The sequence below is a fragment of the Salvelinus fontinalis genome, chromosome 5 (assembly GCF_029448725.1).
Source record: "Salvelinus fontinalis isolate EN_2023a chromosome 5, ASM2944872v1, whole genome shotgun sequence".
NCBI lineage: Eukaryota > Metazoa > Chordata > Actinopteri > Salmoniformes > Salmonidae > Salvelinus > Salvelinus fontinalis.
In genome coordinates this window covers 49,210,926-49,283,014 of record NC_074669.1, presented here as the reverse complement: position 1 = coordinate 49,283,014, position 72,089 = coordinate 49,210,926, and the positions used below count along the sequence as shown (strand labels likewise).

The 72,089-nt window shown below is 40.4% G+C and overlaps 1 protein-coding gene and 5 long non-coding RNA genes across 6 annotated transcripts; all 6 read left to right on the top strand.

The window, feature by feature from the left end:
- The first annotated feature begins 20,726 nt into the window (after positions 1-20,726).
- scpp5 (secretory calcium-binding phosphoprotein 5) lies at positions 20,727-22,566 on the top strand. Its single transcript, XM_055924217.1, has 7 exons — positions 20,727-20,791; positions 21,293-21,358; positions 21,533-21,607; positions 21,900-21,953; positions 22,058-22,129; positions 22,464-22,493; positions 22,543-22,566. The coding sequence occupies exons 1-7, from the start codon at positions 20,738-20,740 to the stop codon at positions 22,564-22,566; spliced, it is 375 nt and encodes a 124-aa protein (XP_055780192.1). The 5' UTR covers positions 20,727-20,737.
- A 1,333-nt stretch (positions 22,567-23,899) lies between these two features.
- LOC129854789 (uncharacterized) lies at positions 23,900-25,593 on the top strand. The gene is made up of 5 exons (XR_008759379.1): positions 23,900-23,978; positions 24,093-24,143; positions 24,875-24,964; positions 25,245-25,279; positions 25,370-25,593. It is a non-coding gene; the product is annotated as an uncharacterized LOC129854789 (long non-coding RNA).
- A 6,112-nt stretch (positions 25,594-31,705) lies between these two features.
- On the top strand, positions 31,706-32,990 carry LOC129854788 (uncharacterized). The gene is made up of 5 exons (XR_008759378.1): positions 31,706-31,855; positions 32,030-32,104; positions 32,397-32,450; positions 32,555-32,626; positions 32,961-32,990. It is a non-coding gene; the product is annotated as an uncharacterized LOC129854788 (long non-coding RNA).
- A 7,409-nt stretch (positions 32,991-40,399) lies between these two features.
- On the top strand, positions 40,400-41,089 carry LOC129854787 (uncharacterized). The gene is made up of 3 exons (XR_008759377.1): positions 40,400-40,483; positions 40,764-40,798; positions 40,889-41,089. It is a non-coding gene; the product is annotated as an uncharacterized LOC129854787 (long non-coding RNA).
- A 7,049-nt stretch (positions 41,090-48,138) lies between these two features.
- LOC129854786 (uncharacterized) lies at positions 48,139-53,569 on the top strand. Its single transcript, XR_008759376.1, has 7 exons — positions 48,139-48,210; positions 48,545-48,574; positions 51,830-51,868; positions 51,968-52,018; positions 52,750-52,839; positions 53,120-53,154; positions 53,245-53,569. It is a non-coding gene; the product is annotated as an uncharacterized LOC129854786 (long non-coding RNA).
- An 11,141-nt stretch (positions 53,570-64,710) lies between these two features.
- LOC129854785 (uncharacterized) lies at positions 64,711-65,995 on the top strand. Its single transcript, XR_008759375.1, has 5 exons — positions 64,711-64,860; positions 65,035-65,109; positions 65,402-65,455; positions 65,560-65,631; positions 65,966-65,995. It is a non-coding gene; the product is annotated as an uncharacterized LOC129854785 (long non-coding RNA).
- The last annotated feature ends 6,094 nt before the right edge of the window (positions 65,996-72,089 follow it).

Genomic DNA, 72,089 nt, shown 5'->3' with positions numbered 1-72,089 from the left:
AACAAATGATTTAAATCTGAGGATTAGCATCTTGTTTTGTCTGTTGATGTTTCTCAATATATTTAGTGATTGTGAACAATACTTGAGTTATGTTTTAAACATTTAAACAGGTTTGAAATCGCAGTCACATTATGATGAGTAAAGTAGGATAAAGATCCAAAGCCCAAATTCAATGGTCAAACATTAAAATCATTCAATGGTTGAAATCAAAAAAAGCTTTGACATAATATAGTATAATGTTACTCCACTGCTCATTTTACTGGGTAGCTTATTATGAGCAAGTAAATAAGTCACTGGGTTACAGTTACTGTACCTGGATACAGTACAGTACATATTCATAAAAGGACAAGGCAAAGATTGCAACAAGGCAAGATTAAAAACATATTTCTGTTTCATTCTGTACATGGATACTGAAGTGTTGCAAGTGGCCCATGTGAGTGTTGCCGTAATCTCTCAATGAAGACACAGACCCACAGTCAGTGTCTTCATCAAGTTAACACTCGTTCTGCACTTGTTCTTGCAGGAGGTGCTTGGTTATACTGAAAGTAAGATTGTTCTACTTCAGGAGATTTACTCTCAAAGTTACCAGCACGTCGACAAGGAAAACATAGAGACAAATAAAAGATAGATTTAAACAACAATATAAGAAAATCAAAGGGTCCAATATGTCTGTTCCACCACAGGTAAGTGGTAGTCTAACTATGCAGCTGATGCTGTACTTGAGCACTAAATCAAGCCACTACTGTGTGATGAATAGGTATTGAAGGAATTTCAATTTCAAGCCACGAGTGACACCATGTGGTTAAAGGTAATACCTCACCTGGTGTGTGTGTGTGTGTGTTTTTCCGGTGTGTGTGTGTGTGTGTGTGAGTACGTACTTGTTTGACCACTTTTTGACAGAGAATGACCCTGTGTCATCTATTCATTCTTTCTTAATTCAGAGCCCATTACAATGGATTAAGCATATAATGCCAGAGTAATAATATTAGAGACAGTGATATCGGGAAATAATGTGTATGGCATCCAGACACAGTACTAACCCTCTTAGTCTTGTCAAGATCCACAAAAGGCTAATATTGATTTTATGAGTCTAATAAGTAGATTGTTTTCATTGCTAATCTGCGTATTTATGTAGAGGTTGCCATGAGACAAACTACATCCGAAATGAGGCAAGAGTGAAGTTACAAGAACACAACAATCAATAATGAAGACATGCCTGTTCTATCGCTAATGGAATTTTCCTAAAGTACCTGTTTCGAGGAGTCAAGGTAAAGTAAATTCAATTGTAAAGGTGAATTAAATTCCATAACTGTTCATGGAAATCGTATTTAGACTAACATTTTAGTAATTTAGCAGATGCTCTTACACAGAGCTACTTACAGTTAGTGCATTCAGCTTATGATAGCTGTGTGGGACAACCACATATCACAGTTTAAGTGTGTACATTTTTCCGAAAAAGTTAAGTGCAAGTGTTGGTTCACGAAAAGCTTTTTGTTAATGTCAAATTGAAATTATCATAGGAAAATATAAAGAATACATTGTATAAAATTATACAAAAGTGTATGGTTATATGTTAACAACACACTAAGAAAAAAGGACATTGATTCATTTATTCATTTGTAGGTCTGGAAGTCTGCTTTCATGATGAAATTTGCTGTACTTGCCACAATGCTTTTGGTTACTGTGCCTGAAACTGTAAGTGCAAAATGAACTCATCTAAATATCCAGTATATTTTTGTAACTTCAAAGTACACAAACATTTTGTTCAGAACCCTTTCAGTGGCATGATCAATTTAAGCAATTACAAATGTGAGTTTCAACCTGAATAATAAATTGATACATTGATGTGTTTGATGAGTTTGAATCCTTTTTAACAGCACTCTGGCCGTCACTATCATGGAAGCTACTCTGACAGTGATGAGGTAAGGGTTTATTTACATTTCTTAAACATAGCAATTTTTAAGTATACCCTTCTGTTGTGTTTTTTTTTGTGATCAAATTTGTATTTTTTTGTTATATGGTGATACAGTAACTCTGTCTTGTGTTTTTGTTAGAGGTTCTATCTTGCCCCGATCCCAACATTTCACTGGTATCGACCGAGGCCAGTGCCTCCCCGACTTCAGTTCCCTCTCTGGCCCTTCTTCCCTGGGTTAGTGCCCCAGCCGGCCCCTGCTCCTATCCCAGCACCAAGACCTGGACCAAGTCCCAGCCAGATCACCACTGCCCCCGCCACCACTAGTAACAGGGGAGATAACGGATAAACAGAACCCATCTCAGAACCGGACCAATAACAACCCAATGGATCTTCTTTTGGACTATATGTTTTTATTCTAAAATCACAATAGTACATTCAATAACAACATATTATACTTTATTCATAAAATATTCTGAGTGATATGGTGTATCTTTTTGTTTCAAGTTTTGTTTAATGTTAATTTTTGTTTATTGAATTTAATTCAGCTGTATTAATCATACTTTATTATTTGTGCATTTCTATATATTTGCTATTTTGTTAACTGTTCATTGGAATATGATTTTCTGGTTAATCTTATTGTCTTTCTATGGATTTATGTTGAAGATCTGCTTTTCTTAATATGTGTACATCTCAATGTATATAGTGGTAAGTATCTTTTTATACACTGTATTATTTTTATATTTTCCTACGATCATTTAAATTTGACATAAACATTTTATTTTGTGACAGCCATAAAGGTGTGGACTATATGAGTCAAGGTAATCATAAGCTTAAAGGCTACTGCGTGGGTCTGGTGTTTTGTCTGATTTCATACAGGATTATACACCTGTCTGTTGGCAACACCCCTGGATTAGACCTACAGCAGGGACACACACCAATATTATTGGATTAACAGAGATTAGGTCTAAACTCACTGTTGATGCTGTAATACCTTCTTGTCATGACTCAGATGCCTCTTTTTTGCAATGGCTGATGGCAGAAGCGAGATAGCCTACACCTTAGTCAGCATTAAATGCTAATCATTCTTCTTACAGTAAACTCCAGCACACTGGTATTCTAGAATATCAACAACAACAATCTTAAAGGCGCAGTGCAGTCAAAAACTCAATTTTTCTGTGTTTTATATTTCCACACTATGATTTTGGAATAATACTGTGAAATTGTGAAAATTATGACGATGCCCTTTTAGTGAAAGAGCTGTTTGAAAAGACCACCTGAAATGTTGGCCTGTTTTGGTGGCATAGAGGTTTGCCCTGCCTGGTGACATCACCAGGTGGTAAATTACTTAATAGACAATAAGAAAGAGAGTTCCAAACGTCTCTGCCAATAACAGCTAGTTTTCATGTTCTCCTCCCCGCTCAGACCACTTCAAGACAGTCCTAGCTAAATTCTTTCTGGGGAAATTGCTCTTTGCTAGGAAGCAATTTTAGTTTTTTTTGACAATTTTTATTGAAAGAAATCACAGTAAAGTACTTAATTGTTACCCATAAATGATTTGATATTGATCTTGGACCTTTAAAATACTTCACAATCAATTTAGGCTAAAGGATCTTAAATAGACTCATAACTCTGCTTAACCCTGATGAACATATTGACAGAAACGTGATAAGATCTAATGAATTGTTTTTAGAGAATTCTAGAAATACCAGTGTCCTAAAGTTTCTTTTCAACTACTGTATATGCTGTACGTTTAACCTCCATGGACTTGAAACTATGTAAGGTGTGCAGACTACCCTCTTTCTTTCTTATGACTTTCAGTAATGTCCGTATGTTAAATCAAAGTATGATCAAGTCTAATCAATACCATGATCATGTCTTATTATGTCTTATTAAGGCCAGGCACCGCAGGCTGAAATTACATTTTTGCATTTACCTAGATTTTCTGGGGGTGGGGGGGGGGGGGGTCCGAAAAGTAAATATAAAAATGTCAAAAACTTGATGAAAATGTATATCTTCTTTAGTTTCATGTACTACCATCATCAACATTTTAATAATTTTTGGCACTTACATTTTTTTACATACATAAATGATTTGAATTAGATATCATTTCAAAGCCCATTTCATAGAGAATGTTACACACTGGACCAGTGTTTCCTCTGTAAAAATGTGTAGTGTAGCCTTGGGGAAAAGGAGTGGGGGGGGGGGGGTAACGTGGTAAAAAGGTCAATGGTAAATGTTTTATTACCATAGCATTATTGTATGTTCTCTATATTTATGTACTTGGAAATGGATACATTGACACATCTTGCGGACAAAATCTAAATGACACCTAGGCCTGTTTTTTTTGTATTATCTTTTACCAGATCAAAGTGTTTCCTTTCAAATGGTATCAAGCATATGCATATCCTTGCTTCAGGTCCTGAGCTACAGGCAGATAGATTTGGGTGTCATTTTTTATATACAGTATATATATATATGATTTTATTTCAATTTTAAAACACAATACAACCACATATATGGACACAGTACAATGCCATTAGAATCATTGAGGATGACACAAAAAAGTTTTTTTTAAATACATATATATTTCCATTGTGGTCTTCATGAAAATACATGAAAACTAAATATACACAAGATTATAACATGAAAACAAAATATATACATCTCATCGGTAAGGAAGAAATCATAAAAAATGAACAAAATAGATTACCATGTAACATTAATTGAAAACAATTATACTTTCTCTAAGCCTATGCAGTTTTAAAGCATTTTGCCCATAAAACCATTTCGTAAGGTTTATCGCTCTAGCGTTTATCTCTCTAGCGTTCTAATATTTTTGAGAGGAATGGGAGATTCGATACAGGCCGATAGTTTTTTATATTTTCTGGGTCAAGGTTGGCTTTTTCAAGAGAGGCTTTATTACTGCCGCTTTTAGTGAGTTTGGTACACATCCGGTGGATAGAGAGTCGTTGATTATGTTCAACATAGGAGGGCCAAGCACAGGAAGCAGCTTTTTAAGGAGTTTAGTTGGAATAGGGTCCAGTATGCAGCTTGAAGGTTTAGAGGCCATGATTATTTTCCTCATTGTGTCAAGAGATATAGTACTAAAACACTTCCCCCTTTTACCGCCAACAAAACACTTTTATCACTCCAACTGGTTTGATAGATTCACCTCTAAAGATAAATAATGTATTTAACGTTGAAGTCGAAAGTTTACATACAACGTAGCCAAATACATTTAAACACAATTTTTCACAATTCCTGACATTTAATCCTAGTAAAAATTTCCTGTTTTAGGTCAGTTAAGATTACCACTTAATTTTAAGAATGTGAAAGGTCATAATAATAGTAGAGAGAATGATTTATTTCAGCTTTCATTTGTTTCATCACATTCCCAGTGGGTCAGAAGTTTACATACATTCAATTAGTAATTGGTAGCATTGCCTTTCAATTGTTTAACTACGGTCAACGATTTTGGGTAGCCTTCCACAAGCTTCCCACAATAAATTGGGTGAATTTCCTCTTGACAGAGCTGGTGTAACTGAGGCAGGTTTGTAGGCCTCCTTGCTCACACACACTTTTGTAGTTCTGCTCACAAATTATCTATAGGATTGAGGTCAGGGCTTTGTGATGGCCACTCCAATACCTTGACTTTGTTGTCCTTAAGCCATTTTGCCACATCTTTGGAAGTATGCTTGGGATCATTGTCCATTTGGAAGACCCTTTTGCGACCAAGCTTTAACTTCCTGACTGATGTCGTGAGATGTTGCTTCAATATATCCACATAATTTTACTTCCTCATGATGCCATCTATTTTGTGACGTACACCAGTCCCTCCTGTAGCAAAGCACCCCCACAACATGATGCTGCCACCCCAGTGCTTCACGGTTGGGATGGTGTTCTTCGGCTTGCAAGCCTCCCCCTTTTACTTCCAAACATAGCGATGGTCATTATGGCCAAACAGTTATATTGGTTTCATCAGACCAGAGTACATTTCTCCAAAAATTACAATCTTTGTCCCCATGTGTAGTCTGGCTTTTTTATGGCGGTTTTGGAGCCATGGCTTCTTCCTTGCTGAGCGGCCTTTCAGGTTATGTCGATATAGGAATCATTTTACTGTGGATATACATACTTTTGTACCTGTTTTCTTCAGCATTTTCACAAGGTCCTTTGCTGTTGTTCTGGGATTGATTTGCACTTTTCGCACCAAAGTTCGTTAATCTCTAGGAGACAGAACTCGTCTCCTTCCTGAGCGGTATGAAGGCTGCGTTGTCTCATGGTGTGTATACTGCGTTCTATTGTTTGTACAGATGAACGTGGTACCTTTGGGCGTTTGGAAATTGCTCACAAGAATGAACCAGACTTGTGGAGCTCTACAATTTTTTTCTGATGTCTTGGCTGATTTCTTTTGATTTTCCCATGATGTCAAACAAAGAGGCACTGAGTTTGAAGGTAGGCCTTGAAATACATCCACAGGTACACCTCCAATTGACTCAAATTATGTCAATTAGCCTATCAGAAGCTTCTAAAGCCATGACTTAATTTTCTGGAATTTTCCAAGCTGTTTAAAGGCACAGTCAACTTAGTGTTTGTAAACTTCTGACACACAGGAATTGTGATACAGTGAATTATTAGTGAAATAATCTGTCTATAAACAACTGTTGGAAAATTACTTGTGTCATGCACAAAGTGCCACAACTATAGTTTGTTAACAAGAAATGTGTGGAGTGGTTGAAAAATTAGTTTTAATAATTCCAACCTAAGTGTATGGTAACTTCCGACTTCAACTGTACATTCAGTAATCTTGCTCTGATTTGTCATCCTGAGGGTCCCAGAGATAAAATGTAGTGTAGTTATGTTTGAATTTTTATTCAAATGTAGGAACTGGGTTCTAAAGTTTGACCCCACTGCTGTCTCTTGCTCCACACCCCCCTGCCCCCTGAACAAGGCAGTTAACCCACTTTTCCTAGGCTGTCATTGAAAATAAGAATTGAGTCCTCTCTGGACCACCCATCCCGGATCCGGGATAACTGTCATCAAAAACGCTGACTAGCAAAGCCTAGCCTAGTGCCACAGGGTTCTGACTTGCCTAGATAAATATAGGTAAAATTAAATCCATCATGTATGACATTCCTGGGAGTGTGTGAACTTATAAATTTTACTATACAATAGCATTATTGTTTGATCTCTATAGTTGCGCAATTGGAAAAAGTATAAATTGACCAATTCAGCGCATTTGGGCAAACTCCTGGTAGACTTGATGCAAAATATTGTGTAGTGAGGTAATTCTCCACTCGATCCGTCTGAAACTTTGCACATGCACTGCTGCCATCTTGTGGACAAATTACAGCAAGGCTCCTACCTTATTGTATGGCCTTTCTCTTGCATTTCAAAGATGATGGAACACATTTTTTTGAAAACGCCTGTTTTTTGTGTATGATCTTTTATCAGAACTAATGTGTTATATTTTCCTACATTATTTTCACATTTCCACAAATTTCAAAGTGTTTCCTTTCAAATGGTATCATGAATATGCATATCGTGAAGGGTCCGATCCTTTTTTAACATTGTAATTTCTTCAAGGTCTTTGGGATGATTGTGGCAATTCAACTGACAAGTGTTACGATGGAAGGAACTGCTGTGCCTGTAGGAATCTTTCTATTTCACAAATAATTGTTATTATAGGTTTTCTTTAGTGTCCCCTTAAAAATAAACATATATTGCAAAGTGTTTTTAGTTACATGGTAGGAACTAAGTAGGCCAGACCTTCATGCTGACATTTTTGGGGGGGGCACAAAATCAGGCACATGATGACTAAGAGATTAAGAATATACAGATGTCGGATCTTAATTTGACCAGTTTTGTGGCAGGGGTAAAATAATCCTGCATCTGGATACATTTGGTACATTTGTACATTGAATGTAGCAGTAGTAGGCCCTACAGTAGTAGAACATATATGCTTTAGCATTTGAGCGAGTGAGAGAGAAAGTGGGTTTTCAGTGCATTTGACTATATTTCACCATATAAATCCTGACACAGCTCTACCACAAGCAGAGATAAGAGGAGACCTAGTGCAGAGAGGCCCATCAGCGGAGGCCTCAGCTTCAGACCCAGTCCAGTGGGAAGCAACCCCGACCTTGTGTCCCTGAGCAGTGGGGCCCCAGGCTGGATCTCAGCCCCAGGTCCGGACCCTTCACAGACTGAATTTAGGCATATTAAAAGACAAACAACTTGTTCCTATATCAGGATATTTTGAACAAGCCTAAACTACTTGTCATCGTCTTAAAATGGTTGATCAAACAAACAGTGAGCAGAAATGAGGAATTATCAACAGAATTAAGGGTCATCAACATTTAACAATCAGTTATTATTTAGCACTATCATATGCAAGGCCATAATAGTTGTACAGATATTGAATTTTAACATACTGTAGATTGTGATGTTACTTCATCTTCACATTTGTTCCCCTCTCATGGATACTTCCCCATGTTCTCAGCGCAACAAGGGAATCAGCTGGTAAGATGACTATGATAATGATAATTAGACACTGTGTGGTCTAATACAGTATACCATATAGATACAGTATGCTACAGTCAAACTCAAGAAAAATCTTGTATCACCTGTTTTTCGTCCAAAACCACATTTAATTAAGGTAAAATATGTAGCAAGCCCTTAAGGGGTTTGTCTTCAAATCAGTTCTATAGGATGGGGATTTTTCCACTTGAGTTCTACCATCAATATATTTAACAAACAGAAACCATCTGTGTTTGTCCTTGACTTGACTCATGGCAGACATTTGATTTTGTTGGGGAAACTTAAACTCAATCTAATCATTATTTGATTTATGACTCCAGAAGGCTACACTGCAGAGTGGTGGTAATAATAATGATTTACTGTAGATGTTTGTCACACTATCAACAGAATATGGGATTTTGGTGCCTGCCTTTGTACAACATACAGTTCATGTAAGGGCATGGAGTGTAGTTTAGATCTCTCTTAATCTGTCTCTCTGGAGGCTAAAGGAAACCAAAGCACTTACCTGGTAAATTAATACAAACAACTTTACCTCTTTTGGCGCATGACCCGCTAGCAGGACACCTACCACAACTTCCGGTGAAATTGCAGAGTGCGAAATTCAAAATACAAAAATCGTAGTATTAAACATTCATGAAAATACCAGTGTCATACTTCATTTAAAAGCTTAACTTCTTCTTAATCCAACCACATTGTCCGATTTTAAAAAGGCTTTACGGTGAAAGCACACCATGCGATTATCTGAGGACAGCGCCCTACACCAAAATACCTTTTTAACCAGCACAGGCGTCACAAAATACTGTTTCCAAGATGGCATAGCAGTTCAGACGTCTTTTTTTGTCCTCGTATTGTCGTGTCCTGTATACATATATATTTACACCTTTCTTCGCATATCTTTATATATTTTATTATCCAAGAACTCAACTACAAAAGCTTTCCTGCAACCCGCCTCACCAATTACAAAAAAAAGTATTATTTACCTCAAATCTGAAAATCCACAGTGGTAGCTAGCCAGAGGCTCACCAGAAGCCGGCCGAAACTAGCCAGAAGCTAGCCGGAAGCTACCCAGAAGCTAACTAGAAGCTAGCCAGAAGCTAGCCGGAAGCTACCCAGAAGCTAACTAGAAGCTAGCCAGTAGCTGATCTGAAGCTGCCCAGAAGTTAGCCGGTTTGCTGGCTAGCGTTGGTGTTTCAGTTGCCCACGTTTTGTGGTCTTCAGCTATTCCTTCAGCTCGATAATCTATCGGCACTTTTGTGCAACGCGACTCGGACCGGAGCATACCGGGCCTATTTTTCTCAGTGTCCCCGGATTTCAGCCGCAGGCTCTGGACGTTTGCACCTTGATTTCGCAGCTAGCTAGCTGCAAACCGTGTGACTATTGGCTTACGTCGATCCCGGAGCAAACTTAAATTATTCCGAAGCTAGCCAGCTGAGGAGTTCCATCAGCCATTCCTGGGCTACAGTCACCTATCCGGACCCGTTTTTTTTTTTTTTTTTTTTTTTGCTGCAGATGCGGAGCCCCATCGGGCCTTCACGACTGACTGCTGACATTATCTGCCCGAAGGAGTTATCCAACTGGCACCTCCGTCGCAACGTTACCTGAACGCTCATCTGGGGCCCGCTAATCGTTAGCTGTCTTATCGGCTGCTATCTGAATAAGTATATCGGACAATTTTTCTTGGGTCACTATATCTATTTTGCCAATTGGATTGATCCCCTCTGCTACACTGAACCCCACTAATCTACCGACGGAAACGCACAAGGTGTCTAAAAAAATAAAAAAATAAAAAAATAGACTTCCATCCTATGCTATCTTGCTACCGATAGCCATCTACCCGGCCAGCTGTCTGGATCGCCGTGACCCCAACCAACCTCTACTCACTGGACCCTTATGATCACTCGATTAAGCATGCCTCTCCTTAATGTAAATATGCCTTGTCCATTGCTGTTCTGTTTAGTGTTTATTGGCTTATTTCACTGTAGAGCCTCTAGCCCTGTTCACTATACCATATCCAACCTTTCAGTTCCACCACCCACATATGCGATGACATCACCTGGTTTCAATGATGTTTCTAGAGACAATATCTCTCTCATCATCACTCAATACCTAGGTTTACCTCCACTGTATTCACATCCTGCCATACCTTTGTCTGTACATTATTCCTTGAAGCTATTTTATCGCCCCCAGAAACTTCCTTTTACTCTCTGTTCTAGACGTTCTAGACAACCAATTATCATAGCTTTTAGCTGGACCCTCCTCCTCTGTTCCTCTGGTGATGTAGAGGTGAACCCAGGCCCTGCAGTACCTAGCTCTACTCCTATTCCCCAGGCGCTCTCTTTTGATGACTTCTGTAACAGTAAAAGCCTTGGTTTGATGCATGTTAACATTAGAAGCCTCCTCCCTAAGTTTGTTTTGTTCACTGCTTTAGCACACTCTGCCAACCCAGATGTTTTAACAGTGTCTGATTCCTGGCTTAGGAAGACCACCAAAAATTCTGACATTTTCATCCCTAATTACAACATTTTCAGACAAGATAGAACGGCCAAAGGGGGCGGTGTTGCAATCTACTGCAAAGATTGCCTGCAGAGTTCTGTTTTACTATCCAGGTCTGTTCCCAAACGATTTGAACTTCTACTTTTAAAAATCCACCTCTCTAAAAACAAGTCTCTCACCGTTGCCGCCTGCTATAGACCACCCTCTGCCCCCAGCTGTGCTCTGGACACCATATGTGAACTGATTGCCTCCCATCTATCTTCAGCGCTCGTGCTGCTAGGCGACCTAAATTGGAACATGCTTAACACCCCAGCCATCCTACAATCTAAGCTTGATGCCCTCAATCTCACACAAATTATCAATGAACCTACCAGGTACCACCCCAATTCCATAAACACGGGTACCCTCATAGATATCATCCTAACCAACTTGCCCTCCAAATACACCACTGCTGTTTTCAACCAAGATCTCAGCGATCACTGCCTCATTGTCTGCATCCGTAATGGGTCAGCGGTCAAACGACCTCCACTCATCACTGTCAAACACTCCCTGAAACACTTCAGCGAGCAGGCCTTTCTAATCGACCTGGCCGAGGTATCCTGGAAGGATATTGATCTTATCCCGTCAGTAGAGGATGCCTGGATATTTTTTTTAAATGCCTTCCTCACCATCTTGGATAAGCATGCCCCATTCAAGAAATTTAGAACCAGGAACAGATATAGCCCTTGGTTCTCTCCTGACCTGACTGCCCTTAACCAACAGAAAAGGGAAGCTAGGAACCAATGTACACAAGCAGTTAGAAAAGCCAAGGCTAGCTTTTTCAAGCAGAAATTTGCTTCCTGCAACACCAACTCAAAAAAGTTCTGGGACACTGTAAAGTCCATGGAGAATAAGAACACCTCCTCCCAGCTTCCAACTGCACTGAAGATAGGAAACACTGTCACCACCGACAAATCCACTATAATTGAGAATTCAATAAGCATTTTTCTACGGCTGGTCATGCATTCCACCTGGCTACCCCTACCCCGGTCAACAGCACTGCACCCCCCACAGCAACTCGCCCAAGCCTTCCCCATTTCTCTTTCTCCCAAATACAGTGAGCTGATGTTCTGAAAGAGCTGCAAAATCTGGACCCTTACAAATCAGCCGGGCTAGATAATCTGGACCCTTTCTTTCTAAAACTATCTGCTGAAATTGTTGCCACCCCTATTACTAGCCTTTTTAACCTCTCTTTCGTGTCGTCTGAGATTCCCAAAGATTGGAAAGCAGCTGCGGTTATCCCCAACTTCAAAGGGGAGGACACTCTTGACCCAAACAGCTACAGACCCATATCTATCCTACCCTGCCTTTCTAAGGTCTTCGAAAGCCAAGTTAACAAACAGATTACCAACCATTTCGTATCCCACCATACCTTCTCCGCTATGCAATCTGGTTTCAGAGCTGGTCATGGGTGCACCTCAGCCACGCTCAAGGTCATAAACGATATCTTAACCGCCATCGATAGGAAACAATACTGTGCAGCCGTATTCATTGACCTGGCCAAGGCTTTTGACTCTGTCAATCACCACATCCTCATCGGCAGACTCGACAGCCTTGGTTTCTCTAATGATTGCCTCGCCTGGTTCACCAACTACTTCTCTGATCGAGTTCAGTGTGTCAAATCGGAGGGTCTGTTGTCCGGGCCTCTGGCAGTCTCTATGGGGGTGCCACAGGGTTCAATTCTTGGACCGACTCTCTTCTCTGTATACATCAATGATGTCGCTCTTGCTGCTGGTGAGTCTCTGATCCACCTCTACGCAGACGACACTATTCTGTATACTTCTGGCCCTTCTTTTGACACTGTGTTAGCAACCCTCCAGGCGAGCTTTGATGCCTTACAACTCTCCTTCCGTGGCCTACAATTGCTCTTAAATACAAGTAAAACTAAATGCATGCTCTTCAACCGATCGCTGCCTGCACCTGCCCGCCTGTCCAACATCACTACTCTAGACGGCTTTGACTTAGAATATGTGGACAACTACAAATACCTAGGTGTCTGGTTAGACTGTAAACTCTCCTTCCAGACTCACATCTAACATCTCCATTCCAAAGTTAAATCTAGAATTGGCTTCCTATTCTGCAACAAAGCATCCTTCACTCATGCTGCCAAACATACCCTTGTAAAACTGACCATCCTACCAATTCTCGACTTCGGTGATGTCATTTACAAAATAGCCTCCAATACCATACTCAATAAATTGGATGCAGTCTATCACAGTGCCATCCGTTTTGTCACCAAAGCCCCTTACACTACCCACCACTGCGACCTGTACACTCTCGTTGGCTGGCCCTCGCTTCATACTCGTCGCCAAACCCACTGGCTCCAGGTCATCTACAAGACCCTGCTAGGTAAAGTCCCCCCTTATCTCAGTTCGCTGGTCACCATAGCAGCACCTACCTGTAGCACGCGCTCCAGCAGGTATATCTCTCTGGTCACCCCCAAAACCAATTCTTCCTTTGGCCGCCTCTCATTCCAGTTCTCTGCTGCCAATGACTGGAACGAACTACAAAAATCTCTGAAATTGGAAACACTTATATCCCTCACTAGCTTTAAGCACCAGCTGTCAAAGCAGCTCATAGATTACTGCACCTGTACATAGCCTATCTATAATTTTGCCCAAACAACTACCTTTTTCCCTACTGTATTCATTTATTTATTTTTGCTCCTTTGCACCCCATTATTTCTATCTCTACTTTGCACTTTCTTCCACTGCAAACCAACCATTCCAGTGTTTTTTTTTTTACTTGTTATATTGTATTTACTTCGCCACCATGGCCTTTTTATATTTTCATTTATTTTTATATATATTTTGTTTGCCTTCACCTCCCTTATCTCACCTCACTTGCTCACATTGTATATAGACTTATTTTTTCACTGTATTATTGACTGTATGTTTGTTCTACTCCATGTGTAACTATGTGTTGTTGTATGTATCGAACTGCTTTGCTTTATCTTGGCCAGGTCGCAATTGTAAATGAGAACGTGTTTCTCAATTTGCCTACCTGGTTAAATAAAGGTGAAAAAAAAAAAAACACAAATAGCGATTAAATAAATCACTTACTTTTGAATATCTTCCTCTGTTTGCAATCCCAAGGGTCCCAGCTACACATTGAATGGTCATTTTGTTTGATGAAGTCCTTCTTTATATCCAAAAGGTCTGTTTAGTTGGCGCCAATGATCTCAGTAATCCACTCGTTCAACAAACATACAAACAAATCCAAAAGGTTACCGGTAAAGTTTGTCAAAACAAGTCAAACAATGTTTATAATTAATCCTCAGGTTGTCACGCCCTGACCTTAGAGATCCTTTTTATGTCTCTATTTTGTTTTGGCCATGGTGTTCATTTTATTTTATTTATTTCACCTTTATTTAACCAGGTAGCCTAGTTGAGAACAAGTTCTCATTTACAACTGCGACCTGGCCAAGATAAAGCATAGCAGTGTGAACAGACAACAACACAGAGTTACACATGGCGTAAACAATAAACAAGTCAATAACACAGTAGGGGGGGAAATGGGTCTATATACATTGTGTGCAAAAGGCATGAGGAGGTAGGCAATAAATAGGCCATAGGAGTGAATAATTACAATTTAGCAGATTAAACTGGAGTGATAAATCATCAGATGATCATGTGCAAGTAGAGATACTGGTGTGCAAAATAGCAGAAAAGTAAATACATAAAAACAGTAAGGGGATGAGGTAGGTAAATTGGGTGGGCTGTTTACAGATGGACTATGTACAGCTGCAGCGATCGGTTTAGCTGCTCAGATAGCAGATGTTTAAAGTTGGTGAGGTAAATAAAAGTCTCCAACTTCAGCGATTTTTGCAATTCGTTCCAGTCACAGGCAGCAGAGAACTGTAAGGAAAGGCGCCCAAATGAGGTGTTTGCTTTTGGGATGATCAGTGAGATATACCTGCTGGAGCGCTTGCTACGGGTGGGTGTTATTATCGTGACCAGTGAACTGAGATAAGGTGGAGTTTTACCTAGCATGGACTTATAGATGACCTGGAGCCAGTGGGTCTGGCGACGAATATGTAGCGAGGGCCAGCCGACTAGAGCATACAGGTCGCAGTGGTGGGTGGTATAAGGTGTTTTAGTAACAAAACGGATGGCACTATGATAAACTGCATCTAGTTTGCTGAGTAGAGTATTCGAAGCTATTTTGTAGATGACATCGCCGAAGTCGAGGATCGGTAGGATAGTCAGTTTGACTAGGGTAAGTTCTTGATTTGATTTTGGATTGGAGATGTTTAATATGAGTCTGGAAGGAGAGTTTACAGTCTAGCCAGGCACCTAGGTCCACATATTCTAGGTCGGAACCGTCCAGGGTGGTGATGCTAGTGGGGCGGGCGGGTGCAGGCAGCGAACGGTTGAAAAGCATGCATTTGGTTTTACTAGCGATTAAGAGCAGTTGGAGGCCACGGAAGGAGTATTGTATGGCATTGAAGCTCGTTTGGAGGTTAGATAGCACAGTGTCCAAGGAAGGGCCAGAAGTATACAGAATGGTGTTGTCTGCGTAGAGGTGGATCAGGGAATCGCCCGCAGCAAGAGCAACATCATTGATATATACAGAGAAAAGAGTCGGCCTGAGAATTGAACCCTGTGGTACCCCCATAGAGACTGCCAGAGGACCGGACAAAATGCCCTCCGATTTGACACACTGAACTCTGTCTGCAAAGTAGTTGGTGAACCAGGCAAGGCAGTCATCAGAAAAACCGAGGCTACTGAGTCTGCCGATAAGAATATGGTGATTGACAGAGTTGAAAGCCTTGGCCAGGTCGATGAAGACGGGTGCACAGTACTGTCTTTTATCGATGGCGGTTATGAAATCATTTAGTACCTTGAGCGTGGCTGAGGTGCTCCCGTGATCGGCTCGGAAACCGGATTGCACAGCGGAGAAGGTACGGTGGGATTCGAGATGGTCAGTGATCTGTTTATTAACTTGGCTTTCGAAGACCTTAGATAGGCAGGGCAGGATGGATATAGGTCTGTAACAGTTGGTCAGGGTGTGATTTGGGTGGGCATTCTATGTTCTGTATTTCTAGGTTTTGTATTTCTTTGTTTCTGGCCGAGTGTGGTTCCCAAGTGTGGTTCTCTATCGTTGTCTCTGATTGGGGATCATAATTAGGCTGCCCTTTTCCCTCTTTCTGTGTGGGATCTTGTTCTTTGTTTGTGTGCGGGGAGTTTGCACATCGAAGCTGTTCGGTCGTTGTATTATTTATTGTTTTGTCCTGTTTTAGTTTCACTTCGTGATTAAATTATGTGGAACTCTAAGAACGCTGCGCCTTGGTCTCTTCCTTCCGACGACACCCGTTACACAGGTACTCTAATATGTAAATAAACGATAATATTTAGATAACGAAGAGCGAGGTAGCTGAGAGCTTTACATCACAAACCTTCATGTTGCAGGCTGTTGACATACTAATTATCTCCCAAATATATAAATACATATCATTCAGACAATCAGCACTAACTCCCTTCACCTCACCTATGTGCCTTAATTACCCACTCAGAGATGAAGACAGACAGAAAACATAGAGAAAACCCCACATTTCACACTTGAACCTAGGTTACAACACAAATGGCACTCTATTACATATGTAGTGCACTACTTTTGACCGGGGCCGAATAGGGTGGCATTTTGTAAGGCAGCCTAGATGTATCCAAGCACAGGAGGGCTCTTGTGAAGCCTCTAGATATGACTTGGATTAGAAATGATGGTCACATTTTATTTGGATAGTCCAGATTATCAATCTGTAAATGCTCTACAGACGGTCATACTAACAACAAACTACACTACCTTTTGATAAGAAAATGCTTGCGGTTGGTTACGGTTAAGGTTAAGGTTAAGGTTAGGTTTAGAATAAGGGTTAGGGTTAAGGCTACGGCTATGGTTAGTAGATATTTATTTGAAATGTTACTGATAGTCTGTAGACCATCTACAGAAGGACTATCCAATTAAAGTGTTACTGAAATGATAGACAGGTAGAGAGGCTCGACCTATTCATCAGTTGTTTTTGTCATGTTTACCCACATGACAGGTCTAGGTGATAGAGGTAAAATACAATACAAGTGAGTGCCAATGCTGTTTGAGGGTAGTTTGAAGGGTGTTAGGATTGATATTATAGGTATTATCTGCAATTCACAAAGCAAACAGCAGTAGCAAGCTGACAGCAGTGAAGCACGAGGCTAAGTTTCTCCACAGTTGTTGCCCTGCAGCTATGTTGCAGCAGAGTGATGTGTACCAATTGACATGTGCAGATTGATACTCTGTATGTGCATCATCTTACATTGAGCTTATCTGGAAAAAATTGGGTCATCATGCTGTGTATGTCAAAGTCTTAGTTTAAGTAGGCCTAGCTTTAGTAAACCTTCCTTTTAAAAAATTCACAAATTTAACAAAATCCATATTTTATTGAGGGCTTCATTTGAAAAGTTTGGTAATAATGTAAGTAGACAAAAACAAATCTACCTCTGTGCCAAATGTGGTGCTTTTATCAAAATGTTTACTACTTTTAGATCTGTGTGTGTTGTTGTGAATTGTTAGATACCACTGCACTGTTGGAGCTTGGAACACAAGCATTTCGCTACACCCGCAATAACATCTGCTAAATATCTGTATTCGACCAAAATACAATATGATTTGAGTCCACATTTTCAGCTTAACATCACATCAATTGTGTACCACCCCATGGGTCTCCCAGTCACAACTGGCTGCCACAGAGCCTAGACTCAAACCAGGATCTCTAGTGGAAGAGTTAGCAACTATAATGCAGGGCCTTAGACCAATGCGCCACTCGGGAGGTCTCTATTGAAATCTATAAACACTGAGGTGAAGCCAGGTGTGCAAAACGTCTTATGTCATGTTCATATACATCATATCTTAACATTTATCCTTAAAGGCTGCCGATCAAATGCAGGATGGGGGTGGGCATCTGTAATTACAATCAAAGCAAAAATGATATTTGGAGATTGTTCATATAGATAAACAATAGCTGTCAAAGCATATTTTTGAATGATCAAAGAATGGCTTGGCTAGTAACCAAGTCATCATAAGAAGTTGGACCTCCTTTTGCTTTTGGGGAGAATAAAAAGGAGCAGATCTCTCCCTCAGACATCACATCCTTCTTCCGCAATCCTTTGTTTCTCCTGTGGTGCTGCACTACTAAAGGTAATTTATTAGAAATCAACTCTGATTCAACCTTTAGCTTCAATATTTGTCAACGCAAAAGGGAAAATAAACTAGAGGAAACGACTTCAAAAAGTGATGGAGGATTTTTCAAAATGTCAAATCTTTTTCGTCAACAGAATCATTCAAGATGAAAACCTTCATTCTGATCGCCTGCATCCTGGGGACTGCTCTCGGCCGCCCTGTAAGTTAATTTCTCCTTTGAATTATTTATAAGCTTACAGTGTTGTCTTTCGATTTTATGTTTCTCTGTTATTCTGTACAAAATACCTGTGGCGGCAGGTAGCCTAGTGGTTAGAGCATTGGACTAGTAAAAGGAAGGTTGCAAGATCAAATCCCTAAACTGACAAAGTAGAAATCTGGCATCCTGCACCTGAAAAAGGCAGTCAACCTGCTGTCATTGAAAATAAGAATTTGTTAACTGACTTGCCTAGTTAAATTAAGTACATTCTTAAATGATATATATTTTTTTCTTTCATTTAAAAATAAATGTATTGGAAACATTTACAAGCAGTATTCATATATTTACTTATTATTTACTGTGATTACAGTGTCTTTATAAGTGCTGAACCTAACATTCCTCTAACACAAATAAGTCATTTATTGTCGAACTGGGATTCCTGGGAGTGCATTCTGATGAAGATCATCAAAGGTAAGTGAATATTTATCATGTTATTTCTAACTTCTGTTGAAACCAACATGGCGGGAATTTCTTTGGCTGGATTTGGCTGGATTGGACTCTGAGCGCCGTACTCAGATTCTGCTTTTTCCGTAAATTTTTGGGGAAATCTGACACAGCGGTTGCATTAAGGAGAAGTCTATCTTTAATTCTGTGAATAACACTTGTATCTTTTATCGATGTTTATTATGAGTATTTCTGGGATTTCTGTGGCTATCTGCAAGATCACTGGATGTTTTGGAATCAAAACATTACTGCACATAACGCGCCAATGTAAACTGAGATTTTGGGATATAAATATGCACATTATCGAACAAAACATACATGTATTGTGTAAAATGATGTCCTATGAGTGTCATCTGATGAAGATCATCAAAGGTTAGTGATTCATTTTATCTATATTTCTGCTTTTTGTGACTTCTATCTTTGGCTGGAAAATGGCTGTGTTTTTTTGACTTGGCTCTGAACTAACATAATCATATGTTGTGCTTTCGCTGTAAAGCCTTTTTGAAATCGGACATGATGGGTAGATTAACAAGATGTTTATCTTTCATTTGCTTTGTTGGACTTGTTGGACTTGTTAATATGTGAAAGTTACATATTTCGCGCTGCCTTTTCAGCGGAATGTTGTCGAGGAGTTCAGCTAGCGGAACGCCTGCGCTAGAAAGGTTATATAAAAATCCGTCAGTCTAAGCTAGAGATATATATTTTTGCATTGGATGCGTCTCAATCCAGTCACACTTCTGCATCTGCGGTGAAAGGTGACAGAGCTAAAGCGGTGTTTGTCAGACCATGAGATAAGGTTCGGCCTTAAAACTATTATGACCACTCTAAGCAAAGATGAGACTCTCACGAACACGATGGTGTTATCATTTGGATTGGTAATAAACTTTACCAACTTACAGAATACTTGATGTTGCATTGTGTTATTGTTTAAGAAAATATTCAATTAATTGTTGTGGAATATGGTTTGTTTACTATAATTTCACACAGGGAAATAAAAAGATTGTTACATACACACTCAAAGTACTAAAACACTACAGTTGATGATTTGAAAGAAGGTCAAAGATGACAGCAACCAAGCAGGTTACACACTTAAAGACTGTACAATATCATACAATATCATTGGATAAAGCAAATTCACTGACAGCATTTGGATTTAATTAAAATGTACAAAATAATATTCCCTGTTTGTGATAAGATATGATGTGCTTTCCAATAAATGTGCTGAAGTGTGCACTATTGCAGACAGTGTAAATAGCCATTCTCTGCTATTATGATTACTATACTATATCTGACCACTGTCATTTACCAAAGCTCATGACTAGACAGCCACATTCTCATTCGCTACGTAGTGTCACAGCAGGTCAATGTTGGTTGGCTGAAATCTCAACTGACACTGTTTAAAAGCAGAGATAGACCTCTGCACTGTATGACCCTCCATATTCCTCATCTATACTAGTATCACCAAAGGTAAAGTGGCTAGAACTTGTCTATTTAAAATGCATTTTATCTGGATGATGTACAACATAATGCTATGGGATTCTTTATTCTTATGAATTTACTGAATGCTTTGGGTGCCTAAGGATTCTCACAACAAAATTGCAAGTGTTAACTTGAGTAGAGTTCAATGTAACAATCAAAGTGTATCTATAGGTTTTTAAGACTTAGGTTTTTAAGGTTAGGTTTTTAAGACTTTCACAGAATTTCTGTAAGCAATATGTTAAAAATGAACACTGACCAACACTGGTTATTGTTGCAGTCATTCAACACTGGTGTTCAGAGTTAAAATGTGTCTTATGTAATATAGTTGACTACTTTTCGACACTGGAGGGTGTTAACTTAACATTATACCTCTCTTCCATGTATAAGGTTCTCCTTTGAAAATGAAGATCACCATTATGTGCCTTTGTTTGGCCAGCTCAATATCTGCTGCTCCAGTAAGTTTGAAAAAATGGGCAAGGAAAACTTTACTACTGTATTTCTCAAGAATAGGAATTTGAATACGCATAGAAAGTGGATACGCAAAGGTGCGCGTCACAATGGAAAAAATGTAAACACACCTGGAAACACCCTCGTCGTTTTTGGAGACAGGTTATTGACATATTATCGCTACGGTAGCTAGTTTATAAGCAATTGTTAACTAACTCTTAATACTTTGAACTGGCTAGCTAATTGTCTTGACTAACTGTGGGGCAAAACAATTCACTTAGCCTATTAGTTAATTACCTTTTGATATTATATGACGTCTTCACTTTCCAAGCGTATCATGATCTATTTCCAGAATCTGGACGTAAAATAACTTAGTTGGGTGTTAAGTCCAGAGCACATTATTCACGTCTCATTTTCCACTTATTTTCTGTCAACAGTCTGTCATTTCTTTAAATTGACTATGGCTTCGTCAAAATTGTGATTGTTTAGTATTTGTTCAATTTTTACAGCGTCAACCTTTCTTCAATTACTTGCCTCACTATGGGGGTCCAAGGCAATCAGGACCACCCACACAAGTAAGAACAAATGCATATTGTAATATTCTACTGCCTTCTGTTGGTCACCTTCTTTCTTAGGTGTTGTTAAACATAGTACGAAACAAAACATAACATGAGAAGATTAATTACTGAAATGAATTTATGAGGAAACTTTTGTTTGTTTGACCTTTGACCCAAGTGTTTAATCCCCAGGTGAATGATTTCCTCTACCCAGCAGGCCAGCCTTACCCTCAGCCTGGACTCAACGGCCCTGTCAGCATGGAAATAGTACGCTCTTATATCATCTTCACTATGAGACCTCTATAAGAACTCTCTATAATGATATGATCAAAGTATTGTCTCTTTAGTGACTTAATGACCTACTTAGCAATTACTTAAGTTATTACTTACTTATGTACTTTCACTTGACTTATCACTTGCCTATTTAATTCAGACTGTGATGAGTAATCATCTTGAACTTTAGCAGTTACACTGGAGTTTTGTCTTAATTACATAGTACAGTCATTTCATTTATTTGTAATGTGTAACTGTTTTGTTTGTTTTATATTATATTTTACAGGTGTTTTCACAGAGTTTTCCTGGCATGTCTAATGGTGGCCAGATCAATGGACCAGTAAATACTATAGATACTACTAAAACATACTTCACCTTCTTTAATATATCAACCATCCGCCACATTGAACATTCATTTTAACTTTCCCCTTTCTTTTCTTTCAGCAGTCCTATCCCTCTCAAGCCTTCATCAAATATTCCCTACCTAAGGCACCGGGAAGAAAGAGTGTAGAAATTGTAAGTGTTGTCTCAAGTTGAGTTACTTATCCCTCCTCAGAATTATAGGTGATGTAGTAGTATGTGAAGAAATCTCCCTCTTTAATTACAGCTATATGAAATGTGATAGGCACTATTTAAGTTCAGTTGACTCATGACTTTAAGTTGGTAAAGTTATGACATGGTACATTCCAAATTGCACAGCAGGAAATGAGGGTTGTTATACTGTATGTGTTTTGTAAGAGAACCCATCCATTGAACATCTTACTCAAGCACAGATCACATTGAATGTATTTTATCTATACTGCAGTAGTTTAATGATTGTTTCTCTGTTTCTTTTTTCCCCATATTAAAGTACTACCCCTATGACTTTGTGCAGCAAAAGGTAAATCCTGATATCATTTACTTGTTTACAACCATTCATTTTATTTCAGTGGGACCTGGATCAGAGTAGTTGAGCAGAATTGAACGGTTTGAAATCCAGGGCATCGCTCATAGAGCGGTGCTCACGCACAACTCCTGTACTCCACGTCCTTTCCAACACTCTCTCTGGTAAAATTCGCTCTGCACTCACAAGAAAAAAAAATGTTGCGCCAATTTTAACCAACACCCATTCATTTTTGTGACTACCTGGTCCTACCATTTGGTTTTGAAGTATTGAAACCCAATCAAATGATTTTAATGAAAATGATTTGAATAAACATGAAAAGGTGAATGTAAGAAATTAAAATCATTTAAAATAGGCCACATATTAAACAGCATATAAACACTGTAAATAGGTCAAGAGCCAGACAGGGAGCCTAAAATATATTATTTAGGCTAGATTATTTCAATTATTTCCAGGCTACAGCTTACAAATATATACATTTTGAAGTATTTGGGAGTGCGACAGAGTAGTGTGGTAAGGACATAAAGCACTCAGCATTTAAACAACATTTTGTTATATTAAATCATTGTGGCCTATACATTGCGCATATAGGCTGTGACTCACTCAGAATTAATTACAAATTAAACGAGAAATGACTTATTACTGCCTTTGAATTAATTTTTTGAAACACATGTTTGGCCAGTCTGTGGCTTCAGGCTCATGCAATGGTGCGTGGAGAGCAGGCTAGTAGCGGAGAATGTCATCTCCACACTTGCAGAGCTACTGGGGATGCTGAACATCCTTTTGGCCACTCTTGCTAGACTGGGCAGAGATACAGAGTTGCTTTTTGATTTTTCTTTAGGTAGTTCTAAAGGTTTTTAGGCAAAATTACCCAATCAAAATGAAAAGCTCCTTAAACGCCAGGTGTATCAGTATAACTTTAGTCCGTCCCCTCGGGACCCTCTGCACACATCAACAACAGTCACCCACGAAGCATCGTTACCCATTGCTCCACAAAAGCCGCAGCCCTTGCAGAACAATGGGAACCACTACTTTAAGGTCTCAAAGCGAGTGACGTCACCGATTGAAACGCTTTCAGCGCGCACCACCGCTAACTAGCTAGCCATTTCACATCGGTTACAAGGGCATATTGGGCCATAATCAATTATGGCCTATTGATTCGAAAATATAACAAAAATGAACAAAAACTTTTTGAGATCTGATTTGTAGTTTATAAATACTTTGCTGCAATGACACACTTAGTTTTCTGCCCACCTCCTACCTTACTTTTAGCATGTGTAAATAGTAAGAACACCCTCATTTACATATAAACGCATACACATACTCTGACCTGGATATATCAAGTTAAATATAAATAATATGTTTAATCTGGTGTAAACATTTGTATCTTTGTTAATCCATTCAGTCTTTAAAGGAAGTTTGAGATATTTGTTTTTGTTTTAGATGATGCCAAATATCCCTCAGATGTCACAGATTCCAAACGTGAGTACAACGTTTAATCGGTCAAAAACAAATTATAAAAAAGTTCAGGAATTTTCGGATTGATGTTGGAATTTATGTATCTTTTTGCTTTATTTTTGTTTTGTCTTTTCACAGCTGTTCCCATATGAAAATCAACCACAACCTGTGCCACAGCCAATACCCAATGTAGGACATCCCTTTCTTGACCTTTAGTTATTGTAATGGGTGCAAAGATGTACACGTTTCCTTGACTACAGATGCTATAGAGCAGGGGGAAAAGTGGGGTATTGCGGCCAAATCTCAAAATATATACGATTTTAATACATGTTTTATTTTTATGAATATTGCAAGCAACAACGGAAGAAACACATTTTGGAGAAAGGATCAGTGGAAAGAGTTTAGAGGGTGCAATACAATGCAATGTAATATTATTACGCCACAATTGATGTTCTTTGGCCTTATATGCACAACATGGGCCTGGGAGGCTCACAGGGATATTGGTATCCACAGTGGTCATCAATTATAAAAATGTTCAACTAAATTCTTCTTATATTCCCCTAAATGTTTGTTTTGAACATAATTCATTGTAATTTAAGCTTTACAATTGCTAAATGTTATTCCTGCCCCAAAGAAACATTTTCAGAGTTGCAGGAAATTAACTTTAAAACTGCAACATGCAAAGTGGGGGACTTTAAAATGTTATTCCCAGGATCAGAGACTTAGTCCGGCCATACACTGCAGAAGTCATAGTAAAACTGCTTGTATGCTATTTTTATTGAACTCTAAAGTAAGAGTTGTGTTCTACTGTTATGAGTGGGTCCCTCATGAATTTGTTATCACAAAAGGTGTCCCAGATGCAAAAAGTTTGGAAACCCCTGCTCTGGTGTCCAAGACTACAAGTGCTCTTTTTCCTGCAGATCCCATTCCCACCATACAACTCCCAGCTTCCTCATTCCCAGGATCCTTTGCAGACAGCTCAGCAGGAGCAGACAGTGCAGACAGGCCAGGTTGGAAAGCTAGAACTCTATCTATCATAACTATATCTACAACTCCTTTGCTGAACATCATTTGGAAATGATTTACCTTCTTTTCTCCTACTCTTTTACTGTATGTCATCTGCAGTTTAAGGAATACAACAATGACAGTGAACTTTTGACTGAAATACAACTCCTTTCCTGAACATAGTGTTCAAGTGATTCATGTTTTTTCTACCTACTCTTTTACAAGATGTTCTCTATAGCTTAGGGGGAATCCAAGAATGACAGTGACATTTTTCTTGGTCTACAGGTACCTCATGTGCAACCAAAGAATGGAAACTGAATGTAAGTCATAATTATGCTGTAAAGTCCTTTGAGAACAAAATGAAGACACAATATATTTTGTTCATTACATTATTCCTGCTGTTCTTTTAGTTACCAGCTTGAAGGAAGTACAAAGTCTGCCGACCCAGAGAAGACCAGATGATTTGCTGCTTCAATATGGCCTTTTGATATTAATTGGGGTATTTACAGTAGTATGGTTATGAGTATCAATGTAGAGTGCACTGTTAATCTACTGTCCCTTTAGAGTTTATCCCCTTGAAGTTTCTAGTGAAAGTTATTGTAATGAGTATAATAAGCATGCATCATTGATATTACAGTAGGCAATAGAGACTATGGGTGGACATTATCTGCCTTACAATCTTTTCTTTGCTACATTTAATTTAAGCCGTGTATTTTAGTAAAGGCAATTAAAGTATGTTTACAAGCAATCATTGAGTGTTTTCCCTGTATAACGTCTTTGTGTGAATTTGAAGAGTAGAATAAGTTATTTGATTAAACAGTTAATTTTATTAAATTATTCTTTAACAGTACAATATTTGTAGATGTTCATTTCAAGTGGACAGTGTGTATCGATGGATATCTGTTGATAATAACAATGTCCATTCGTTTATAGTTCCCTCTTACTTTACTGCGAAAGGAGAAACCAGTAACTGTAATGCTTCATGGCCATAAAAGTAAAAAATATATTAAAAAGTTTTGAATTTAAACAGACATATCACAGGGAATAAATTCTATTTTACAGCATTTTTCTTTTGCTTTTGCTAAGCTTTATATTATCATATTTTGACTATAGAATAAGCATTGAATGTCACTCCAAAATACATTTCACGGCATAGGCCTCCAAATCGACATAAATATATATTGTGTATTGTAGAGAAACAGAATTGCAAACTAAAAGAAAGTCTTCTGGGTCCTACAGTACAAGCCAGGTTCAATCGGATTATCCTTCAAAATAAACAAATAAGAAATAATTTTACCCTCTACGCACCTCAGCACTCGGCAGTCCCTTTCTGTGAGCTTGTGTGGCCTACCACTTCGTGGCTGAGCCGTTGTTACTCCTAGAGGTTTCCACTTCACAATAACAGCACTTACAGTTGGCCGGTGCAGCTCTAGCTGGGCAGAAATTTGACTAACTGACTTGTTGGAAAGGTGGCATCCTATGATGGTGCCACGTTGAAAGACACTGAGCTCTTGCTTTTAGGCTTCCTATCAAGTAATTGCAGATCAGTGATAAACTCAAGGGAGTCAGAAAGGATATTAAAGTATTAAAACCAGGCCTAATACAGTGCCTTCAGAAAGTAGTCATACCCCACATTATACAGCCTGAATTCAAAATGGGTTAAATATATATTTTTATAATATATATCGACACAGAATACCTAATAATGACAAAGTGAAATTATGTTTTTAGAAATGTTTTCAAATTTATTGAAAATGAAATACAGAAATATCTCGTTTACATAAGTATTCACACCCCTGAGTCAATACATATTAGAATCACCTTTTGCAGTGATTACAGCTGTGAGTCTTTCTGGGTAAGTCTCTAAGAGCTTTGCGCACCTTAGAGAGAGAATAAAGTAGACGGCACACGTCAAACGTTTGATTTATGACCCTATGTTCGGATGCCGTGTGCATGCCCATATTTGGGCATCCGGTCAGGACATCCTGGCGGGAAGTGATCACATGCTTATGCCCATATATGGGCACCCTGTTCCTGTTCTCTCGCCTTAGAGTGAGTGTGAAAATAAGGCCTTTGAAGTTGTCATGATGATTGATGTCTAGGGACCTCTTTGAACTAGGGGGGGGATGTGTTTGAACATTTCAAAGAGTATGACCCCACATCCACCCTATTTTAGTTCAGATAGAGCACAATCAGCCTTGACTGGCCTGATCAGAGCCCTGACCTCAACCCCATTATAACAACCTTCATAACACATTTATTCTAAACCATAATGAAAGTTCCCTCAAATAAAAAAGAAATTCACATTTTTACATTTTTTTAAACATTTTTACATTTTCACATTTTTACCAGCTCAGGGGTTAAATGTTTTGATCAAGGCCATAATGGCAGTAGGAGATCTGAGTGTAGTATCTTTGTTATACATAAGCAATCTGTGCTTGATTGCATTTGCCTGGCACAACTTTGTTGTCCCAAAAGTGCATCTCTAGGCAGGCTTCAGCAATTGCTCAAAGTGTTTGAAAGGTTTCAAATACTATTTCAACCCTGGCACTTGAGCAATTGTTTGCCATTGTAATGTGGTAGTAAGCAATCTTAGCTAATACCTGAATAATTGTATTAGCTCCATATACTATTACCTTTATCTTAGCAGGCTAACACAATCTTGTAACATCAGCAACTACTGTATCTGGCTCACTCCCACCAGATGTTATATTGCTAATATGGTATAGTTATTAAAGTCTGGGACAAAACACTTTTCAGTGAATTTGTATTCATAGTTTTGCAATCAGGTGTCTTAAAACGTGCGTTTAGACAGGCAGCCACATTCTGATCTTTTGTCAATTATTGGGCCTATCTGATATATATTTTCCCCAATGTGTGTCAACAAAAATACAATTACCACATTGTAATAATATAATTCTATAGATCAATCAAAGAACAATCAAAACAAACAAATATTTTTTTTCAAATATAATGTGTCCCTAATTTTTATGTCATAGGTGTTACCACCTTCAAAATCACTCATTAGAGAGATATAGAAGAACCTTGAGCATTTTCTCCAGTGCCAAACTGTTATCAGGGGATGGGTCTATATTAAAGAAAAGGATTAGCTAATCACACCCTTTTAGCATATAATAAATGCAATTCAAGAATTACCAAGAAGCTACATCAGTGTGAACGCACAAATCTCATATGAGTGCGTTTGCACCACATTCCTCTTTTTTTCCCGAAATGGTATTTTGACCAATCAGATTAGCTCTTTTGCCAATAGTGGAACGCAGAAACACAAAGCTAAGCATGGACAATCTGGAAAAAAAGATGAGATATGAAAAGTAATCTGAATTGGTTTTATAAGCTTAACACAGCCTAAAATATTAAATCCAGATTTTTATGTTTTAATTTTTAACCATTATTTTACATATTGTTATTTTATTCAGCATCATCGTTTGTTCTCTACAGCAATTGCATAGATGTATGAAAGCCCAGCAGTCCGATGTAGCTTCTAGGTTGAACCAGGGTAAGAAATGACAGACATGTAGAAAATGTGCTAAAACTATTATTTTGTGTCTGTGAGACTCCCGAGTGGTGCAGAGGTCTAAGGCAATGCATCTCAGTACTAGCTTCGTTACTACAGCTCTTGGTTCAATCCCAGCCTGTGTCGCAGCAGTCCGCGACCGGGAGACCAATGAGGCAGTGCGCAATTGGCCAATCGTTGTCCCGGGAAGAGGAGGGTTTGGCCAGCTGGGTTATCCTTGTCCCATCGAAGCTTTGCGGGGTTTGTGTTTTGGAGGATGCATGGCTCTCGACCTTCCTAGTCCACACGGGAGTTGCAGCGATGGGACAAGACCGTAACTACTAATTGGATATCACAAAAATCTGAGAAAATGTATTTAAAAAATGAATAATAATAATACATTTTCAAAATAAAAAAGTTTACTTGGACACCCGTGTTACGGACATCACACTGCTTGATAAGTGGGTACCACTTCCCCCTGATTCAGCTCATACTTGGCTCGAACTCGGGACCTCTGCTTTGCTACACACGTGACCACCCTCCTTGACAACATTCTAAGCGTTCGAGCCAACCAAAAAGGTACCAATTGGATGGCTCCATCCGTGACATTTCAAGCTAGCTGTGGAGTGAGCTTATGCTACGTTCTTAAGGGACACATAAATGATGAGAATATGTTGCCTGTAAAATCATCATCATAAAGTAATTTTAAAAGTCACTTTTTTTTGTTAACAAGACAAAAAATGAAATAAATCAACAAAGTCAGGTTTCAAATGTGATCATATAGCGAGGATAAGACAATTAGGTGGAATACTATGACTCTGTGCTGTTAGTTTTATGAAGACATAATATACATCCTTCACTTCAGGTAGACTCATCTATACACAAATTTAACAACAGTATCGGATCAACTTGCGCAAGGTTAAACTTCTCCACAGTATACACGTGAACATTCACAGCTCAGGAGGCTTCTCAGGCTCAGGACGGCTCACAATAATGGCTAGAATGGAGTGGAAAACGTGTTTGATGTGTTCGATACCATTCCATTGATTCCGTTCCAGCCACTCCTATGATTGATTTTTTTTGGCCTAACTGCTATTAGCCGTTACAAACACATAACAGGTTCACTACATTGAACAACAGATAGTCCCTCCCAAATAATCAAAATAATAATAATCAATCATCTGAAGTGTTGGCCCAATTTTTATAAAATTTTTGACATGTATTTAACCCCTTATTTTTGGTACTAAAGAGTCTCAACATACAGTATGCTTCCATTCATTTTTTCAACTGGTACCGGGGGACCTTCAGAGTAGTCTTGTGAGGCCTGTGGGTGTTCTAGAGCCAAACAACCGACATGTACGTGTTTGTGAGAGTCTCACCTTTCCACTGAGGTGTGTAGCCCAAATTGTTCAAATGCTGCAGACAGAAGTGGGCAGATTGGCTGTACCAACTTCAGACAAGCCCCAAGATACTTGTGGAGAGCAAAACAGAGAACAAACGTGTCATACAAAACACGGTTAAATAAAAATCTGTCAGTTTAAGCTAGAGATATCAGATTTGGATGCGTCTCAATCAACTGCATCCATCGACGTCGCACTTCTGCATCTGATGTGAAAGGTGACAGAGCAAATAGTAGTGTTTGTCAGACCATGAGACAAGGTTTGGGCCAAAAAACTATTATGACCACTCTATGCAAAGATGAGACTCTCACGAACACGATGGTGTTATCATTTGGATTGGTAATAAACTTTACCAACTTACAGAATACTTGATGTTGCATTGTGTTATTGTTTAAAAAAATATTCAATTAATTGTTGTTGAATATGGTTTGTTTACTATAATTTCACAAAGGGAAATTAAAAGCTTGTTACATACACACTCAAAGTATTAAAACAATACAGTTGATGATTTGAAAGAAGGTCAAAGATGACAGCAACCAAGCAGGTTACACACTTAAAGACTGTACAATATCATACAATATCATTCGATAAAGCAAATTCACTGACAGCATTTGGATTGAATTAAAATGTACCAAATAATATTCCCTGTTTGTGATAAGATATGATGTGCTTTCCAATAAATGTGCTGAAGTGTGCACTATTTCAGACAGTGTAAATAGCCATTCTCTGCTGTTATGATTACTATACTATATCTGACCACTGTCATTTACCAAAGCTCATGACTAGACAGCCACATTCTCATTCGCTAAGTGATGTCACAGCAGGTCAATGTTGGTTGGCTGAAATCTCAACTGACACTGTTTAAAAGCAGAGATAGACCTCTGCACTGTATGACCCTCCATATTCCTCATCTATACTGGTATCACCAAAGGTAATGTGGCTAGAACTTGACTATTTAAAATGCATTTTATCTGGATGATGTACAACATAATGCTATGGGATTCTTTATTCTTATGAATTTACTGAATGCTTTGGGTGCCTAAGGATTCTCACAACAAAATTGCAAGTGTTAACTTTAATAGAGTTCAATTTAACAATCAAAGTGTCTCTATAGTGTCCCACACTACACAGAGTTATTGTTAGACTTTTATAAGTGTTAGGTTTTTAAGACTTTCACAGAATTTCTGTAAGCAATATGTTAAAAATGAACACTGGACAACACTGGTTATTGTTGCAGGCATTCAACACTGGTGTTCAGTGTTAAAATGTGTCTTATGTAATAGAGTTGACTACTTTTTGACACTGGAGGGTGTTAACTTAACATTATACCTCTCTTCCATGTACAAGGTTCTCCTTTGAAAATGAAGATCACCATTATGTGCCTTTGTTTGGCCAGCTCAATATCTGCTGCTCCGGTAAGTTTGAAAAAATGTGCAAGGAAAACTTTACTACTGTATTTCTCAAGAATAGGAATTTGAATATGCATAGAAAGCGGATACGCAAGGGTGCGCGTCACAATTGAAAAAATGTAAACACACCTGGAGACACCTTTTTCATTTTTGGAGACAGGTTATTGACATATTATCGCTACGGTAGCTAGTTTATAAGCAATTGTTAACTAACTCTTAATACTTTGAATTGGCTAGCTAATTGTCTTGACTAACTGTGGGGCAAAACAGTTCACTTAGCCTATTAGTTAATTACCTTTTGATATTATATGACGTCTTCACTTTCCAAGCGTATCATGATCTATTTCCAGAATCTGGACTTAAAATAACTTAGTTGGGTGTTAAGTCCAGAGCACATTATTCACGTATCATTTTCCACTTATTTTCTGTCAACAGTCTGTCATTTCTTTTAATTGACCATGGCTTCGTCAAAATTGTGATTGTTTAGTATTTGTTCAATATTTACAGCGTCAACCTTTCTTCAATTACTTGCCTCACTATGGGGGTCCAAGGCAATCAGGACCACCCACACAAGTAAGAACAAATGCATATTGTAATATTCTACTGCCTTCTGTTGGTCACCTTCTTTCTTAGGTGTGGTTAAACATAGTACGAAACAAAACATAACATGAGAAGATTAAGTACTGAAATGAATTTATGAGGAAACTTTTGTTTGTTTGACATTTGACCCAAGTGTTTAATCCCCAGGTGAATGATTTCCTCTACCCAGCAGGCCAGCCTTACCCTCAGCCTGGACTCAACGGCCCTGTCAGCATGGAAATAGTACGCTCTTATATCATCTTCACTATGAGACCTCTATAAGAACTCTCTATAATGATATGATCAAAGTATTGTCTCTTTAGTGACTTAATGACCTACTTAGCAATTACTTAAGTTATTACTTACTTATGTACTTTCACTTGACTTATCACTTGCCTATTTAATTCAGACTGTGATGAGTAATCATCTTGAACTTTAGCAGTTACACTGGAGTTTTGTCTTAATTACATAGTACAGTCATTTCATTTATTTGTAATGTGTAACTGTTTTGTTTGTTTTATATTATATTTTACAGGTGTTTTCACAGAGTTTTCCTGGCATGTCTAATGGTGGCCAGATCAATGGACCAGTAAATACTATAGATACTACTAAAACATACTTCACCTTCTTTAATATATCAACCATCCGCCACATTGAACATTCATTTTAACTTTCCCCTTTCTTTTCTTTCAGCAGTCCTATCCCTCTCAAGCCTTCATCAAATATTCCCTACCTAAGGCCCCGGGAAGAAAGAGTGTAGAAATTGTAAGTGTTGTCTCAAGTTGAGTTACTTATCCCTCCTCAGAATTATAGGTGTTGTAGTAGTATGTGAAGAAATCTCCCTCTTTAATTACAGCTATATGAAATGTGATAGGCACTATTTAAGTTCAGTTGACTCATGACTTTAAGTTGGTAAAGTTATGACATGGTACATTCCAAATTGCACAGCAGGAAATGAGGGTTGTTATACTGTATGTGTTTTGTAAGAGAACCCATCCATTGAACATCTTACTCAAGCGCAGATCACATTGAATGTATTTTATCTATACTGCAGTAGTTTAATGATTGTTTCTCTGTTTCTTTTTTCCCCATATTAAAGTACTACCCCTATGACTTTGTGCAGCAAAAGGTAAATCCTGATATCATTTACTTGTTTACAACCATTCATTTTATTTCAGTGGGACCTGGATCAGAGTAGTTGAGCAGAATTGAACGGTTTGAAATCCAGGGCATCGCTCATAGAGCGGTGCTCACGCACAACTCCTGTACTCCACGTCCTTTCCAACACTCTCTCTGGTAAAATTCGCTCTGCACTCACAAGAAAAAAAAATGTTGCGCCAATTTTAACCAACACCCATTCATTTTTGTGACTACCTGGTCCTACCATTTGGTTTTGAAGTATTGAAACCCAATCAAATTATTTTAATGAAAATGATTTGAATAAACATGAAAAGGTGAATGTAAGAAATTAAAATAATTTAAAATAGGCAACATATTAAACAGCATATAAACACTGTAAATAGGTCAAGAGCCAGACAGGGAGCCTAAAATATATTATTTAGGCTAGATTATTTCAATTATTTCCAGGCTACAGCTTACAAATATATACATTTTGAAGTATTTGGGAGTGCGACAGAGTAGTGTGGTAAGGACATAAAGCACTCAGCATTTAAACAACATTTTGTTATATTAAATCATTGTGGCCTATACATTGCGCATATAGGCTGTGACTCACTCAGAATTAATTACAAATTAAACGAGAAATGACTTATTACTGCCTTTGAATTAATTTTTTGAAACACATGTTTGGCCAGTCTGTGGCTTCAGGCTCATGCAATGGTGCGTGGAGAGCAGGCTAGTAGCGGAGAATGTCATCTCCACACTTGCAGAGCTACTGGGGATGCTGAACATCCTTTTGGCCACTCTTGCTAGACTGGGCAGAGATACAGAGTTGCTTTTTGATTTTTCTTTAGGTAGTTCTAAAGGTTTTTAGGCAAAATTACCCAATCAAAATGAAAAGCTCCTTAAACGCCAGGTGTATCAGTATAACTTTAGTCCGTCCCCTCGGGACCCTCTGCACACATCAACAACAGTCACCCACGAAGCATCGTTACCCATTGCTCCACAAAAGCCGCAGCCCTTGCAGAGCAATGGGAACCACTACTTCAAGGTCTCAAAGCGAGTGACGTCACCGATTGAAACGCTTTCAGCGCGCACCACCGCTAACTAGCTAGCCATTTCACATCGGTTACAAGGGCATATTGGGCCATAATCAATTATGGCCTATTGATTCGAAAATATAACAAAAATGAACAAAAACTTTTTGAGATCTGATTTGTAGTTTATAAATACTTTGCTGCAATGACACACTTAGTTTTCTGCCCACCTCCTACCTTACTTTTAGCATGTGTAAATAGTAAGAACACCCTCATTTACATATAAACGCATACACATACTCTGACCTGGATATATCAAGTTAAATATAAATAATATGTTTAATCTGGTGTAAACATTTGTATCTTTGTTAATCCATTCTGTCTTTAAAGGAACTTCTTATGGCTGCAGCCCGGCGTCGGTACACTTATGACAACAGCCACTTCAAGTGCAGGGCGCGAAATTCTAAATATATATTTTTTAAATATTTAACTTTCAAATGAAAGGTACACATCTTGTGAATCCAGCCAACATGTCCGATTTTTAAAATGTTTTACAGCGAAAACAGCACGTATATTTATGTTAGCTCACCACCAAATACAAAAAAGGACAGACATTTTTCACAGCACAGGTAGCATGCACAAAGCCAACCTAACTAACCAAGAACCAACCAAACTAACCAACAAATAACTTCATCAGATGACAGTCTTATAACATGTTATACAATAAATCTATGTTTTGTTCGAAAAATGTGCATATTTCAGGTATAAATCATAGTTTACATTGCAGCTACAATCAGAAATTGCACCGAAAGCAGCCATAATAATTACAGACACCAACGTCAAATACCTAATTCCTCATCATAAAACATTTCTGAAAAATACATAGTGTACAGCAAATGAAAGACAGGCATCTTGTGATTCCAGCCAATATTTCCGATTTATTAAGTGTTTTACAGCGAAAACACAATATAGCGTTATATTAGCTTACCACAGTAGCCAGAAAGACAAGCCAAAAGTTAGCGAAAAGTTAGAATAGCAAAAGTTAGCGATCGTAACAAACCAGTAAAATATATATATTTTTTGACTAACCTTGATATTCTTCATCAGATGACAGTCCTATAACATCAGGTTATACATACACTTATGTTTTCTTCGAAAATGTGCATATTTAGAGCTGAAATCAGTGGTTACACATTGTGCTAACTTAGCTACTTTTTCCCACAACATCCGGATATTTTTCTGACACTTTTTATGACACACATATTCTGACCAAATAGCTATTCATAAACATAACTAAAAAATACATGTTGTATAGGAAATGATAGATCCATTAGTTCTTAATGAAATCGCAGTGTTAGAATTCTAAAAATAACTTCATTACGATATGCAGCTTCGGTATAGCTAGAGTACCCAAACGTTGGGCGTCGGCGACTAGTTCACATGTATGACAGTTATATGAAATAGCATCATAAAATGTTTCTTACTTTTGCTGATCTTCCATCAGAATGTTGTACAAGGGGTCCTTTGTCGGGAACAATCGTTGTTTGGATTTAGAACGTCCATTATCCCTCTCGATTCAGCAAGCACACTAGCCAGGTGGCACGACGCTCTCCATGTCAACAAACGGAAGAGAACGGAACACGGCAAAACTCAAGAAAAATTTTCAATAATCTGATGAAACTATATTGAAAAAACATACTTTACGATGATATGGTCACATGTATCAAATAAAATCAAAGCCGGAGATATTAGTCGCCTATAACGGAAGCTAAACAGAAGGCAAATCCATGTCTCTCTTCGCGCCTTCCTGAAAACAGGAAATGAAGGACACGTCGTTCCATGAGCTGTAATTCGAGTCTAGATCAAGTTACACAGTCCATTTCTTCTCTCACTCCTTGTCGACATCTAGTGGAAGACGTATGAAGTGCATCTAAACTAATAAATGACAAGGGCTTTAATAGGCAGCCCCTGGAACAGAGCCTCAATTTCAGACTTTCCACTTCCTGTCAGGAAGTTTGCTGCAGAATGAGTTCTGTTTCACTCACAGATATAATTCAAACGGTTTTAGAAACTAGAGAGTGTTTTCTATCCAATAGTAATAATAATATGCATATTGTACGAGCAAGAATTGAGTACGAGGCCGTTTGAAATGGGCACCTTTTATCTGGCTACTCAATACTGCCCCTGCAGCCCAAACAGGTTAAAGGAAGTTTGAGATATTTGTTTTTGTTTTAGATGATGCCAAATATCCCTCAGATGCCACAGATTCCAAACGTGAGTACAACGTTTAATCGGTCAAAAACAAATTATAAAAAAGTTCAGGAATTTTCGGATTGATGTTGGAATTTATGTATCTTTTTGCTTTATTTTTGTTTTGTCTTTTCACCGCTGTTCCCATATGAATATCAACCACAACCTGTGCCACAGCCAATACCCAATGTAGGACATCCCTTTCTTGACCTTTAGTTATTGTAATGGGTGTGTAACGGCTGTCCTCCTCTTCTTCATCCGAAGAGGAGCAGGGATTGAACCAAGGCGCAGTGGAGTTTGAATACATAATGAATTTAATGACAAGACGGAAAAACACGAACTTGACTATACACTAACAAAACAAATAAATGGTGTAGAACAGATCTGAACGACGGACTCACAGAACACACGAGAACGCACGAACAGGGAAAAAGCCTACACATAAATGACATTTAACAAACAAACCGAAACCAGTCCCGTGTGGCGCAACGACATACACAAACACAGGAGACAATCACCCACCACGAACACTGTGACAACGCCTACCTAAATATGACTCTTAATTAGAGGAACGCCAAACACCTGCCTCTAATTAAGAGCCATACCAGGCAACCCAAAACCAACACAGAAACAGAAAACATAGAATACCCACCCAACCTCACGTCCTGACCAACTAACACACATAACAACTAACATAAATAGGTCAGGAACGTGACATTACCCCCCCCACAAGGTGCGAACTCCGGACGCACCAGCACAAAGTCTAGGGGAGGGTCTGGGTGGGCATCTAACCACGGTGGTGGCTCAGGCTCCGGGCGAGGTCCCCACCCCACCATAATCCATCCTAGCTTCCTCCCTCTAAGAATGTCCACCCTCTTTTTACCCCCACAAAATCCTCTTAATAACCTCACTAATAAGGACAGCACCGGGACAGAGAGATAAATCAAGACAGAGGGATAGATAAGAATATAGAGGTAGATCAAGATAGAGAGGGAGATCAGGATAGAGGGGCAACTCCGGACTGAAAGGCAGTTCCGGACAGAGAGACAGCTCTGGACTGATGGGCAGTTCTGGGTATCTAGCCGTTTCAGGCTGAAGGGCAGCTCATGGCTGACTGACGACTCTCGACGCTCATGGCTGGCTGACGGCTCTCGACGCTCATGGCAGGCTGACGGCTCTCGACGCTCATGGCAGGCTGACGGCTCTCGACGCTCATGGCAGGCTGACGGCTCTCGACGCTCATGGCAGGCTGACGGCTCTCGACGCTCATGGCAGGCTGACGGCTCTCGACGCTCATGGCAGGCTGACGGCTCTCGACGCTCATGGCAGGCTGACGGCTCTCGACGCTCATGGCGCTCTGACGGCTCTGGCTGCTCATGGCGCTCTGACGGCTCTGGCTGCTCATGGCTCTCTGACGGCTCTGGCTGCTCATGGCTCTCTGACGGCTCTGGCTGCTCATGGCTCTCTGACGGCTCTGGCTGCTCATGGCTCTCTGACGGCTCTGGCTGCTCATGGCTCTCTGACGGCTCTGGCTGCTCATGGCTCTCTGACGGCTCTGGCTGCTCATGGCTCGCTGGCGGCTCTGGCAGATCCTGTCTGGTTGGCGGCTCTGGCAGATCCTGTCTGGTTGGCGGCTCTGGCAGATCCTGTCTGGTTGGCGGCTCTGGCAGATCCTGTCTGGTTGGCGGCTCTGGCAGATCCTGTCTGGCTGACGGCTCTAGCGGCTCCTGTCTGGCTGACGGCTCTAGCGGCTCCTGTCTGGCGGATGGCTCTGTAGGCTCATGGCAGACGGGCGGCTTTGCAGGCTCATGGCAGACGGGCGGCTTTGCAGGCTCCTGGCAGACGGATGGCTCAGACGGCGCTGGGGAGACGGATGGCTCAGATGGCGCTGGGGAGACGGATGGCTCAGATGGCGCTGGGGAGACGGATGGCTCAGATGGCGCTGGGGAGACGGATGGCTCTGGCCGGATACGGTGCACTGTAGACCTGGTGCGTGGTGCCGGAACTGGAGGCACCGTGCTAATGATAAGCACCTTCCTACTAGTGCGGGGAGCAGGGACAGGGCACACTGTATTCTCAAAGCCCACTCTATAACTGATGCGTGGTACCGGCACTGGTGACGCCGGGCTGAGGATAAGCACATCAGGATTAGTAGGGGGAGAAGATACAGTTTGTACAGGGCTCTGGAGACGCACTGGTAGCTTAGTGCGTGGGGCCGGAACTGGAGGCACCGTGCTAATGATAAGCACCTTCCTACTAGTGCGGGGAGCAGGGACAGGGCACACTGTATTCTCAAAGCCCACTCTATAACTGATGCGTGGTACCGGCACTGGTGACGCCGGGCTGAGGACAAGCACATCAGGATTAGTAGGGGGAGAAGATACAGTTTGTACAGGGCTCTGGAGACGCACTGGTAGCTTAGTGCGTGGGGCCGGAACTGGAGGCACCGGGCTAGATACACGCACTACAGGGAGAGTGCGTGGAGGAGGAACAGGGCTCAGGATACGCACTGGTAGCCTAGTGCGTAGTGTAGACACTGTAGGTACTAGGCTGGGGAGGGGAGGTGGTGCCGGAAATACCAGACCGTGGAGACGTACTGGCACTCTTGAGCATTGAGCCTGCCCAACCTTACCTGGTTGAATGCTCCCGGTTGCCCGACCAGTGCGGGGAGGTGGAATAACCCGCACCGGCCTATGTAGGCGAACCGGGGAAACCATGCGTAAGGCAGGTGCCATGTATGCCGGCCCGAGGAGACGCACTGGAGACCAGACGCGTTGAGCCGGCCTCATGACACCTGGCTCAATACCCAATCTAGCCCTACCAGTGCGGGGAGGTGGAATAACCCGCACTGGGCTATGCACTCGTACAGGAGACACCGTGCGCTCTACTGCGTAACACGGCGCCTGCCCGTACTCCCGCTCTCCACGGTAAGCCTGGGAAGTGGGCGCAGGTCTCCTACCTGCCCTTGGCCCACTACCTCTTAGCCCCCCCCCAAGAAATTTTTGGGAATTACTTACGGGCTTTTTTGGCTTCCGTGCCAGACGCGTTCCCTCATAGCTCCGGTTCCTCTCTCCGGTAGCCTCTGCTCTCCTCCGTGCCTCCAGCTCAGCTTTGGGACGGCGATATTCTCCCTGCTGTGCCCATGGACCTCTCCCGTCCAATATTTCCTCCCAAGTCCAGAAATCCTTGTTGCCCTGTCGAGCTTTCCCTTGCCTCCGCTGCTTGGCTCTGGAGTGGTGGGTGATTCTGTCACGATCGTGTGGTGGATTGACGGACCAAAACGCAGCTTTAGGAAAATAAGCCATCTCCTTTTATTGGTGAAGAAGGGAAACCGAAAACAACACAGAAACAGAAAACATAGAATGCCCACCCAACCTCACGTCCTGACCAACTAACACACATAACAACTAACATAAATAGGTCAGGAACGTGACAGGGTGCAAAGATGTACACGTTTCCTTGACTACAGATGCTATAGAGCAGGGGGAAAAGTGGGGTATTGCGGCCAAATCTCATAATATATACGATTTTAATACATCTTTTATTTTTATGAATATTGCAAGCAACAACGGAAGAAAAACATTTTGGAGAAAGGATCAGTGGAAAGAGTTTAGAGGGTGCAATACAATGCAATGTAATATTATTACGCCACAATTGATGTTCTTTGGCCTTATATGCACAACATGGGCCTGGGAGGCTCACAGGGATATTGGTATCCACAGTGGTTATCAATTATAAAAATGTTCAACTAAATTCTTCTTGTATTCCCCTAAATGTTTGTTTTGAACATAATTCACTGTAATTTAAGCTTTACAATTGCAAATCCCTGCCCCAAATTGTTATCCCTGCCCCAAAGAAACATTTTCAGAGTTGCAGGAAATTAACTTTAAAACTGCAACATGCAAAGTGGGGGACTTTAACATTTTATTTCCAGGATCAGAGACTTAGTCCGGCCATACACTGCAGAAGTCATAGTAAAACTGCTTGTATGCTATTTGTATTGAACTCTACAGTAAGAGTTGTGTTCTACTGTTATGAGGGGTTCCCTCATGAATTTGTTTTCACAAAAGGTGTCCCAGACGCAAAAAGTTTGTGTCCAAGACTACAAGTGCTCTTTTTTCTGCAGATCCCATTCCCACCATACAACTCCCAGCTTCCTCATTCCCAGGATCCTTTGCAGCCAGCTCAGCAGGAGCAGACAGTGCAGACAGGCCAGGTTGGAAAGCTAGAACTCTATCTATCATAACTATATCTACAACTCCTTTGCTGAACATCATTTGGAAATGATTTACCTTCTTTTCTCCTACTCTTTTACTATATGTCATCTGTAGTTTAAGGAATACAACAATGACAGTGAACTTTTGACTGAAATACAACTCCTTTCCTGAACATAGTGTTCAAGTGATTCATGTTTTTTTTACCTACTGTTTTACAAGATGTTCTCTATAGCTTAGGGGGAATCCAAGAATGACAGTGACATTTTTCTTGGTCTACAGGTACCTCATGTGCAACCATAGAATGGAAACTGAATGTAAGTCTTAATTATGCTGTAAAGTCCTTTGACAACAAAATGAAGACACAATATGTTTTGTTCATTACATTATTCCTGCTGTTCTTTTAGTTACCAGCTTGAAGGAAGTACAAAGTCTGCCGACCCAGAGAAGACCAGATGATTTGCTGCTTCAATATGGCCTTTTGATATTAATTGGGGTATTTACAGTAGTATGGTTATGAGTATCAATGTAGACTGCACTGGTGATCTACTTATTTAATTTAAGCCGTGTATTTTAGGAAAGGAAATTAAAGTATGTTTACAAGCAAACATTGAGTGTTTCCCTGTATAACGTCTTTGTGTGAACTTGAAGAGTAGAATAAGTTATTTGATTAAACAGTTAATTTTATTAAACACTTCTTTAACAGTACAGTATTTGTAGATGTTCACTTCAAGTGGACAGTGCGGATCGATGGATATCTGTTGATAATAACAATGTCCATTCGTTTATAGTTCCCTCTTACTTTACTGCGAAAGGAGAAACCAGTAACTGTAATGCTTCATGGCCATAAAAGTAAAAAATATATTAAAAAGTTTTGAATTTAAACAGACATATCACAGGGAATAAATTCTATTTCACAGCATTTTTCTTTTTCTTTTGCTAAGCTTTATATTATCATATTTTGACTATAGAATAATGTCACTCCAAAATACATTTCACTGCATAGGCCTCCAAATCGACATAAATATATATTGTGTATTGTAGAGTAACAGAATTGCAAACTAAAAGAAAGTCTTCTGGGTCCTACAGTAGCAGCCAGGTTCAATCGGATGATCCTACAAAATAAACAAATAAGAGAAACATTACCAACAAGTACACTACATGACCAGAAGTATGTGCACACCTGCTCGTCTGGACCTAGCTTTGGGGCAGGTAACGTTGTCCTGGCATTCGCCAAACCCAGATCCGTCCGTCAGACTGCCAGATGGTGAAGCGTGATTCATCACTCCAGAGAACGCGTTTCCACTGCTCCAGAGTCCAATGGCGGCGAGCTTTACAAAACTCAAAACGACGCTTGGCATTGCGTATGGTGATCTTAGGCTTGTGTGCAGCTGTTTGGCCATGGAAACCCATTCTGGCATTGCTTCCAGAGGTAGTTTGGAAGTCGGTAATGAGTGTTGCAACCGAGGACAGATGATTTTTACCCTCTACGCACCTCAGCACTCGGCGGTCCCTTTCTGTGAGCTTGTGTGGCCTACAGCTTCGTGGCTGAGCAGTTGTTACTCCTAGAGGTCGCCACTTCACAATAACAGCACTTACAGTTGGCCGGTGCAGCTCTAGCTGGGCAGAAATTTGACAAACTGACTTGTTGGAAAGGTGGCATCCTATGATGGTGCCACACTGATGCGCATAGCGCAAAATCTTCTGTCCTCGGTTGCAACATTCAATACCGAGTTCCAAACTGTCTCTGGAAGCAACGTCAGCACAAGAACTGTTCCTCGGTAGCTTCATGAAATGGGTTTCCATGGCCAAGCAGCATCACACCATGCGCAATGCCAAGCGTCAGCTGGAGTTGTGTAAAGCTCTGCGCCATTGGACTCTGGAGAGTCCGTGATGATTCACGCTTCACCAGTTGGCTGTCCGACGGACGAATCTGGGTTTGGCGGATGCTAGAGAACGCTACCTGCCCCAATGCATAGTGCCAACTGTAAAGTTTGGTGGATGAAGAATAATGGCCTGTGGCTGTTTTTCATGGGAAGGGCTAGGCCCCTTAGTTCCAGTGAAGGGAAATCTTAACACTATTGCATTCAATGGCATTCTAGACGATTCTGTGCTTCCGACTTTATGGCAGCAGTTTGGAAAAGGCCCTTTCCTGTTTAGAATGACAATGACCCCGTGCTCAAAGAGAGGTCCATACAGACATCGTTTGTCGAGATCGGTGTGGAAGAACTTGACTGGCCTGATCAGAGCCCTGACCTCAACCCCATTATAACAACCTTCATAACACATTTATTCTAAACCATAATGAAAGTTCCCTCAAATAAAAAAGAAATTCACATTTTTACATTTTTTTTTACATTTTTACATTTTCACATTTTTAGCAGCTTAGGGGTTAAATGTTTTGATCAAGGCCATGATGGCAGTAGGAGATCTGAGTGTAATATCTTTGTTATACATAAGCAATCTGTGCTTGATTGCATTTGCCTGGCGCAACTTTGTTGTCCCAAAAGTGCATCTCTAGGCAGGCTTCAGCAATTGCTCAAAGTGTTTGAAAGATTTCCAATACTATTTCAACCCTGGCACTTGAGCAATTGTTTGCCATTGTAATGTGGTAGTAAGCAATCTAAGCTAATACCTGAAGAATTGTATTAGCTCCATAAACTATTACCTTTATCTTAGCAGGCTAACACAATCTTGTAACATCAGCAACAACTGTATCTGGCTCACTCCCACCAGATGTTATATTGCTAATATGGTATAGTTAATAGTCTGGGACAAAACACTTTTCAGTGAATTTGTATTCATAGTTTTGCAAACAGGTGTCTTAAAACGTGCGTTTAGACAGGCAGCCACATTCTGATCTTTTGTCAATTATTGGGCCTATCTGATATATATTTCCCCCAATGTGTGTCAACAAAAATACAATTACCACATTGTAATAATATAATTGTATAGATCAATCAAAGAACAATCAAAACAAATAAGGCTATTAAAAAATCTTTTTTTCAAATATAACGTCCCTAAGTTTTATGTCATTGGTGTTACCACCTTCAAAATCACTCATTAGAGAGATATAGAAGAACCTTGAGCATTTTCTCCAGTGCCAAACTGTTATCAGGGGATGGGTCTATATTAAAGAAAAGGATTAGCTAATCACACCCTTTTAGCATATCATAAATGCAATTCAAGAATTAACAAGAAGCTACATCAGTGTGAACGCACAAATCTCATATGAGTGCGTTTGCACCCAATTCCTCTTTTTTTTCCGAAATGGTATTTTGACTAATCAGATTAGCTCTTTTGCCAATAGTGGAACGCAGAAACACAAAGCTAAGCATGGACAATCTGGGGAAAAAAAGATAAGATATGAAAAGAAATCTGTATTGGGTTTATAGGCTTAACACAGCCTAAAATATTACTTCCAGATTTTTATGTTTTTATATTTAACCATTATTTTACATATTGTTATTTTATTCAGCATCATCGTTTGTTCTCTACAGCAATTGCATAGATGTATGAAAGCACAGGGGTCCGATGAAGCTTCTAGGTAGAACCTGGGTAAGAAATGACAGACATGTAGAAAATGTGCTAAAACTATTATTTCGTGTCTGTGATACCCGGGCCTCCCGAGTGGTGCAGAGGTCAAAGGCAATGCATCTCAGTGCTAGCTGCGTTACTACAGATCTTGGTTCGAACCCAGCCTCTGTCGCAGCAGTCCACGACCGGGAGACCAATGAGGCAGCGCACAATTGGCTAATCGTCGTCCCGGGAAGAGGAGGGTTTGGCCAGCTGGGTTATCCTTGTCCCATCGAAGCTTTGCGGCGTTTGTGTTTTGGAGGATGCATGGCTCTCGAGCTTCGCCGCTCCCGAGTCCACACAGGAGTTGCAGTGATGGGACAAGACTGTAAATACTAATTGGATATCACATAAATCTGGATAAAATGTATTTATAATAAAAATAATACATTTTCAAAATCAAAAATTTTACTTGGACCCCCGTGTTACGGACATCACACTGCTTGATAAGTGGGTACCACTTCCCCCCGATTCAGCTCATACTTGGCTCGAACTCGGGACATCTGCTTTGCTACACACGTGACCACCCTCCTTGACAACATTCTAAGCGTTCGAGCCAACCAAAAAGGTACCAATTGGATGGCTCCATCCGTGACATTTCAAGCTAGCTGTGGAGTGAGCTTATGCTACGTTCTTAAGGGACACATAAATGATGAGAATATGTTGCCTGTAAAATCATCATCATAAAGTAATTTTAAAAGTCACTTTTTTTTGTTAACAAGACAAATAATAAAAAAAATCAACAAAGTCAGGTTTCAAATGTTATCATATAATGAGGATAAGACAATTAGGTGGAATACTATGACTCTGTGCTGTTAGTTTTGTGAAGACATAATATACATCCTTCACTTCAGGTAGACTCATCTATACACAAATTTAACAGCAGTATCGGATCAACTTGCGCAAGGTTAAACTTCTCCACAGTACACACGTGAACATTCACAGCTCAGGAGGCTTCTCAGGCTCAGGACGGCTCACAATAATGGCTAGAATGGAGTGGAAAACGTGTTTGATGTGTTCGATACCATTCCATTGATTCCGTTCCAGCCACTCCTATGATTGATTTTTTTTTGCCTAACTGCTATTAGCCGTTACAAACACATAACAGGTTCACTACATTGAACAACAGATAGTCCCTCCCAAATAATCAAAATAATAATAATCAATCATCTGAAGTGTTGGCCCAATTTTTAGAACATTTTTGACATGTATTTAACCCCTTATTTTTGGTACTAAACAGTCTCAACATACAGTATGCTTCCATTCATTTTTTCAACTGGTACCGGGGGACCTTCAGAGTAGTCTTGTGAGGCCTGTGGGTGTTCTAGAGCCAAACAACCGACATGTACGTGTTTGTGAGAGTCTCACCTTTCCACTGAGGTGTGTAGCCCAAATTGTTCAAATGCTGCAGACAGAAGTGGGCAGATTGGCTGTACCAACTTCAGACAAGCCCCAAGATACTTGTGGAGAGCAAAACAGAGAACAAACTTGTCATACAAAACACGGTTAAATAAAAATCTGTCAGTTTAAGCTAGAGATATCAGATTTGGATGCGTCTCAATCCACTGCATCCATCGACGTCGCACTTCTGCATCTGATGTGAAAGGTGACAGAGCAAATAGCAGTGTTTGTCAGACCATGAGACAAGGTTTGGCCTAAAGACTATTATGACCACTCTATGCAAAGATGAGACTCTCACGAACACAATGGTGTTATCAATTGGATTGGTAATAAACTTTACCAACTTACAGAATACTTGATGTTGCATTTGTTATTGTTTTAAAAAATATTCAATTAATTGTTGTTGAATATGGTTTGTTTACTATAATTTCACAAAGGGAAAGTAAAAAAGTTTGTTACATACACACTCAAAGTATTAAAACAATACAGTTGATGATTTGAAAGAAGGTCAAAGATGACAGCAACCAAGCAGTTTACACACTTAAAGACTGTACAATATCATACAATATCATTCGCTAAAGCAAATTCACTGACAGCATTTGGATTGAATTAAAATTTACCAAATAACATTCCCTGTTTGTGATAAGATATGATGTGCTTTCCAATAAATGTGCTGAAGTGTGCACTATTTCAGACAGTGTAAATAGCCATTCTCTGCTATTATGATTACTATACTATATCTGACCACTGTCATTTACCAAAGCTCACGACTAGACAGCTACACTCTCATTCGCTAAGTGATGTCACAGCAGGTCAATGTTGGTTGGCTGAAGTCTCAAATGACACTGTTTAAAAGCAGAGATAGACCTCTGCACTGTATGACCCTCCATATTCCTCATCTATACTGGTATCACCAAAGGTAATGTGGCTAGAACTTGTCTATTTAAAATGCATTTTATCTGGATGATGTACAGCATAATCCTATGGGATTCTTTATTCTTATGAATTTACTGAATGCTTTGGGTGCCTAAGGATTCTCACAACAAAATTGCAAGTGTTAACTTTAATAGAGTTCAATTTAACAATCAAACAATCAAAGTGTCTCTATAGTGTCCCACACTACACAGAGTTATTGTTAGACTTTTATAAGTGTTAGGTTTTTAAGACTTTCACAGAATTTCTGTAAGCAACATGTTAAAAGTGAACACTGGACAACACTGGTTATTGTTGCAGGCATTCAACAACACTGGTGTTCAGTGTTAAAATGTGTCTTATGTAATAGAGTTGACTACTTTTCGACACTGGAGGGTGTTAACTTAACATTATACCTCTCTTCCATGTACAAGGTTCTCCTTTGAAAATGAAGATCACCATTATGTGCCTTTGTTTGGCCAGCTCAATATCTGCTGCTCCGGTAAGTTTGAAAAAATGGGCAAGGAAAACTTTACTACTGTATTTCTCAAGAATAGGAATTTGAATATGGATAGAAAGCGGATACACAAGGGTGCGCGTCACAATGGAAAAAATGTAAACACAACTGGAGACACCTTTTTCATTTTTGGAGACAGGTTAATGACATATGATCGCTACGGTAGCTAGTTTATAAGCAATTGTTTACTAACTCTTAATACTTTGAACTGGCTAGCTAATTGTCTTGACTAACTGTGGGGCAAAACAATTCACTTAGCCTATTAGTTAATTACCTTTTGATATTATATGACGTCTTTACTTTCCAAGCGTATCATGATCTATTTCCAGAATCTGGACTTAAAATAACTTAGTTGGGTGTTAAGTCCAGAGCACATTATTCACGTCTCATTTTCCAATTATTTTCTGTCAACAGTCTGTCATTTCTTTAAATTGACCATGGCTTCGTCAAAATTGTGATTGTTTAGTATTTGTTCAATATTCACAGAGTCGACCTTTCTTCAATTACTTGCCTCACTATGGGGGTCCAAGGCAATCAGGACCACCCACACAAGTAAGAACAAATGCATATTGTAATATTCTACTGCATTCTGTTGGTCACCTTCTTTCTTAGGTGTGGTTAAACATAGAACGAAACAAAACATAACATGAGAAGATTAAGTACTGAAATTAATTTATGAGGAAATTTTTGTTTGTTTGACCTTTGACCCAAGTGTTTAATCCCCAGGTGAATGATTTCCTCTACCCAGCAGGCCAGCCTTACCCTCAGCCTGGACTCAACGGCCCTGTCAGCATGGAAATAGTACGCTCTTATATCATCTTCACTATGAGACCTCTATAAGAACTCTCTATAATGATATGATCAAAGTATTGTCTCTTTAGTGACTTAATGACCTACTTAGCAATTACTTAAGTTATTACTTACTTATGTACTTTCACTTGACTTATCACTTGCCTATTTAATTCAGACTGTGATGAGTAATCATCTTGAACTTTAGCAGTTACACTGGAGTTTTTTCTTAATTACATAGTACAGTCATTTCATTTATTTGTAATGTGTAACTGTTTTGTTTGTTTTATATTATATTTTACAGGTGTTTCCACAGAGTTTTCCTGGCATGTCTAATGGTGACCAGATCAATGGACCAGTAAATACTATAGATACTACTAAAACATACTTCACCTTCTTTAATATATCAACCATCCGCCACATTGAACATTCATTTTAACTTTCCCCTCTCTTTTCTTTCAGCAGTCCTATCCCTCTCAAGGCTTCATCAAATATTCCCTACCTAAGGCCCCGGGAAGAAAGAGTGTAGAAATTGTAAGTGTTGTCTCAAGTTGAGTTACTTATCCCTCCTCAGAATTATAGGTGTTGTAGTAGTATGTGAAGAAATCTCCCTCTTTAATTACAGCTATATGAAATGTGATAGGCACTATTTAAGTTCAGTTGACTCATGACTTTAAGTTGGTAAAGTTATGACATGGTACATTCCAAATTGCACAGCAGGAAATGAGGGTTGTTATACTGTATGTGTTTTGTAAGAGAACCCATCCATTGAATATCTTACTCAAGCACAGATCACATTGAATGTATTTTATCTATACTGCAGTAGTTTAATGATTGTTTCTCTGTTTCTTTTTTCCCCATATTAAAGTACTACCCCTATGACTTTGTGCAGCAAAAGGTAAATCCTGATATCATTTACTTGTTTACAACCATTCATTTTATTTCAGTGGGACCTGGATCAGAGTAGGTGAGCAGAATTGAGCGGTTTGAAATCCAGGGCATCGCTCATAGAGCGGTGCTCACGCACAACTCCTGTACTCCAAGTCCTTTCCAACACTCTCTCTGCTAAAATTCGCTCTGCACTCACAAGAAAAAAAAATGTTTTAACCAACACCCATTCATTTTTGTGACTACCTGGACCTACCATTTCGTTTTGAAGTATTGAAACCCAATCAAATGATTTTAATGAAAATGATTTGAATAAACATGAAAAGGTGAATGTAAGAAATTAAAATCATTTAAAGTAGGCCACATATTAAACAGCATATAAACACTGTAAATAGGTCAAGAGCCAGACAGGGAGCCTAAAATATATTATTTAGGCTAGATTATTTCAATTATTTCCAGGCTACAGCTTTCAAATATATACATTTTGAAGTATTTAGGAGTGCGACAGAGTAGTGTGGTACGGACATAAAGCACTCAGCATTTAAACAACATTTCGTTATATTAAATCTTGTGGCCTATACATTGCGCATATAGGCTGTGACTTACTCAGAATTAATTACAAATTAAATGAGAAATTACTTATTACTGCCTTTGAATTCGTTTTTTGAAACACATGTTTGGCCAGTCTGTGGCTTCAGGCTCATGCAATGGTGCGTGGAGAGCAGGCCAGTAGCGGAGAATGTCATCTCCACACTTGCAGAGCTACTGGGGATGCTGAACATCGTTTTGGCCACTCTTGCTAGACTGGGCAAAGATACAGAGTTCCTTTTTGATTTTTCTTTAGGTAGTTCTAAAGGTTTTTAGGCAAAATTACCAAAATGAAAAGCTCCTTAAACGCCAGGTGTATCAGTATAACTTTAGTCCGTCCCCTCGGGACCCTCTGCACACATCAACAACAGTCACCCACGAAGCATCGTTACCCATTGCTCCACAAAAGCCGCAGCCCTTTCAGAGCAATGGGAACCACTACTTCAAAGTCTCAAAGCGAGTGACGTCACCGATTGAAACGCTTTCAGCGCGCACCACCGCTAACTAGCTAGCCATTTCACATCGGTTACAAGGGCATATTGGGCCATAATCAATTATGGCCTATTGATTCGAAAATATAACAAAAATGAACAAAAACTTTTTGAGATCTGATTTGTAGTTTATAAATACTTTGCTGCAATGACACACTCAGTTTTCTGCCCACCTCCTACCTTACTTTTAGCATGTGTACATAGTGTACATTTACAAATAAACGCATACACATAGTCTGACCTGGATATATCAAGTTAAATATAAATAATATGTTTAATCTGGTGTAAACATTTGTATCTTAGTTAATCCATTCTGTCTTTAAAGGAACTTCTTATGGCTGCAGCCTGGCGTCGGTACACTTATAACAACAGCCACTTCAAGTGCAGGGCGCGAAATTCAAAATATATATTTTTTAAATATTTAACTTTCACACATTAACAAGTCCAATACAGCAAATGAAAGGTACACATCTTGTGAATCCAGCCAACATGTCCGATTTTTAAAATGTTTTACAGCGAAAACAGCAGGTATATTTATGTTAGCTCACCACCAAATACAAAAAAGGACAGACATTTTTCACAGCACAGGTAGCATGCACAAAGCCAACCTAACTAACCAAGAACCAACCAAACTAACCAACAAACAACTTCATCAGATGACAGTCTTATAACATGTTATACAATAAATCTATGTTTTGTTCGAAAAATGTGCATATTTCAGGTATAACTCATAGTTTACATTGCAGCTACAATCAGAAATTGCACCGAAAGCAGCCATAATAATTACAGACACCAACGTCAAATACCTAATTACTCATCATAAAACATTTCTGAAAAATACATAGTGTACAGCAAATGAAAGACAGGCATCTTGTGATTCCAGCCAATATTTCCGATTTATTAAGTGTTTTACAGCGAAAACCCAATATAGCGTTATATTAGCTTACCACAATAGCCAGAAAGACAATCCAAAAGTTAGCGAAAAGTTAGCGTAGCAAAAGTTAGCGATCGTAACAAACCAGTAAAATATATATATTTTTTGACTAACCTTGATATTCTTCATCAGATTACAGTCCTATAACATCAGGTTATACATACACTTATGTTTTGTTCGAAAATGTGCATATTTAGAGCTGAAATCAGTGGTTACACATTGTACTAACTTTTTCCCACAACATCCGGATATTTTTCTGACACTTTTTATGACACACATATTCTGACCAAATAGCTATTCATAAATATAACTAAAAAATACATGTTGTATAGGAAATGATAGATCCATTAGTTCTTAATGAAATCGCAGTTTTAGAATTCTAAAAATAACTTCATTACGATATACAGCTTCGGTATAGCTAGAGTACCCAAACGTTGGGCGTCGGCGACTAGTTCACATGTACGACAGATATATGAAATAGCATCATAAAATGTTTCTTACTTTTGCTGATCTTCCATCAGAATGTTGTACAAGGGGTCCTTTGTCGGGAACAATCGTTGTTTGGATTTAGAACGTCCATTATCCCTCTCGATTCAGCAAGCACACTAGCCAGGTGGCACGACGCTCTCCATGTCAACAAACGGAAGAGAACGGAACACGGCAAAACTCCCGAAAAATTTTCAATAATCTGATGAAACTATATTGAAAAAACATACTTTACGATGATATGGTCACATGTATCAAATAAAATCAAAGCCGGAGATATTAGTCGCCTATAACGGAAGCTAAACAGAAGGCAAATCCATGTCTCTCTTCGCGCCTTCCTGAAAACAGGAAATGAAGGACACGTCATTCCATGAGCTGTAATTCGAGTCCAGATCAAGTTACACAGTCCATTTCTTCTCTCATTCCTTGTCGACATCTAGTGGAAGACGTATGAAGTGCATCTAAACTAATAAATGACAAGGGCTTTAATAGGCAGCCCCTGGAACAGAGCCTCAATTTCAGACTTTCGACTTCCTGTCAGGAAGTTTGCTGCAGAATGAGTTCTGTTTCACTCACAGATATAATTCAAACGGTTTTAGAAACTAGAGAGTGTTTTCTATCCAATAGTAATAATAATATGCATATTGTTTGAGCAAGAATTGAGTACGAGGACGTTTGAAATGGGCACCTTTTATCTGGCTACTCAATACTGCCCCTGCAGCCCAAACAGGTTAAAGGAAGTTTGAGATATTTGTTTTTGTTTTAGATGATGCCAAATATCCCTCAGATGCCACCGATTCCAAACGTGAGTACAACGTTTAATCGGTCAAAAACAAAAAAAAATTCGGATTGATGTTGGAATTTATGTATCTTTTTGCTTTATTTTTGTTTTGTCTTTTCACAGCTGTTCCCATATGAAAATCAACCACAACCTGTGCCACAGCCAATGCCCAATGTAGGACATCCCTTTCTTGACCTTTAGTTATTGTAATGGGTGCAAATATGTACACGTTTTCTTGACTACAGATGCTATAGAGCAGGGGGAAAAGTGGGGTATTGCGGCCAAATCTCAAAATATATACGATTTTAATACATCTTTTATTTTTATGAATATTGCAAGCAACAACGGAAGAAACACATTTTGGAGAAAGGATCAGTGGAAAGAGTTTAGAGGGTGCAATACAATGCAATGTAATATTATTACGCCACAATTGATGTTCTTTGGCCTTATATGCACAACATGGGCCTGGGAGGCTCACAGGGATATTGGTATCCACAGTGGTCATCAATTATAAAAATGTTCAACTAAATTCAACTTATATTCCCCTAAATGTTTGTTTTGAACATAATTCACTGTAAATTAAGCTTTACAATTGCTAAATGTTATTCCTGCCCCAAAGAAACATTTTCAGAGTTGCAGGAAATTAACTTTAAAACTGCAACATGCAACGTGGGGGACTTTAAAATGTTATTTCCAGAGTCAGAGACTTAGTCCGGCCATACACTGCAGAAGTCATAGTAAAACTGCTTGTATGCTATTTGTATTGAACTCTAAAGTAAGAGTTGTGTTCTACTGTTATGAGGGGGTCCCTCATGAATTTGTTATCACAAAAGGTGTCCCAGATGCAAAAAGTTTGGAAACCACCGCTCTGGTGTCCAAGACTACAAGTGCTCTTTTTTCTGCAGATCCCATTCCCACCATACAACTCCCAGCTTCCTCATTCCCAGGATCCTTTGCAGCCAGCTCAGCAGGAGCAGACAGTGCAGACAGGCCAGGTTGAAAAGCTAGAACTCTATCCTTCATAACTATATCTACAACTCCTTTGCTGAACATCATTTGGAAATGATTTACCTTCTTTTCTCCTACTCTTTTACTGTATGTCATCTGTAGTTTAAGAAATACAACAATGACAGTGAACTTTTGACTGAAATACAACTCCTTTCCTGAACATAGTGTTCAAGTGATTCATGTTTTTTCTACCTACTCTTTTACAAGATGTTCTCTATAGCTTAGGGGGAATCCAAGAATGACAGTGACATTTTTCTTGGTCTACAGGTACCTCATGTGCAACCATAGAATGGAAACTGAATGTAAGTCATAATTATGCTGTAAAGTCCTTTGACAACAAAATGAAGACACAATATATTTTGTTCATTACATTATTCCTGCTGTTCTTTTAGTTACCAGCTTGAAGGAAGTACAAAGTCTGCCGACCCAGAGAAGACCAGATGATTTGTTGCTTCAATATGGCCTTTTGATATTAATTGGGGTATTTACAGTAGTATGGTTATGAGTATCAATGTAGAGTGCACTGTTAATCTACTGTCCCTTTAGAGTTTATCCCCTTGAAGTTTCTAGTGAAAGTTATTGTAATGAGTATAATAAGCATGCATCATTGATATTACAGTAGGCAATAGAGAGTATGGGTGGACATTATCTGCCTTACAATCTTTTCTTTGCTACATTTAATTTAAGCCGTGTATTTTAGTAAAGGCAATTAAAGTATGTTTACAAGCAATCATTGAGTGTTTTCCCTGTATAACGTCTTTGTGTGAATTTGAAGAGTAGAATAAGTTATTTGATTAAACAGTTAATTTTATTAAATTATTCTTTAACAGTACAATATTTGTAGATGTTCATTTCAAGTGGACAGTGTGTATCGATGGATATCTGTTGATAATAACAATGTCCATTCGTTTATAGTTCCCTCTTACTTTACTGCGAAATAATGCTTCATGGCCATAAAAGTAAAAAAAATATATTAAAAAGTTTTGAATTTAAACAGACATATCACAGGGAATAAATTCTATTTTACAGCATTTTTCTTTTGCTTTTGCTAAGCTTTATATTATCATATTTTGACTATAGAATAAGCATTGAATGTCACTCCAAAATACATTTCACGGCATAGGCCTCCAAATCGACATAAATATATATTGTGTATTGTAGAGAAACAGAATTGCAAACTAAAAGAAAGTCTTCTGGGTCCTACAGTACAAGCCAGGTTCAATCGGATTATCCTTCAAAATAAACAAATAAGAAATAATTTTACCCTCTACGCACCTCAGCACTCGGCAGTCCCTTTCTGTGAGCTTGTGTGGCCTACCACTTCGTGGCTGAGCCGTTGTTACTCCTAGAGGTTTCCACTTCACAATAACAGCACTTACAGTTGGCCGGTGCAGCTCTAGCTGGGCAGAAATTTGACTAACTGACTTGTTGGAAAGGTGGCATCCTATGATGGTGCCACGTTGAAAGACACTGAGCTCTTGCTTTTAGGCTTCCTATCAAGTAATTGCAGATCAGTGATAAACTCAAGGGAGTCAGAAAGGATATTAAAGTATTAAAACCAGGCCTAATACAGTGCCTTCAGAAAGTAGTCATACCCCACATTATACAGCCTGAATTCAAAATGGGTTAAATATATATTTTTATAATATATATCGACACAGAATACCTAATAATGACAAAGTGAAATTATGTTTTTAGAAATGTTTTCAAATTTATTGAAAATGAAATACAGAAATATCTCGTTTACATAAGTATTCACACCCCTGAGTCAATACATATTAGAATCACCTTTTGCAGTGATTACAGCTGTGAGTCTTTCTGGGTAAGTCTCTAAGAGCTTTGCGCACCTTAGAGAGAGAATAAAGTAGACGGCACACGTCAAACGTTTGATTTATGACCCTATGTTCGGATGGCGTGTGCATGCCCATATTTGGGCATCCGGTCAGGACATCCTGGCGGGAAGTGATCACATGCTTATGCCCATATATGGGCACCCTGTTCCTGGTCTCTCGCCTTAGAGTGAGTGTGAAAATAAGGCCTTTGAAGTTGTCATGATGATTGATGTCTAGGGACCTCTTTGAACTAGGGGGGATGTGTTTGAACATTTCAAAGAGTATGACCCCACATCCACCCTATTTTAGTTCAGATAGAGCACAATCAGCCTTGACTGGCCTGATCAGAGCCCTGACCTCAACCCCATTATAACAACCTTCATAACACATTTATTCTAAACCATAATGAAAGTTCCCTCAAATAAAAAAGAAATTCACATTTTTACATTTTTTTAAACATTTTTACATTTTCACATTTTTAGCAGCTTAGGGGTTAAATGTTTTGATCAAGGCCATAATGGCAGTAGGAGATCTGAGTGTAGTATCTTTGTTATACATAAGCAATCTGTGCTTGATTGAATTTGCCTGGCACAACTTTGTTGTCCCAAAAGTGCATCTCTAGGCAGGCTTCAGCAATTGCTCAAAGTGTTTGAAAGATTTCAAATACTATTTCAACCCTGGCACTTGAGCAATTGTTTGCCATTGTAATGTGGTAGTAAGCAATCTTAGCTAATACCTGAAGAATTGTATTAGCTCCATAAACTATTACCTTTATCTTAGCAGGCTAACACAATCTTGTAACATCAGCAACTACTGTATCTGGCTCACTCCCACCAGATGTTAAATTGCTAATATGGTATAGTTATTAAAGTCTGGGACAAAACACTTTTGAGTGAATTTTGTATTCATAGTTTTGCAATCAGGTGTCTTAAAACGTGCGTTTAGACAGGCAGCCACATTCTGATCTTTTGTCAATTATTGGGCCTATCTGATATATATTTTCCCCAATGTGTGTCAACAAAAATACAATTACCACATTGTAATAATATAATTCTATAGATCAATCAAAGAACAATCAAAACAAACAAATATTTTTTTTCAAATATAATGTGTCCCTAATTTTTATGTCATAGGTGTTACCACCTTCAAAATCACTCATTAGAGAGATATAGAAGAACCTTGAGCATTTTCTCCAGTGCCAAACTGTTATCAGGGGATGGGTCTATATTAAAGAAAAGGATTAGCTAATCACACCCTTTTAGCATATAATAAATGCAATTCAAGAATTACCAAGAAGCTACATCAGTTTGAACGCACAATTCTCATATGAGTGCGTTTGCACCACATTCCTCTATTTTTCCCGAAATGGTATTTTGACCAATCAGATTAGCTCTTTTGCCAATGGTGGAACGCAGAAACACAAAGCTAAGCATGGACAATCTGGGAAAAAAAGATGAGATATGAAAAGTAATCTGAATTGGGTTTATAAGCTTAACACAGCCTAAAATATTAAATCCAGATTTTTATGTTTTAATTTTTAACCATTATTTTACATATTGTTATTTTATTCAGCAGCATCGTTTGTTCTCTACAGCAATTGCATAGATGTATGAAAGCCCAGCAGTCCGATGTAGCTTCTAGGTTGAACCAGGGTAAGAAATGACAGACATGTAGAAAATGTGCTAAAACTATTATTTTGTGTCTGTGAGACTCCCGAGTGGTGCAGAGGGACTCCCGAGTGGTGCAGAGGTCTAAGGCAATGCATCTCAGTGCTAGCTTCGTTACTACAGCTCTTGGTTCAATCCCAGCCTGTGTCGCAGCAGTCCGCGACCGGGAGACCAATGAGGCAGTGCGCAATCGTTGCCAATCGTTGTCCCGGGAAGAGGAGGGTTTGGCCAGCTGGGTTATCCTTGTCCCATCGAAGCTTTGCGGGGTTTGTGTTTTGGAGGATGCATGGCTCTCGACCTTCCTAGTCCACACGGGAGTTGCAGCGATGGGACAAGACCGTAACTACTAATTGGATATCACAAAAATCTGAGAAAATGTATTTAAAAAATGAATCATAATAATACATTTTCAAAATAAAAAAGTTTACTTGGACACCCGTGTTACGGACATCACACTGCTTGATAAGTGGGTACCACTTCCCCCTGATTCAGCTCATACTTGGCTCGAACTCGGGACCTCTGCTTTGCTACACACGTGACCACCCTCCTTGACAACATTCTAAGCGTTCGAGCCAACCAAAAAGGTACCAATTGGATGACTCCATCTGTGACATTTCAAGCTAGCTGTGGAGTGAGCTTATGCTACGTTCTTAAGGGACACATAAATGATGAGAATATGTTGCCTGTAAAATCATCATCATAAAGTCATTTTAAAAGTCACTTTTTTTTGTTAACAAGACAAAAAATAAAATAAATCAACAAAGTCAGGTTTCAAATGTTATCATATAGCGAGGATAAGACAATTACACAATAAGAACAGGGCTCCGGGCAGCCGAGCGGAAATGGAGGAAAACTTGCCTCCCTGCGGACCTGGCATCCTTTCACTCCCTCCTCTCTACATTCTCCTCTTCTGTCTCTGCTGCTAAAGCCAATTTCTACCACTCTAAATTCCAAGCATCTGCCTCTAACCCTAGGAAGCACTTTGCCACCTTCTCCCCCCTCCTGAATCCTCCTCCCCCTTCTCCCCCCTCCTCCCTCTCTGCTGATGACTTCGTCAACCATTTTGAAAAGAAGGTCGACGACATCCGATCCTCGTTTGCTAAGTCAAACGACACCGCTGGTTCTGCTCACACTGCCCTACCCTATGCTTTGACCTCTTTCTCCCGTCTCTCTCCAGATGAAATCTCGCGTCTTGTGACGGCCGGCCGCCCAACAACCTGCCCGCTTGACCCTATCCCCTCCTCTCTTCTCCAGACCATTTCCGGAGACCTTCTCCCTTACCTCACCTCGCTCATCAACTCATCCTTGACCGCTGGCTACGTCCCTTCCGTCTTCAAGAGAGCGAGAGTTGCACCCCTTCTGAAAAAACCTACACTCGATCCCTCCGATGTCAACAACTACAGACCAGTATCCCTTCTTTCTTTTCTCTCCAAAACTCTTGAACGTGCCGTCCTTGGCCAGCTCTCCTGCTATCTCTCTCAGAATGACCTTCTTGATCCAAATCAGTCAGGTTTCAAGACTAGTCATTCAACTGAGACTGCTCTTCTCTGTGTCACGGAGGCGCTCCGCACTGCTAAAGCTAACTCTCTCTCCTCTGCTCTCATCCTTCTAGACCTATCGGCTGCCTTTGATACTGTGAACCATCAGATCCTCCTCTCCACCCTCTCCGAGCTGGGCATCTCCGGCGCGGCCCACGCTTGGATTGCGTCCTACCTGACAGGTCGCTCCTACCAGGTGGCGTGGCGAGAATCTGTCTCCGCACCACGTGCTCTCACCACTGGTGTCCCCCAGGGCTCTGTTCTAGGCCCTCTCCTATTCTCGCTATACACCAAGTCACTTGGCTCTGTCATATCCTCACATGGTCTCTCCTATCATTGCTATGCAGATGACACACAATTAATCTTCTCCTTTCCCCCCTCTGATAACCAGGTGGCGAATCGCATCTCTGCATGTCTGGCAGACATATCAGTGTGGATGACGGATCACCACCTCAAGCTGAACCTCGGCAAGACGGAGCTGCTCTTCCTCCCGGGGAAGGACTGCCCGTTCCATGATCTCGCCATCACGGTTGACAACTCCATTGTGTCCTCCTCCCAGAGTGCTAAGAACCTTGGCGTGATCCTGGACAACACCCTGTTGTTCTCAACTAACATCAAGGCGGTGACCCGTTCCTGTAGGTTCATGCTCTACAACATTCGCAGAGTACGACCCTGCCTCACGCAGGAAGCGGCGCAGGTCCTAATCCAGGCACTTGTCATCTCCCGTCTGGATTACTGCAACTCGCTGTTGGCTGGGCTCCCTGCCTGTGCCATTAAACCCCTACAACTCATCCAGAACGCCGCAGCCCGTCTGGTGTTCAACTTTCCCAAGTTCTCTCACGTCACCCCGCTCCTCCGCTCTCTCCACTGGCTTCCAGTTGAAGCTCGCATCCGCTACAAGACCATGGTGCTTGCCTACGGAGCTGTGAGGGGAACGGCACCTCCGTACCTTCAGGCTCTGATCAGGCCCTACACCCAAACAAGGGCACTGCGTTCATCCACCTCTGGCCTGCTCGCCTCCCTACCTCTGAGGAAGTACAGTTCCCGCTCAGCCCAGTCAAAACTGTTCGCTGCTCTGGCACCCCAATGGTGGAACAAACTCCCTCACGACGCCAGGTCAGCGGAGTCAATCACCACCTTCCGGAGACACCTGAAACCCCACCTCTTTAAGGAATACCTAGGATAGGATAAAGTAATCCTTCTAACCCCCCCCCCCTTAAAAGAGTTAGATGCACTATTGTAAAGTGGTTGTTCCACTGGATATCATAAGGTGAATGCACCAATTTGTAAGTCGCTCTGGATAAGAGCGTCTGCTAAATGACTTAAATGTAATGTAATGTAAATGTAATTAGGTGGAATACTATGACTCTGTGCTGTTAGTTTTATGAAGACATAATATACATCCTTCACTTCAGGTAGACTCATCTATACACAAATTTAACAACAGTATCGGATCAACTTGCGCAAGGTTAAACTTCTCCACAGTATACACGTGAACATTCACAGCTCAGGAGGCTTCTCAGGCTCAGGACGGCTCACAATAATGGCTAGAATGGAGTGGAAAACGTGTTTGATGTGTTCGATACCGTTCCATTGATTCCGTTCCAGCCACTCCTATGATTGATTATTTTTGGCCTAACTGCTATTAGCCGTTACAAACACATAACAGATTCACTACATTGAACAACAGATAGTCCCTCCCAAATAATCGAAAGGAAGTTAGTTCTGAAGTGTCGGCCCAATTTTCATTACATTTTTGACATGTATTTAACCCCTTATTTTTGGTACTAAACAGTCTCAATATACAGTATGCTTCCATTCATTTTTTCAACTGGTACCGGGGGACCTTCAGAGTAGTCTTGTGAGGCCTTTGGGTGTTCTAGAGCCAAACAACCAACATGTACGTGTTTGTGAGAGTCTCACTTTTCCACTGAGGTGTGTAGCCCAAATTGTTCAAACGCTGCAGACAGAAGTTGGCAGATTGGCTGTACCAACTTCAGACAAGCCCCAAGATACTTGTGGAGAGCAAAACAGAGAACAAACGTGTCATACAAAACACGGTTAAATAAAAATCTGTCAGTTTAAGCTAGAGATATCAGATTTGGATGCGTCTCAATCAACTGCATCCATCGACGTCGCACTTCTGCATCTGATGTGAAAGGTGACAGAGCAAATAGCAGTGTTTGTCAGACCATGAGACAAGGTTTGGGCCAAAAAACTATTATGACCACTCTATGCAAAGATGAGACTCTCACGAACACGATGGTGTTATCATTTGGATTGGTAATAAACTTTACCAACTTACAGAATACTTGATGTTGCATTGTGTTATTGTTTAAAAAAATATTCAATTAATTGTTGTTGAATATGTGTTATGGCAGTCAATGTCGTTCTCCTCCTCAGACGAGGAGGAGCATGGATCAGACCAAGATGCGGAGAGGTAAGTGTTCATGATTTAATTAAAATTTTCAGGAAAACACTACAAACTACAAAACAACAAACGTGACATACCTCAAAACAGTCCTGTGTGGTCCAACCACTGACACAGGAAACAAACACCCACAAAACACCAGTGAAACCCTGGCTGCCTTTGTATGACTCTCAATTAGAGACAAACAATACACACCTGTCTCTAATTGAGAATCATACCAGGCCGAACACAAAACCCCACATAGAAATACAAAACATAGACAAACCCACCCAACTCACGCCCTGACCAACTAAAATGAATACAAAACAAAGGAAAACAGGTCAGGAACGTGACAGAACCCCCCCCTTAAGGTGCGAACTCCGGGCGCACCAGCACAAAGTCTAGGGGAGGGTCTGGGTGGGCGTCTGTCCACGGTGGCGGCTCTGGCGGTGGACGAGGTCCCCACCCCACCATAATCAATCCCCGCTTCTTTATCCCCCTCCCAATGACCACCCTCCCACTAACCCCACCTAAATGAAGGGGCAGCACCGGGATAAGGGGCAGCACCGGGATAAGGGGCAGCACCGGGATAAGGGGCAGCACCGGGACAAGGGGCAACACCGGGATAAGGGGCAGCACCGGGACAAGGAGCAGCACCGGGACAAGGAGCAGCACCGGGACAAGGGGCAGCACCGGGACAAGGGGCAGCACCGGGACAAGGGGCAGCACCGGGACAAGGGGCAGCACCGGGACAAGGGGCAGCACCGGGACAAGGGGCAACACCGGGATAAGGGGCAGCACCGGGACAAGGAGCAGCACCGGGACAAGGGGCGGCAGGTCCAGGCTGAGGGACTCCGGCAGGTCCTGGCTGAGGGACTCCGGCAGGTCCGGGCTGAGTGGCAGCTCCGGACTGTAGGGCAGCTCCGGACTGTAGGGCAGCTCCGGACTGTAGGGCAGCTCCGGACTGTACGGCAGCTCCGGACTGTACGGCAGCTCCGGACTGTAGGGCAGCTCCGGACTGTCGGACGTCTCTGGCAGCTCCTGACTGGCGGGCGTCTCTGGCAGCTCCTGACTGGCGGGCGTCTCTGGCAGCTCCTGACTGGCGGGCGTCTCTGGCAGCTCCTGACTGGCGGGCGTCTCTGGCAGCTCCTGACTGGCGGGCGTCTCTGGCAGATCCTGACTGGCGGGCGTCTCTGGCAGCTCCTGACTGGCGGGCGTCTCTGGCAGCTCCTGACTGACGGACGGCTCTAGCGGCTCCTGACTGACGGACGGCTCTACTGGCTCGGGACAGACGGGCGGCTCTAATGGCTCGTGGCAGACGGATGACTCAGACGGCGCTGGGCAGACAGATGGCTCAGACGGCGCTGGGCAGACAGATGGCTCAGACGGCGCTGGGCAGACAGATGGCTCAGACGGCGCTGGGCAGACAGATGGCTCAGACGGCGCTGGGCAGACAGATGGCTCAGACGGCGCTGGGCAGACAGATGGCTCAGACGGCGCTGGGCAGACAGATGGCTCAGACGGCGCTGGGCAGACAGATGGCTCTGGCCGGCTGAGACGCACTATAGGCCTGGTGCGTGGTACCGGAACTGGAGGTACCGGGCTGAGGGCACGCACCTCAGGGCGAGTGCGGGGAACAGGAACAGGGCACACTGGACTCTCGTGGCGCACTCTAGGCCTGGTGCGTGGTACCGGAACTGGAGGTACCGGGCTGAGGGCACGCACCTCAGGGCGAGTGCGGGGAGAAGGAACAGTGCGTCCAGGGCTCTGGAGACGCACAGGAGGCTTGGTGCGTGGTGCCGGAACTGGAGGCACTGGGCTGGAGACACGCACCATAGGGAGAGTACGTGGAGGAGGAACAGGGCTCTGGAGATGCACTGGAAGCCTGGTGCGTGGTGTAGGCACTGGTGGTACTGAGCTGGGGTGGGAAGGTGGCGCCGGATATACCGGACCGTGAAGGAGGACACGTGCTCTTGAGCACCGAGCCTCCCCAACCTTACCAGGTTGAATGAACCCCGTAGCCCTGCCAGTGCGGCGAGGTGGAATAGCCCGCACTGGGCTATGCAGGCGAACCGGGGACACCACCTGTAAGGCTGGTGCCATGTACGCCGGCCCGAGGAGACGTACTGGAGGCCAGATACGTTGGGCCGGCTTCATGGCATTCGGCTCGATGCCCAACCTAGCCCTCCCAGTGCGGCAAGGTGGAATAGCCCGCACTGGGCTAAGCACGCGTACTGGGGACACCGTGCGCTTTACCGCATAACACGGTGTCTGACCAGTACGACGCCCTCTTACTCCACGGCAAGCCCGGGGAGTTGGCTCAGGTATCCAACCCGGCTTCGCCACACTCCCCTTTAGCCCCCCCCCAAGAAATTTTTGGGTGAGCCTCTCGGGCTTCCAGCCGCTCTTACGTGCTTTTGCCTCATAGAACCTCCTCTCCGCTTTCGCTGCCTCCAGCTCCGCTTTGGGGCGGCGACACTCCTCTGGCTCTGCCCAGGGTCCTTCTCCGTCCAGAATCTCCTCCCAAGTCCATTCCTCTTTTCCCCATTGCTGTTGTTCTTGCCTTCCTTCCTCAATCCGCTTGGTCCTGTTGTGGTGGGTGTTTCTGTTAAGGTAGTCAATGTCGTTCTCCTCCTCAGACGAGGAGGAGCATGGATCAGACCAAGATGCGGAGAGGTAAGTGTTCATGATTTAATGAAAATAACAGGAAAACACTACAAACTACAAAACAACAAACGTGACATACCTCAAAACAGTCCTGTGTGGTCCAACCACTGACACAGGAAACAAACACCCACAAAACACCAGTGAAACCCTGGCTGCCTTTGTATGACTCTCAATTAGAGACAAACAATACACACCTGTCTCTAATTGAGAATCATACCAGGCCGAACACAAAACCCCACATAGAAATACAAAACATAGACAAACCCACCCAACTCACGCCCTGACCAACTAAAATGAATACAAAACAAAGGAAAACAGGTCAGGAACGTGACAATATGGTTTGTTTACTATAATTTCACAAAGGGAAATTAAAAGCTTGTTACATACACACTCAAAGTATTAAAACAATACAGTTGATGATTTGAAAGAAGGTCAAAGATGACAGCAACCAAGCAGGTTACACACTTAAAGACTGTACAATATCATACAATATCATTCGATAAAGCAAATTCACTGACAGCATTTGGATTGAATTAAAATTTACCAAATAATATTCCCTGTTTGTGATAAGATATGATGTGCTTTCCAATAAATGTGCTGAAGTGTGCACTATTTCAGACAGTGTAAATAGCCATTCTCTGCTGTTATGAATGCTATACTATATCTGACCACTGTCATTTACCAAAGCTCATGACTAGACAGCCACATTCTCATTCGCTAAGTGATGTCACAGCAGGTCAATGTTGGTTGGCTGAAATCTCAACTGACACTGTTTAAAAGCAGAGATAGACCTCTGCACTGTATGACCCTCCATATTCCTCATCTATACTGGTATCACCAAAGGTAATGTGGCTAGAACTTGACTATTTAAAATGCATTTTATCTGGATGATGTACAACATAATGCTATGGGATTCTTTATTCTTATGAATTTACTGAATGCTTTGGGTGCCTAAGGATTCTCACAACAAAATTGCAAGTGTTAACTTTAATAGAGTTCAATTTAACAATCAAAGTGTCTCTATAGTGTCCCACACTACACAGAGTTATTGTTAGACTTTTATAAGTGTTAGGTTTTTAAGACTTTCACAGAATTTCTGTAAGCAATATGTTAAAAATGAACACTGGACAACACTGGTTATTGTTGCAGGCATTCAACACTGGTGTTCAGTGTTAAAATGTGTCTTATGTAATAGAGTTGACTACTTTTTGACACTGGAGGGTGTTAACTTAACATTATACCTCTCTTCCATGTACAAGGTTCTCCTTTGAAAATGAAGATCACCATTATGTGCCTTTGTTTGGCCAGCTCAATATCTGCTGCTCCGGTAAGTTTGAAAAAATGTGCAAGGAAAACTTTACTACTGTATTTCTCAAGAATAGGAATTTGAATATGCATAGAAAGCGGATACGCAAGGGTGCGCGTCACAATTGAAAAAATGTAAACACACCTGGAGACACCTTTTTCATTTTTGGAGACATGTTATTGACATATTATCGCTACGGTAGCTAGTTTATAAGCAATTGTTAACTAACTCTTAATACTTTGAATTGGCTAGCTAATTGTCTTGACTAACTGTGGGGCAAAACAGTTCACTTAGCCTATTAGTTAATTACCTTTTGATATTATATGACGTCTTCACTTTCCAAGCGTATCATGATCTATTTCCAGAATCTGGACTTAAAATAACTTAGTTGGGTGTTAAGTCCAGAGCACATTATTCACGTATCATTTTCCACTTATTTTCTGTCAACAGTCTGTCATTTCTTTTAATTGACCATGGCTTCGTCAAAATTGTGATTGTTTAGTATTTGTTCAATATTTACAGCGTCAACCTTTCTTCAATTACTTGCCTCACTATGGGGGTCCAAGGCAATCAGGACCACCCACACAAGTAAGAACAAATGCATATTGTAATATTCTACTGCCTTCTGTTGGTCACCTTCTTTCTTAGGTGTGGTTAAACATAGTACGAAACAAAACATAACATGAGAAGATTAAGTACTGAAATGAATTTATGAGGAAACTTTTGTTTGTTTGACATTTGACCCAAGTGTTTAATCCCCAGGTGAATGATTTCCTCTACCCAGCAGGCCAGCCTTACCCTCAGCCTGGACTCAACGGCCCTGTCAGCATGGAAATAGTACGCTCTTATATCATCTTCACTATGAGACCTCTATAAGAACTCTCTATAATGATATGATCAAAGTATTGTCTCTTTAGTGACTTAATGACCTACTTAGCAATTACTTAAGTTATTACTTACTTATGTACTTTCACTTGACTTATCACTTGCCTATTTAATTCAGACTGTGATGAGTAATCATCTTGAACTTTAGCAGTTACACTGGAGTTTTGTCTTAATTACATAGTACAGTCATTTCATTTATTTGTAATGTGTAACTGTTTTGTTTGTTTTATATTATATTTTACAGGTGTTTTCACAGAGTTTTCCTGGCATGTCTAATGGTGGCCAGATCAATGGACCAGTAAATACTATAGATACTACTAAAACATACTTCACCTTCTTTAATATATCAACCATCCGCCACATTGAACATTCATTTTAACTTTCCCCTTTCTTTTCTTTCAGCAGTCCTATCCCTCTCAAGCCTTCATCAAATATTCCCTACCTAAGGCCCCGGGAAGAAAGAGTGTAGAAATTGTAAGTGTTGTCTCAAGTTGAGTTACTTATCCCTCCTCAGAATTATAGGTGTTGTAGTAGTATGTGAAGAAATCTCCCTCTTTAATTACAGCTATATGAAATGTGATAGGCACTATTTAAGTTCAGTTGACTCATGACTTTAAGTTGGTAAAGTTATGACATGGTACATTCCAAATTGCACAGCAGGAAATGAGGGTTGTTATACTGTATGTGTTTTGTAAGAGAACCCATCCATTGAACATCTTACTCAAGCACAGATCACATTGAATGTATTTTATCTATACTGCAGTAGTTTAATGATTGTTTCTCTGTTTCTTTTTTCCCCATATTAAAGTACTACCCCTATGACTTTGTGCAGCAAAAGGTAAATCCTGATATCATTTACTTGTTTACAACCATTCATTTTATTTCAGTGGGACCTGGATCAGAGTAGGTGATCAGAATTAAGCGGTTTGAAATCCAGGGCATCGCTCATAGAGCGGTGCTCACACACAACTCCTGTACTCCAAGTCCTTTCCAACACATGTTTTAACCAACACCCATTCATTTTTGTGACTACCTGGACCTACCATTTGGTTTTGAAGTATTGAAACCCAATCAAATGATTTTAATGAAAATGATTTGAATAAACATGAAAAGGTGAATGTAAGAAATTAAAATCATTTAAAGTAGGCCACATATTAAACAGCATATAAACACTGTAAATAGGTCAAGAGCCAGACAGGGAGCCTAAAATATATTATTTAGGCTAGATTATTTCAATTATTTCCAGGCTACAGCTTACAAATATATACATTTTGAAGTATTTGGGAGTGCGACAGAGTAGTGTGGTTCGGACATAAAGCACTCAGCATTTAAACAACATTTCGTTATATTAAATCATTGTGGCCTATACATTGCGCATATTGGCTGTGACTTACTCAAAATTAATTACAAATTAAATGAGAAATGACTTATTACTGCCTTTGAATTCATTTTTTGAAACACATGTTTGGCCAGTCTGTGGCTTCGGGCTCATGCAATGGTGCGTGGAGAGCAGGCCAGTAGCGGAGAATGTCATCTCCACACTTGCAGAGCTACTGGGGATGCTGAACATCCTTTTGGCCACTCTTGCTAGACTGGGCAGAGATACAGAGTTGCTTTTTGATTTTTCTTTAGGTAGTTCTAAAGGTTTTTAGGCAAAATTACCCAATCAAAATGAAAAGCTCCTTAAACGCCAGGTGTATCAGTATAACTTTAGTCCGTCCCCTCGGGACCCTCTGCACACATCAACAACAGTCACCCACTGTTACCCATCGCTCCACAAAAGCCGCAGCCCTTGCAGAGCAATGGGAACCTCTACTTCAAGGTCTCAAAGCGAGTGATGTCACCGATTGAAACGCTTTCAGCGCGCACCACCGCTAACTAGCTAGCCATTTCACATCGGTTACAAAGGCATATTGGGCCATAATCAATTATGGCCTATTGATTCAAAAATATAACAAAAATGAACGAAAACTTTTTGAGATCTGATTTGTAGTTTATAAATACTTTGCTGCAATGACACACTTAGTTTTCTGCCCACCTCCTACCTTACTTTTAGCATGTGTACATAGTAAGAACACCCTCATTTACATATAAACGCATACACATACTCTGTCCTGGATATATCAAGTTAAATATAAATAATATGTTTAATCTGGTGTAAACATTTGTATCTTAGTTAATCCATTCTGTCTTTAAAGGAAGTTTGAGATATTTGTTTTTGTTTTAGATGATGCCAAATATCCCTCAGATGCCACAGATTCCAAACGTGAGTACAACGTTTAATCGGTCAAAAACAAATTATAAAAAAGTTCAGGAATTTTCGGATTGATGTTGGAATTTTTGTATCTTTTTTCTTTATTTTTGTTTTGTCTTTTCACAGCTGTTCCCATATGAATATCAACCACAACCTGTGCCACAGCCAATACCCGATGTAGGACATCCCTTTCTTGACCTTTAGTTATTGTAATGGGTGCAAAGATGTACACGTTTCCTTGACTACAGATGCTATAGAGCAGGGGGAAAAGTGGGGTTTTTGGGCCAAATCTCAAAATATATACGATTTTAATACATCTTTTATTTTTATGAATATTGCAAGCAACAACGGAAGAAACACATTTTGGAGAAAGGATCAGTGGAAAGAGTTTAGAGGGTGCAATACAATGCAATGCAATATTATTATGCCACAATTGATGTTCTTTGGCCTTATATGCACAACATGGGCCTGGGAGGCTCACAGGGATATTGGTATCCACAGTGGTTATCAATTATAAAAATGTTCAACTAAATTCTTCTTGTATTCCCCTAAATGTTTGTTTTGAACATATTTCACTGTAATTTAAGCTTTACAATTGCAAATGTTATCCCTACCCCAAAGAAACATTTTCAGAGTTGCAGGAAATTAACTTTGAAACTGCAACATGCAAAGTGGGGGACTTTAACATTTTATTTCCAGGATCAGAGACTTAGTCCGGCCATACACTGCAGAAGTCGTAGTAAAACTGCTTGTATGCTATTTGTATTGAACTCTAAAGTAAGAGTTGTGTTCTATTGTTATGAGGCTCATGAATTTGTTTTCACAAAAAGTGTCCCAGACGCAAAAAGTTTGTGTCCAAGACTACAAGTGCTCTTTTTCCTGCAGATCCCATTCCCACCATACAACTCCCAGCTTCCTCATTCCCAGGATCCTTTGCAGCCAGCTCAGCAGGAGCAGACAGTGCAGACAGGCCAGGTTGGAAAGCTAGAACTCTATCCATCATAACTATATCTACAACTCCTTTGCTGAACATCATTTGGAAATGATTTACCTTCTTTTCTCCTACTCTTTTACTGTATGTCATCTGTAGTTTAAGGAATACAACAATGACAGTGAACTTTTGACTGAAATACAACTTCTTTCCTGAACATAGTGTTCAAGTGATTCATGTTTTTTCTACCTACTCTTTTACAAGATGTTCTCTATAGCTTAGGGGGAATCCAAGAATGACAGTGACATTTTTCTTGGTCTACAGGTACCTCATGTGCAACCATAGAATGGAAACTGAATGTAAGTCATAATTATGCTGTAAAGTCCTTTGACAACAAAATGAAGACACAATATATTTTGTTCATTACATTATTCCTGCTGTTCTTTTAGTTACCAGCTTGAAGGAAGTACAAAGTCTGCCGACCCAGAGAAGACAAGATGATTTGCTGCTTCAATATGGCCTTTTGATGTTAATTGGGGTATTTACAGTAGTATGGTTATGAGTATCAATGTAGAGTGCACTGTTAATAATCTACTGTCCCTTTAAAGTTTATCCCCCTGAAGTTTCTAGTGAAAGCTATTGTAATGAGTATCACTATAACAAACTGATACACTGGAGGACTGGAGGACAAGACAGAATTATAATAAGCATGCATCATTGATATTACAGTAGTCAATAGAGAGTATTGGTGGACATTATTTGCTACAACCGTTTCTTTGCTACATTTAATTTAAGCCGTGTATTTTCGTAAAGGCAATTAAAGTATGTTTACAAGCAATCATTGAGTGTTTTCCCTGTATAAAGTCATTGTGTGAATTTAAAGAGGAGAATAAGTAATTTGATTAAACAGTTCATTTTATTAAATTATTCGATAACAGTACAATATTCATAGATGATCATTTCAAGTGGGCAGTGTGGATCGATGGATATCTGTTGATAATAACAATGTCCATTTGTTTATAGTTCCCTCTTACTTTACTGCAAAAGGAGTTACCAGTAACTGTAATGCTTCATGGCCATAAAAGTCTAAAATATATAATAAAGTTTTGAATTTGAACAGTCATATCACAGGGAATAAATTCTATTTCCTAGCATTTTTATTTTGTGGGGGCTAAGCTTTATAATAGCCTTTTTTGACTGTAGAATAAGCATTGAATGTCAGTACAAAATACATTTCACTGCACAGTCCTCCAAATCAACATAAATGTATGGTGTATTGTAGAGTAAGAAAAGCAAACTAAAAGTAGGTCTTCTGGGTCCTACCAGCCATGTTCAATCAGATGATCGTACAAAATAAACAAATAAGAGAAACATTACCAGCAAATCCACTACATGACCAAAAGTAGGTGGACACCTGCTCTTCTGGATCCTCACTTTCTGCACAAGGAGATTGTCATGCTGAAACAGGAAAGGGCCTTCCCCAAACTGTTGTCACAAAGTTGGAAGCACAGAATCGTCTAGAATGTCCTTGTATGCTGTAGTGTTAAGATTTCCCTTCCCTTTACCTCAGCAGAAGAATAATTATTCTCTTTCTAGTCTAGTCATCCTTCTCATCATCCACCCCTCCAGGGGCCTACAAGTAAGAACAGGTATTTTGTGAAAACACACTCCACTCCTCAAAATAGAAGGAGAGACAGGCACCATCTTTTGAACTCCTTTATGGCTGTTCACCTCACAAGTTGTTGCCTACAGTCTTGGATTGTTTACAGCACCCACTATACTAGTATCACTTAAAACTTTCTTTCAGGCAGGCCACCAACTGTTCAGCCTTTCAGAGTTCACATTGAATGGTAAAAACTCCCTACATACCAACTCGATACTATCACAAACTGATAAAACTCAGACATAATTCATTGAATGCTCAAGCAGTTAAAGAAACAGCATGTCCAGGGTGTTTACAGGTTCTGCAATTCTGCCCTCTATTAACCAAAAAAACAGATAAGCCTAGTAGTACCATTTTTATCACATGGTATCTTATCGGACTTATGGCAGGGGCTGCTGCAAGGGCTGCCTCTTCAAAACTGAATGGGTAGAACTGGAGGACATGACAGAAGGTAATGTTTAGGAAAGCCCATCTCTATTTCCATCCATTCTGAGGAAAACCTACTCATGGAGAAGTCAAAGGTTGATACAGTATGTTCCGAGAAGGGTCAGAGTTCAGTGTTTACTCATCACCTTGAGACTAGCTTTACCGGGACCCTGAGGGATGTCACGCTTGATGAAGCCTTAAGGTGGGAAGAGCTGTGGGACAGAACAGGAACACATCAATCTTTACATTCCATTATATCTATTGAGACTTTGTTAATGTGTGTAGAATTGCTCATACAGTATGTAGATAGAGTAAACATGACAGAGGCTGGTGTTCCGCAGCTGAGACCACATTCTAAACGTCCATAATATCCACAGGTTTCCATTTTCCCACTGTAGGTTTAAACTATTGCATTAATGTAGCATTCAACATTAGCTACTTACAGGGCTGGCCCTAGCCTTTTTGGGGCCCTAACAGAGTTTTGGTTGCTGGCACTGTGGTAAGTGCTGTTGACTGAAAATGATTAAATGTCTCTCAATGACATCTCTATTAAACATTTTCCTTAATTAACTGAATAAGATTTCTGAATAAGACAACTTAACATTCCAGGCTTCTGCTGGGATCCTATAGGGATTTGATGAAACCCAAGGAAGAACAACGTCAAGGTAACTAACATAAAGAGAGACATGCCTCGCTAGGGTTCTCTCTCTTCTCTGCGGGGAAATTGAGTCTAATCAAATCAAATCAAATTGTATTCGTCGCATGTAGACCGAACAGTGAAATGCTTACTTACAAGCCCCGAACTAACAATGCAGTTTAAAAAAATAAGAATAAGAAATAAAAGTAACAAGTAGTTAAAGAGCAGCAGTGAAATAACAATAGCAAGACTACATACATGGGGTACAAGTTAGTCAAGGTAATTGAGGTAAAATTTACATGTAGTTAGAGTTATTAAAGTGACTATGCATAGATAATAACAGAGAGTAGCAGCGGCGTAAAAGAGGTGGGGGGAGGCAATGCAAATAAACTGGGTAGCCATTTGATTAGATGTTCAGGGGTCTTATGGCTTGGGGGTAGAAGCTGTTTTGAAGCCTCTCGGACCTAGACTTGGCGCTACGGTACCACTTGCCGTGCGGCAGCAGAGAGAACAGTCTATGACTAGGGTGGCTGGAGTCTTTGACAATTTTTATGGCCTTCCTCTGATACCGCCTGGTATAGAGGTCCTGGATGGCAGGAAGCTTGGCCCCAGTGATGTACTGGGCCGTACACACTACCCTCTGTAGTGCCTTGTGGCCGGAGGCCGAGCAGTTGCCATACCAGGCAGTGATGCAGCCAGTCAGGATTCTCTCGATGGTGTTGCTGTAGAACCTTTTGAGGATCTGAGGACCCATGCCAAATCTTTTCAGTCTCCTGAGGGGGAATAGGTTGAGTCGTGCACTTTTCACAACTGTCTTGGTGTGCTTGAAACTAGTTAGTTTGTTGGTGATGTGGACACCAAGGAACTTGAAGCTCTCAACCTGCTCCACTACAGCCCCGTCGATGAGAATGCGGGCGTGCTCGGTCCTTCTTTTCCTGTAGTCCAGAATCATCTCTTTGTCTTGATCACAGTGAGGGAGAGGTTGTTGTCATGGCACCACACGGCCAGATCTCTGACCTCC

Bases quoted from the DNA above. Each gene is read 5' to 3' on its own strand.
- scpp5 (XM_055924217.1), top strand. From the start codon at position 20,738: ATGAAGATCACCATTATGTGCCTTTGTTTGGCCAGCTCAATATCTGCT. The intron at 21,608-21,899 runs GTACGCTCTTAT...TATATTTTACAG, and splicing joins GCCCTGTCAGCATGGAAATA to GTGTTTTCACAGAGTTTTCC. The intron at 22,494-22,542 runs GTAAATCCTGAT...ATTTTATTTCAG, and splicing joins ATGACTTTGTGCAGCAAAAG to TGGGACCTGGATCAGAGTAG.